The sequence below is a fragment of the Carettochelys insculpta genome, chromosome 2 (assembly GCF_033958435.1).
Source record: "Carettochelys insculpta isolate YL-2023 chromosome 2, ASM3395843v1, whole genome shotgun sequence".
Taxonomy (NCBI): Eukaryota; Metazoa; Chordata; order Testudines; family Carettochelyidae; genus Carettochelys; species Carettochelys insculpta.
This window is the reverse complement of record NC_134138.1, coordinates 226,501,470-226,573,558: the sequence shown is the minus strand read 5'-3', so window position 1 is coordinate 226,573,558 and position 72,089 is coordinate 226,501,470. Positions and strand designations below refer to the sequence as shown.

The 72,089-nt window shown below is 43.6% G+C and overlaps 1 protein-coding gene and 1 long non-coding RNA gene across 2 annotated transcripts; one reads left to right on the top strand and one right to left on the bottom strand.

The window, feature by feature from the left end:
• Positions 1-14,724: 14,724 nt before the first annotated feature.
• LOC142008875 (uncharacterized) lies at positions 14,725-28,371 on the top strand. Its single transcript, XR_012644255.1, has 3 exons — positions 14,725-14,994; positions 17,808-17,914; positions 28,239-28,371. It is a non-coding gene; the product is annotated as an uncharacterized LOC142008875 (long non-coding RNA).
• Positions 28,372-30,855: 2,484 nt separating this feature from the next.
• On the bottom strand, positions 30,856-59,290 carry VWDE (von Willebrand factor D and EGF domains). Its single transcript, XM_074985496.1, is given in 24 exon segments — positions 30,856-30,999; positions 31,658-31,749; positions 33,016-33,111; positions 33,785-33,880; positions 35,210-35,410; positions 36,121-36,258; positions 37,491-37,710; positions 37,828-37,976; positions 37,979-38,056; positions 40,700-40,762; positions 42,317-42,469; positions 45,363-45,694; positions 48,426-48,498; positions 48,889-48,962; positions 48,964-49,070; positions 49,072-49,100; positions 49,835-49,956; positions 49,958-49,974; positions 50,910-50,999; positions 51,267-51,274; positions 52,549-52,595; positions 52,597-52,707; positions 52,709-52,795; positions 59,244-59,290. Coding segments are annotated over 24 exon segments (2,574 nt in total).
• Positions 59,291-72,089: the final 12,799 nt, after the last annotated feature.

Here is a 72,089-nt window from a genome sequence, read left to right as displayed (position 1 = left end):
AAGTAGAGGAGGGGTGATAGGAGACAAGAGCTGAAGAAACATTGTTCTAAGTCAGCCATAAAAACATTAGCATACTGTGGGGATGTGCGTGTGCCCATAGCAATGCCACTAATCTGGAGGTATAGGTTGTCCCCAAATTGGAAATAATTGTGAGTGAGAACAAAGTTACATCTGTCAGCTATCAGGTTTGCCATGCCACATCAGGGGTGGTGCTCCTAATTGCTTGTAGTCCATCTTCATGTGGAATATTGGTGTAGAGAGCCTCTCTGTCCATGGTGGCCAGGGTGGAATTATGAGGAAGGTTTCCAATGGTTTGTAATTTCCTCAAAAAGTCAGTGGTATCTTGCAGATAGCTAGGAGTGCTGGTGGCATAGGGTTTGAGAAGGAGAATGTAATCTATGCTAGCCATATACTTAACATAGATTAATGCTTTCAGCATGTCAGCACCTGTGATGCTGACCAGGGTGTTGGGAGGGGATGGAGCTTTAGCTCTGTCCACCCTCCTTCCTGACTATCCACATTACGCCTACAATAGACCCCCCGATTTATGCAGAGTTTGCATTCTTGCATAACCTGCTTAAGTCAAATTTTGCATGACTCAGGGGAGTCAGGAAACTAACCAGCACAGCAATGCTGGTCGGTTTTCTGTCTTTTGTGAATGGTGGGCAGCCAAAAGCCAGGCACTCAGCTGCCTGCCATTCACAGGAGAGGGGAAACTAACCAGCGTGGCAGCTCTGGTCAGTTTCCCACCTTCCCTGAGTGGTGGACAGCCCAGATCCAGGCTTCAGTTCCCCACCACCCTGAGACTTGTTAAACTGAGATACACACAACTTGAGTGCATGTATCTCAGGGTTCTACTGTACTCTTACAGAAGGCGGAATAGCAGTCTTGTATAGGCTAGTTAATGCTGCTACCCATGGTGCTAGTGATCAACTCAATGGAGTAGTAGCATTGCCTTACTCCATGGGAGCATTAGGTGAGCCAAACTCAGGTTCTGATTAATCCTTGTCACAAAAAACTGGTGGTGAAAATATAAGGAACCACATTACTGTACGCTTTGCAGCATTATTTTTATTTTACATTTCCCAAATAAGGACCAAATGTAATTCCTGAATGTGCGTCTATTTGCCAACCTGCTCACACATCCCAATTAAGCAGCCCCCATTAGACATCCTTTTGTGTTTGCTTTTCATTTTCAAGACCAAAAGATTTTCTGGTCCCTGGAAACATGTCTGTTTAAGTGAGACTTCTCTGGAGTCTGACACAAGCCCTTCAACATGCAGAAATGCACATTGCAAACTTTTGATGAGCCCGTAGATGAATTTAAATGCACAAAGATAGTGACTCTCAGTCTAATCCTTAATACTACAGATAATGGCAGAACAAATTTATTTAGTTCATGAGACACCTGGGCAAGTATATTTAACACACTCTGTGCATCTACTTAACTCCATCGACAGGACAGTTGTCATATTTCATGCTCAGGGTATTTTTTCCATAGTAATTCTTTTAAAGCCCATCAAAGAAAGCTCAGAGGGAACTGGGAAAGGCCTCTTAATAATCCAGGCCATCAGCAATCCTATTTGGAGGAGAGGTAGAAATGGGACAGATGATAGCAAGCTGGCAACAATTTAGAAACCAAGCTCTTCACCTGAATAGTAAATAATGTAGAACTGGCCATTAAAACTGAAAAAGAATCACATATGCCTGAACTGCTGCATACCTGAACTGTCACATACCAGAACAGTATGACAGTGACATAAAGATTGATGATGACATCGTCTTAAAAACATAACAGTATAAGTTCTGGTGAGAGCATGAAAGAGAAGAAAGAAAACTTAATGTTATGGTGAAATATAATTATTATAACTAAATTAACTAACTAAGATTTTGGCAAGAACTTTATTAAGGGCTAGATTATACAATAATCTGTTCTGAGGAAGAGACAGGAGAAGACGAGGGGAAAAAATGTGACTCAGGCAGTCAACAAAGAAACGTTATTTCAGAATAAGCTATTCTGGAAGGCTATGGCTATACCGTAGATGCTATTTTGGGATACAAATATATCCCACCCAAAATAGCAGTGGTATCTTGAGCACGGGATTCTGGTTCCAATACAGCAGAAACTTCAAAATAGCTGCTTATTTCGAACTTCAGTGCCATGTGGATGGTACCACATTTGAAATAATTTAACTCAAAATAAATTATGCAATTTGTGTTGCAAATATTATGTAAATTATTTTGAATTAAGGCTACAGTGTTGCCAGAGCAGAAGAGATTTTCCAGTATAGCTTATTCCAAAATAATGCATCTACACACAAAATGTGTTTTGAAATTGTTATTGTGAAATAGAGCATCCAGACACATTAAGCATATTTTGAAATAGAGCCCTTGCACACACTATCGCTTATTTCAAAATAACCTCTATTCCCTGTTTACACAGTCCCTATTTTGAAATATCTGTTTCAGAATAGGCACTATTGCTCATATAATGAGGTTTACCAGCTTCAAAATAAACCACCATCTATTTCGAAATTATTTCAAAATAGCTGTTGTGTTGTGTTGTGTAGATGCTCGCAAAGTTATTTCAGAGTAGCAGCCATTATACTGAAATAACTTTGCTGTGTAGACACACCTGCAGAAAGCCCCATTTTTAACTCTGCTCTGGGGAGAGGAATAAGTTACTTCAGACCATTACATGAAGTAAAGTTCTGCCCACCCCTCCCAGCCCCACAACATGTGATCCAAACGGCCTAGTCAGCATCTGTGACTAGTGAACAGGATAAGGAGCCAGGCAGCCTCTCATGTCTCAGCCTTGTTGTCCACATACTCACTGGAGAGTATATTATATGCATAGCCTCTACTCTACCCACCACAGCTGGAATCACATAGTGAGCAGCCAAGTAAAGGGTGTCTAACTGTGTGACGAAATCAAGGCTGTGACCATCAAGCCCCAAGGAATTTATCATCCCCTTCTGTGGCATTGATACTACAAAGAGGCAGAGGTCTGTACAGTTGCCAATTCACATAGCTACAAACCCCACAGAATCCCATTACAAGCTATACTGAAGTGGGAGTGTCTGCAATTAGAAGTGAGGGGAGAATTTTGCACAGGGCATTCAAAGATATTAATGTTGCATCTGTAGATTCATCTTGCACATTCATATAATACCGGGATAAAATATTACTTTCTCTAATGACAGTTTAAATCCATTTTTGTTAAGATCATCTTAAATGTACATGCATATTATATTCCAGCCCCCCAAAACCCCAAGCCCATTTGTTCAGAATTTAGTTCATTGACATCAGTTTTTCCACAGGAAATTGGTTCTTTCATTGCTGCAATCAACAGCTTAGTTACCTGGTTAATGTCTCTAAGGAGAAGTAAAAGACTCAATGGCCAGCTTTTAAAGGGTTTAGGCACCTAACACTGCAGATAGGCAGCTAGAGGGATTTTTAAGAGTTTCCAGTTCCCATAAGAATCCCAAATGTTCCAGACTTCCCAGCTATGTCTATAATATATATCCCCTTTAGAAGGAAGCATGCAAATAAGGAAAATTGAAAATGCAGATAAAGTGATGATTTACAAACACTGCAGCTCATTTGCATATTCTCTGGCACTCGTGTTTCTGGAAGAGACATTTCCTAAAGTAAAAACAGCCATGTAGATGTGGTTCCTTCAGAAAAAAAAACGAACAAAAAAAAAAAAAACAACCTTTTTTGAAAAAACCCTTCTTCCTCAAACAAAATAGGAAGAAGAGTTCTTTCAAAAACTTTTTTTCCCTAAAGAACCCTGTCTGCACTGCTTTTTTTTTAAAAAAAAAAAAAAAACACTTCCAAAAATGCAATCAGAAGAGATTATGCAAATAAGGCATGAGATTTGTAAATCAGCAGGAAGAATGCTACAATAAGAGTTCTAGTTAATTTGAATGAACATTAAACTACAGCCATGTATAAATCATGCTGTCTAAAAGAGTACTGTACAGTGCAATGATGAGCTTTTTTTCACTCCTCTCTAAGCAGTTCGTATCGGTGCTTGTACAAGCATCTGTCCTTTTAGGTATTTAAAATGCAACTTAAAATTTCTTCTGGGAGTGAATCTAGACAAAAAAAGTGTGAATTTGTTCTGGGGAATATTTGATTGTTTAGGTCAAGATATAGAGATTAAAAAACAAGAAATTAGAAAAACGTATGTGATGGCTTCACTGATCACTTCTTGTTCTTATCAAAATTAAAAAGCAGTAAAGTAGCACTTTACAGACTAACAAAATAATTTATTAGGTGAGCTTTCGTGGGACAGACCCACTTCTTTGGACCATAGCCATACCAGAACATACTCAATATTTAAGGCATAGAGAACCAAAAATAGTAATCGAGGTTGACAAATCAGAAAAAAAAATTATCAAGGTGAGCTAATCAGAGAGCAGAGGGGCAGGGGAGGGGGAAGTAAAAAATTAGACTAAGCCAAGTATGCAAAAGAGCTCCTATAGTGTCCCAGAAAATTTGCATCCCAGTTCAAACCATGTGTTAGTGTGTCGAATTTGAATATGAAAGAGAGTTCAGCAGTCTCTCTTTCCAAAGCAGTGTGAAAATTCTTCTTCAATAAGACTCAAACTCTTAAGTCATTAACAGAATGGCCCACTCCATTAAAATGTAGACTAACTGCTTTGTGGATCAGGAGTGTTTTGATGTCTGTTTTGTGCCCACTAACTCTTTGTCTGAGAGAGTTTGAAGTCTGTCCAATATACAAAGCATCTGGGCATTGTTGGCACATGATGGCATATATGATGTTAGTTGAGGAACATGAGAATGTGCCTGTGATTCTGTGACTAACCTGGTTAGGTCCAGTAATGGTATCTCCACAATAGATATGTGGACAAACCTGGCAGCGGGCTTTGTTGCAAGGAAAAGTCCCAGGACTGGTGTTCCTGTGGCATAGACTGTGGCTGTTGGTGAGAATCCTCATAAGGTTGGGAGGTTGTCTGAAGGAGAGAACAGGCCTTAATAATGCATTGCAGTGGTTTGAGTTGGGGGCTGTAGGTGATGACCAGTGGTGTTCTGTTCTTGGCTTTTTTGGGCCTATCTTGGAGTAGCTGGTGTCTGGGTATTCGTCTGGCCCTGTTGATTTGTTTTTTTATTTCTCCTGGTGGGTAATTCAGGTTTATGAATATTTGGTAAAGATCTTGTAGTTTTTGATCTCTGTCAGTAAAATCAGAGCAAATGCGATTGTACCTAAGGGCTTGATTGTAAACAATGGATCTCGTTATGTGTGCAGGATGGAAGCTAGAAGCATGTATGTAAGTATAGCGATCAGTGGGTTTCCGGTAGAGTGTGGTACCAATTAGGCCATCCTTGATAAGTACTGTAGTGTCCAGGAAATGTGTCTCTCGCGTGGAGTAATCAAGGCATAAGTTGGTGGTGGGGTGCAGATTGTTAAAGTCTCTTTTAATATCACAATCAACTTTTTAAATACAGGGAGCCCTGCATCCCTGTCCCATCATTGAATTGCACTATTTTCTCATCTCTAGGCATCTCTTTCGCAGGCTCTCTAGAAAGGTAAATGAGCATTTCCCCACTAGTCCTTAGCCCACCTCAATTTTCTTCCCAGATGGCCTTGCTAAAATGAAAAGTGTTTTCTGAGATTTCATCTGAGATAAATATAGTTCATGATGAAAATCTGATGCAGGTGATGAGGAGAGAGAACCTATATTCTTCATACATTCTTCAATCCCTTTCACTGCTGATAGCTCACAGCTATGTGGTATAAACCACAAATAAGAGGCCCCATCTTGCATGTTTTGTACCATAGTAGTATGATTATTCTTTGCAGATAAATTCTGAGACATTTAGTCCTTCTCTCTATTCTAAAATCATTCATACATCCATCTGGATTTTGGAGAATGAATTTGATATTCACAAACAAATCTCAGATTGTGGAGTTTTTGCAAATTGTTCATTTTGGCACTTGGCTATCCATGACTGATTGTTTGCTTGATTAACTAAATCACTTGGTGTCATTTCTTCTCTTTGGATGACTGAAAATTTTAAATTGGAAAAATAACACAGGAAAAAAAGGCTGAACAGTAAATAACAGGAAGCGAATAGCAAAGCCTTTTTTATGCACTCAAATATAATTAATTGCATGTGAATGCAGGTATTCAAATAAAGAACCACATTCCCTACAAATTACTGTGAACTAAGCCTCACTTGCATGATTATTAATATTTAGCAAATAAAGGACTGGAAGGTGATTGAACCAAGGAGCCATGCAAAAATTCAACCTTGCAAGCACTGTTTTGCAGCACTTGACCAGTCCCTCTCATTCACTGGGAGTCCCTTGCAGAATGAGATTAATATTAAAAATGCAAATACTTAATTTTTTAAAAAAGTTATATTAGCATAATTTCACATGTTCTTATGTCTCCTTTGTGCAGGAAAATGTTATTTCTATTTTAATGGCACTCTAACGGGAGTGAATTGTGCTAGATGCTATACACACAGATCGTAAAAGAGAATCTTTACCCTGAAGACCTTTAATCTGACAGAAGATTCGGCAAGGAGTGTATCAAACAACAGGAGAGAGCAGGGTAGAAGGGAATGGAAAATGAGGGAACCATACAGAGGTACTAAAGGTTGGTTGTCTGTGTAATTTGGTTGTTGAATCCTAAATATTGAATATACTTCATTTTTCAATAAATAAGTAATGTCAGTTATGCTCTACTGCCAAAGGTAGTTATCACACATATAATTTCCTATATGCCTCTTGGCTGAAGAAGGTCTTGAGGACTTGAAAGAGAAGGGGATGGCCTTATGATATTTTGACAATGCTGGAATTACAGAACAAAGAGAGGGAAGCCAGAGGAAAGAGTGTAAAACATTCTGTGTAGTTTTTACAGAAGATCATTGGCCTCAGAGTGTGCAGGCAACTCTTGCTCCTATCATTCTCTTCCTTCCCAAAGTATTTGTGATCATCACTTTTTAGTGAGAGATTCAGTAGTTCCAAACAGCTGGAAGACATCTGTCTGCAGCTTAGTTGCAGAACAGAGTATTATTTATCTGACTAGATAAAGGAGAACTGAGCTCACTACGTATGATTAATCCAGCAGGTGTTCCCAAAAACTACCTCCATTATTCACTCCAGTTTTGAGGGATTCAAAGATAACCACTTGTCTGTCTTGTCAATTTACGGTGGGGAGTGGCTTAGTTTCTGTGGACTAGCTCCGCACTAATCTACTATATCATCTACTCATTCTCTGTGGGGTCTTCCTCTCCTGTTTGAACTGTCCATTACGCCAGATACCAGGGTCTTGACTTTTTGGTCTTGGTTCATTCTGCAGATATGCCCAAATAGCTGTAACTTCCGTGTATAACCCTCTGCTATACGTTCTCTTTCAGCTGTATCTTCCTATATCATTCCTTATTGGTGACCTTCTGCATCCATCCTAGTCTCAGGATCTTTCTATAACAACTCCTCTTGAATGCCAATAGTCTTTTCTTTGAATCTTTCATTATCACCCAGATCTAACATCCATACAGCATGTTGCTGAATACACATTTTCAAGACACTCAGCTTTGTTCCTAAGCTAATCACTTTGCTTTTGCAGATCTTATCCATCACCTCCAAACGTGCTCTTGCTTTTGCTATTCTAGTCACTGTGTCCTTCTTACAGTCTAGATCATATGTCATTTTGCTCCCCAGATACATGAACTTCTCTACTTTCTCTAGTTTGATCCCATCTACACTGATTTTCCGTCCTATTTCCTTATCTCCAAATATCATTGTCTTCGTTTTATCGATATTCATAATTAGTCCATCAGGCTTCCCTTCCTCATTTGGCACCTGCACCATTCTTGCTAGCTCCTCTTTAACTTCCTCAGTGATAACTACATCTTTCACGAACCTTAAATTGTTAATTCTGATCCCATGCAGTGATATCCATTCTACCTCTTCCTTGATCTTGTCCATCACTCTCTCTAGGTGTGTGATGACGATATTCAGCGATATCATATCTCCTTGTCTCAGAGCTCTACTCTTTGTAAACCAACTTCCCAGCTCTCCACACATTCTCACTGCTGCCTCCACGTTGTCGCTGACATCCTTCAACAACTGAATCAGCTTTCTATCCACTCCATATGATTCCAATGCAGCCCAAGTAACTTCCTGATCTATACTGTCAACTGCCTTCTGTAAATCAACAAAACAATTGTACATGTTCTTGTCCTTTTGTTGAGCTTCCTCTGCTATCAATCTAAGTGCCAATAGGTGCTGTATGGTACTTCTGTCTTTCCTGATCCCGCTTGCTCATCCACTAGGTGTTCTTATATCTGCAATCTCAGTCTCTCCATCAGTATCATCATCAGCACCTTGCCTAGATGACTTGTTAGGGCAATTGTTCTGTAGTTCTTGCACTCCAATGCACTTCCTCTCTTGTGTATTATCACTAGCACGGATCTTGTCCATTCCTTAGCTGTCTTCCCTTCTTTCCATGCTATATTACATGGTCAGTGTATTTTCTGAATCATACTTTCTCCATCATATTTCACCATCGTTCTCATGATCTTATCTTTTCCAGGGCTCTTGTTGTTCTTTAGTTGTTTCACTGCTCTTTCTACTCCTCCTTCAAAATATAAGTCTCACTGTCAGTTTTCAGTGGTGAGATCTCTTTCAGTTCTTCAATCAGTCTCTCTGAGACACTTGAGCCCAAATGTGCTTTGTACAGATTGGTGCAATATGTCATCCATCATTACACAAGACCAGAACAAAAGATAGCTCCTAAGAAGGATGGGCTTCACACCCACACATGCAGAGTACAATGAATCCGTAGTGGTAATTAACCACTTGGCCACCTCTGCCATTTGGTTGCATGTTAACAGACAGATGAAGTGTGCCTCATTCTGTAGGCACTTCACTATGGCTATGTCTACACTACGGATATCTTTTGAAAGAAGCCCTTCCGGGGCTTCTTCTGAAAGAACTTCTTTCAAAAGAGTGCATCCATACACAAAACAGCGGTTCAAAAGAGTGATCTGCTCTTTTGAAAAAGAGCATCCTCCCCCCACCCCCCATTGTTTTGAAAGAACAGGCCAGGGATTGAAAAATCAGATGCCATGTGGACTGCTCGTTCAAAAGAAGGGCCCTGCAGAGCATCTACACACATTTTCTTTTGAAAGAAGCTTTCAAAAGAAGACATTCTTCCTGAAACGAGAAAGGAAGAGCAATTTTGAAAGGAGCACCGCATTCTTTTGATGTGCTTTGAAAAGAACATCTTTTATGTGTAGACGTTCCATGGGATCTTTCAAAAGAGCCCCCTTCTTTCAAAAAATCTTTTGAAAGAACTTGCTCGTGTAGATGCAGCCAAAGGGAAACCATATATTAATGTCTTCCTGGAACGAGGAAGTTTACTTTAGCTACTGTTTGGAACCCAGCTCTTAAGCTGTGTCTACAGATGCCCCTCCCTTTTGGAAGAGGCATTTAAATGACATAGATTGGAACTGGTTAAAGAGCTGCTGATATGAATATTCACTGCCTAATTAGCATAATCGTGGTCAGTTGTGCTTCAAAAGTGCTGCTTTCAAAATGCAAACCGGTCATGTAGACGTGGGAGCTTCAAAATAAACCCCAGACTTCGAAATTCCCTTATTCCCAATTCATTTTGGGATCCCTCCTGAGAGTTTGATGACTGCTTGAGATCCCTTCCAGTGCTAGTGTTCTGTGATTCCACCTATCCCCTTTCCTGCAGATTCTTAAGTACTTTGCTGAATTGGAACATATGTACTTAGTGATATTCTCAGAGATTAAAAAAGTTAGAAATATTCTGACTAGGGTTACTTGAGTGTAATGCAGGTGAGGAGATCAACATTGCAAAGTAAAATACAGTTATTCCGTAGTCCTAAATTTACATCATACTTGCAGAAATAATGGAATTTACTCTAATAATATGACCTATCTGATTTTAAAGTATGTCCAATGTTTCTGAAAGTAATAATAATAATTACTAAATTACCAGTTATAGAGACTTCTAGCTCCCATCAGTTTTCAATGGGAGTGTCTAACTGCCATTTGTGCATTTTGAAAATGCACACTCACACACACCAGAAAAAAAAAAACTAAATTACACTATTTTACTTGGCATGCAAAATGTCTTGGTCATTGCTCAACGGGTTTGGAATGTAGTTGTTTATAATCAGTATTTGTTAAAAGCAACTCCAATATATGCCAAGAAGGATTATGTGAATTTAAGTCTTGTTCTCTGTGAAGGGATAATGATATTTATACAGTATTTGGTTCAGTCTCCAATCCATTTTGTTGCACACAAGGGTTAGATTTTAACTTTGAAATTGGATAGTGAAGGCTCACAGGGATGTGTTTTAGGACAGGCTACACTGCACTACTGCGCAGACTCCAAAATTGTCAATTGCATTTTCCTTGAAAGATCTGTGCTCCAAGGCTATGTCTACACTACGTAGCTATTTTGAGATAACAGCTGTTATTCTGAAATAACTTTGCTAGCGTCTATACTGTGCATGCGCTATTTCAAAAGAATTTCAAAATAGTGGGTGCATTATTTCAAGACCAGAGGAGGAATAATGCCTATTTTGAAATAGATGTTTCAAAATAGGTGCTGTTAAGACATGGAATAGCGCTATTTCAAAATAAGCCAAAATGGTGCCCAAAGTCACTATTTCGAAATAGCACTATGTGTCCAGAAATGCTAATTCGAAATAGCTGGAATAATAACACTGGAAGGGATCTCAAGAGGACCAAGCCCCATCTATATCATCCCATTTAGATATTTATCCAACCTCTTCTTAAATATCCCTAGTGATGGAGATTCCAGTACTTAACCACCCTGTCAGTTAGGAAGTTTTTCCTAATGTCCAACCTAAACCTTCCTTCCTGGAATTTAAGTCATTGGTTCTTGTCAGAGGCTAAGGAGAATAATTTTTCTCCCTTGTGTTTGTGACATTCTATTAGGTACTTGGAAGCTGTGATCACATCCCCTCCGAGCCTTCTCTTTTCCAAATGAAACAAACCCAGTTCTTTTCATCTTCTCCCATAGATCATATTTTCTAGACCTTTAATCATTTTGGTAGCTTTTCTCTGGACACTTCCCAGTTTCTCCTTATCCTTCCTAAAATGTGGTGCCCAGAACTGGACACAGGACTCCAGTTGAGGCCTAATCAGAACAGAGTAGAGCAGAAGAATTACTTCTTGTGTGTTGCACACAACACTCATGTTCATACATCCCAGAATCATATTTGCTTCTTTTTAGTAAGAATGTCGCACTGTATATTCATATTCAGTTTGTGGTCCACTATGACCCCTAGATCCCTTTCTGCAACACTGCTTCCTATGTGGTCACACCATCTTTTGTAAATGTGAAACTGATTGTTCCTCCCTAAGTGGATTACTTTGCATTTGTCCTTATTGATCTTCATTTTATCTTCCTCAAACCATTTCTCCAGTTTTCTCATTATGAATTCTGACCCTACCCGCCAAAGCACTTGCAGCCCCTCACGGCTTGGGATCATCTGCAAACTTGATAAGTGTACACTCTATGCCGTTATCTAAATCATTAATAAATGTAGTGAACAGAGCTGGCCCCAAAACTGACCCCTATGGAATCCCACTTATTATTCCCTTCTGGCCTGTAAGTCGTGAAATGATAGCAAAGCTGCTGCAAAAAAATCATTCAGAAGACAGACAGTAATACCTAGATACACTGACTTCCCTTTCCCAGGGGTTGCTCAGCTCCTGCTCAGTCTGTCCCCACTTCACCCCTTCACCGATATCCACACCCCACCTCTTCTTTTCCCCCACTCCAGTCAACAACAGATTCTGGTTGTTGTTGTTTTAATAATGTGTATACTGTAAATGTTAGATAGAGGTTCACTCTAACTATTCCATGTGGACTTTTTACTCTGGTACAGAGGCTGACACCCAAAATAGCAAGAAGAGCCATTTTTTTTATTTGGGTAAAAAACACTAATTCAAGAGCCACAATGCATGTCAATGCAGGATGGTCCTTAGTAAATAACGTCAAGCCACATTTTTTGTAACCCCTATATTAAGAGCAGTGCACGCACAATGATTTTTAATATGGTACATGTTTATTGCAGGGCATTCGCAAACTTTTTACGTATTCTATTTCCTCACACTTTACATGTGTGTTTGTACCACTGCCTTCCTGACTTTCACTCCTGAGCCATCTCTCTCTCTGGAGGATGTTAGATTCTGAACAATGTTGTTTTTGAAATCACTGTACATATACTGTACTCTGATACTTTGATAATGTGCTTGTTTATACAGTCACTATCCATGAATGGCTTTCCTCTTTTCACCTTCTTTCGAGTTGCCGCAAAACTAGCCACAAGCTTCTCTTTCCTTTTCCTTTTCAAAATCAAGACTTTATTAGCAACATGATCAAAACACAGATACACTATCATATCCTACAATGCACTGCACATATTAAAGGGGGAGTTATCCAATGTTTTGTCTTGTTCATTGTTGGGCTTTTAGACATTCATTGTTTATGAAAAATAATGAGGAGTTTTGTTTTTTTGTTTAGTTTTTTTGTTTAGTTTTGTTTTGTTTTTTACTTTGCAGTAATAGCTTTGGGAGCCACAAAGAAGTTCAAAGAGTCACAAGTGGCTCCAGAGCTGCTGGTGGAAGACGCCTGATCTAGTGCAAAGAACATCTGTGAAGATGAAGGTGGCATAGTCCAGGAGGGCGGGAAGGCTCTGATCCAAGACATATTTTGACCACTTATAGGTTGCCAAGAAAGAATACTTACCCCGAATTCAATAAGACCTGATTCTCCCATTGAATTCAATGAGATTTGAGATCATTCTTAAAATGAACCAATGAATTATTAATTGTACTTCAGTGCTTCACTGAATTGGGGCCTAACAATGCTGCCTGGATGGGGGTGGAGGGTAAAGGGTGAAATGGGGCTGTTGCCATGGGGCCTGGCATTACAGAAAGGCCTGGAGCTCCCAGCTGCCGTTGCTACTGCAGCTGCAGCTGGAGCCCCAGTCCCTTTAAATCACTGCCAAAGTGCCAAGGGCCGAGGGGCGGGGGGGCGGGGCAGGGAAGCATACTGTGGTTCAGGCAGCGCTAAGTGCCAGCTGCCCCCAGCCCACCTATCCCTCCTGAGTCTCCGTGCCTTCCAGGGGTGAGCATAAGGGCCCCCTCTCCACCTTGCCCAGAGGCCCACTGAGGCTGTTGGCCCCACTGTTGGGGCCTAAGGACGCAATTCTAGAGTTCTGCAAAAGCTGATTTTTTATTTCATTGGCTGAGCTACAAAAATCACAGAAAAAATGTTTGGTGGTCAAACAAAAGATTTAGGGGGGGTGCGTGTGGAGGGGTTATATTTCAATTGAGGTACATTTCAAAACTTGTGATCTGGAATAAAAAATCTCAAAACTTGAATTTTTGACTATGTCAACATGTTCAGGGTTTTTTTCAGTGTCTGTTGTGGACAGAAATGAACTGACAAATTCCATATCCATTTGCAAAATATTTCAGTCAACTCATCTGCATTTGTTTAGTGAAAAAAGCTCTGTAGGTCAAAAAAATTGACCCATCTCTATTGTATCCTGTCATCTTTTCTTGCATTAAGTAGTTCCTTACTTCACTCTCGTAAATTGAAGGGCATGAAAATCAGACACTGTGCTAACACACATATAACTATGACAGAAATTCTGTTAATATTTAAGCAATTTATTTTATTTCAGTTTTAATAATATCTTGGAGCTAAAGAGCACATTGCAAAGCTTAAGAATATCACACAGGAATAAATGCTTCTAATTAATTACTGATGAGACTACCCTTTCAGGCTGCTAGCTTCTTCAGATTTGTGCTACAATCAGAAAGCGGACTATTTAATGCTAATTATCTGCTGGATGTGTTCAGTGTGGTGGCACTTTGCAGCGAGTTGTAAGGGAAGGTGTCAGAATGGTGGGGAATGCATCTTTACCAATGGGGAAGTGCAGTATATTTGTGCTTCTGGTTGGACAGGCTCAAGAGGCCAGGTGGGTAAGTGCCAAGATTTATGTTTCATTTTCACCTGAGGTAACTCAAAAAGCTAACAGCTCCTGAGGACTGTAAACATGCCCAGATGGCAGCCTAATGAGAGATCTGTGGGAATGAAATGTTTTGCCAGACGTGTCATTGCAGTCTGCTCAGACAAATTAAGATTGGCTGAATGTGTAAGAAGTAGTGGGGAGCAGACTTGTATGCTGTAAAAGCCATTTAATTTGAAAAACCAGACTTTTTTCCTGATTAAAATGGCAACATTGCTTTTCTATTAGGATGATAAAATGGAATTATAAAATGGATGATAAAATTGGGTTATAGATGCAGTATGCAGAGCAAGAATAATGAAAATGTTCTCAATGAGCTTGAGGTGTAACTGCAAAGCCAATAAAAACATTTTAAAAAATAGTAAAGAGCTGATAATTATGCAAATGATAGTACTCCAGTAAAAGTGGTGACATTAATTCAAAGAGAAGTGCTATCACATTACTTTGAGCTACAGTGTTGTAGGTCCATTAAGGATTGTATGACTCTACACAGGATGGGTCGCTCATTGAATTTTTAAGTGAACCACAGCTACATGAATACATTTATAGGCCTGAACCTCAATGAAGGCCAGAGCCTCAATGACATAGTTTTCCTGTGGACCTACACTGATTTATACCACTGGAACATCTAACCTTCGATCCTCAATATTTTGTATCTTGAATCAGGTTGCCAGTACCCTACTTCTACTGATGTTACCACTTATGATGTCTGAGGGAGCATAGCATTTATTTCCTTCTTCATTTCCCTCATGCTGTTAATTAAACTAACATATTTAAAATGAAAAGAACTCCTTTTTAAAATCCATTCTTCTTTTCCAGAGATTTTCTTCAGGGGTGTTGGCATGATGGGGCTTATGTGTCTCCTGGAATCTGGAGCTGTCTTGGGGATGTGTTGGTGGAGCATGACATGTAAGTATTTTGTATATTTGTTTGAATTACCATTTTTGTCCTCAGAGCATTGATGCTTGACAAAACCACAAATGAATGAACCTGTCCTCATCTGTGTTGGGGCTATCTTTGTGTAGTGGTGCCCTCAGATAGCTAACCAAAGTGGCTTGTGAGCTTGGTAAAGGGATAGAGAGCTTTTCATCTCAAAGTCACTGTTCAAATCCAAGTTTTGGTTGGTAGCCACCAAAAATCGTTATCTAATGACTTCTGTGGGCCTTGGTGAAAAATATTTTGTGATCTCAGATCAATTGCTAGTCAACAAGTTCCCACATCACAAATAAACCCAACACTGGCACCGGTTGGCAGTGTCATTTGAGAGACAAGGATTTGAATGAAATGAAATGAAACATCCTCTTATACGAGAGGGCTACGGTTACACTACAGCACTCTGTCAACAGAAGTCACTGTTGGAAGAGATTTGCTAATGAAACTTCTGTCGACAGAGTGTGACCACACACACAAGCCTATCAGGAAAGTGCTCCGCTCTGTCGACAGAGCGGCCAGGCTGCCTGGCTGCTCTCTTGACAAAACAGCACCCAGAAGCACAGCGGACAGGGCTTCCTTTTGTTGTGGATGCCCTGTCTGTCGAGAAAGGCCCCTTGGGGGCTGTGTCTACACTAGGCCCCTCCGGTCAGAAGGGGCCTGGTAATGAGGGATTTCGGCAGATGCTAATGAGGCACTGCCATGAATATGTGGTGTCTTATTAGCATAATGGAAGCCATGCGGGTTTTGAAAGTGGTCTTTCTAAACATGTGCCACCCATGTGGATGGGGGCCTTTGAAAAAGACCCCCCCGACTTCAAAAGTCCCTTCTTCCCAAAACCAAATGAGAAGAAGGGGCTATTGAAATCGGGGGTCCTTTTGAAAGGCCCCTGGCTAGACGAGTGGCATGTGTTTAGAAAAAGGCACTTTCAAAACATGCACAGCCACCATTATGCTAATGAGGCGCTGCATATTCATGGTAGCACCTCATTAGCATCTGCCGAAATCCCTCATTGTCATGCCCCTCCTGAAAGGAGAGGGCTAATGTAGACTCGGCTGGGGTGTTTACACAGCTCTTTTGTTGATAGAAATCTGTCAACAGCAGCGTTGTGCCTCAAAGTTTTGCGGCAGAGCACTGCTGGCAAAAGTGCCGTGTTTTGTCAACATGTTGTTGACAAAACCCATTTTGTGTGTAAATGCTCCATAGGATTTGCTGACAAAACCCCTGTTTTGTCAACAAAACTCTCGAGTGTAACCATAGACGAGGAGGGTTTTTTCTACAGTTTGACAGCTTATTGTTGGGGATGGGGGCTTCCTGTGTTCCTCTTCATCCAAGGGTTAATAAAGAATGGTATTGAGTAGGGCTGTTAGCCCAAAACCATTCCCAAGCACTTATGCCCAGAACCTCAAAGGTATCTAAACAGCTAGTTCCTAAAGATATCGAGATCTCTGAGGATTAGGGCCTGACCTTTGTGGATCCACAGTATGAGCATTCACATTTTCAAAGAGACCGTTTCTACACAGGCTATAATACACGGAGTGAAAGATGCTAAAGAGGCATGGATGCAAATTCCCTGCACCTCATTAGCATAATGTCACATGATTTGAAGTCCAGAAGACTGATCTTCCGGACTCCAAAACACTGTGTAGATGCAGGAAGAAGCGGCCTCCGGAAGAAGCACGTCCTTCTGGAAGCTCCCCCGGGGGGGCCATGCTTCTACACAGCATTTTGGAGTCCAGAAGAACAGTCTTCTGGACTCCAAATCACGTGACATTATGCTAATGAGGCACGGGGAATTTGCATCTGCTGCTCATTAGCATCTTTTGCTCCATGTATTAGCATGCCACTTCCGAAGGAAGTGGCTTGTGTAGAAACGGCCAGAGTGATTAATACAATGAAGGAAGGCTCAAAAGGTTTTCATTCACTTCAAGCTTCCCCATATGTTCTGTAATAACACTGCTTTGAAAGACAGCCCCGACAGGTAGTGTATTTGGAGAATAAGTGGTGCAGATGTACTCCAACCGGTCTCAGAGACAGAAAGAATTGTTTTCTAGCGCTTGTCCTTGAACTCAGTCTCTTTTGCAGTAGCTTTTAGTGTCTCTGGATTAATTCTCTGGGTTAATCCTTTTGAAATGGATGACTGGGTGAAAAAAAAATTGGTTCTGATTTTCCAGAGTCAGATGGGCCCTGGATTCTACACACTGCAGAAACACTACTGAAGCTTGTATTTATTAGGAAACCTTACAAATAAATACTATAATAGATTTGCTTATTGGAGGGACACCACAAATCAGATCCCTGATGAAAGAGCCTATCCCTTGTCCTATCTAATGCAAGCAGACAGATGTACAGAGCTTGCCCTGAGGATCAAGGACAGATGTGGGGCATGCTGTGGAGATACTACGAAGTGCCTGGTGCCAAAGGTTGCTGTTAATTACAGTCTTGTGGAATAAACAGTGATAAAAAATATCAAACTCTCCATATTCTGTTGGGATTTTTTCAGTTATGGGGCCAGTGATCATTTCAGAGACAGCAGCCACCAAACCTTTGCCACTTTGAACTTCACTTTTTGGGCCTGTGCCAATAGCAAATTACAGCATCCTTTCCCTGCCCCAGGCCAATTTAGTTGGCACATTATGAGGAGAGGGGAACTACTGTCTATTCACTACCCCTCCCCACCTTACTGTTCTGGAAGGTAAGCAGGAAGTAGCACCTGCTTTCCCCTCTATGCTCAGAGTCCAGGAAGTCCTTTAGATCTTCTTATGGTATTCTTTTTTTTCTTATGTCCCCAGGCAGGCTTATAGCTCAAATCGCAAGCCAGCCTTCCAGAGAGAACTGGATTTAAGATTTATATTTTCTCTGCTCATAAGGCGGAGAAGACGGAACAAGGGAATAAAATGTGAGTAAAATTTGATGCAACACTGGTTCCCAGTGAGGCTCATGAGGCTATAAGTCAAAGACAGTCATTGCTTACAGTACTTCCATTATGCTTTTATTGATATTGTCCCAGTATTGTCGCTAGGGAACACTTCTGCTTTACAATGAGACATGCAAGAAAAATTAAACTGTGTTGTATGGCAGACATATCATGTATCTGGTTTGCAAACTGCCTTGTCAACATAGTGGGAAGTGTGTAGTTCCAAATATGTGCTGATTTCATTTGCTGTACTATCCTCTGGAGATGAGCTGTGTTGCTTTGATGAGTATGAAAGAGAGGAAGGAGGTTTTTTAGTTCTCTATAAGTAGTTTTTGTCCCAAGTATTTTTCAAAAAAACTCTTCTGTATGAAAGGGAAAGTGTTTATTTCAGACAAAGCAAATGAATATGAATCAAAGTTCTTTTGTGTGCTTTACAAGTAGAATAATTTTGTAGGTGCGTGCCATTGATGTTGAAGTAAGTATCTCCTTTTAAATAAAACATACATTTGTCTTTTTCCTTATTTATTTCTCTTTGATTACCATAAATAGAAACAATGTCCTCATGAATATGCCTCCTGCTTTAATAGCAGATCACAGTAAACATCTGTGTGTTAAAAACTTTTGTTCATCTATACGTTCAAAAGTCCATTGTGCCTCGAGTGATAACTTACCTCTAATAAGGTCATCCAGCCACTAAGGGAACTCTTCTCTCTGGTAGGAATAATTTATAGGTGATGGAGTGCTCTATTATAGCTGTGGTAGCCAGTGAACAGACTGGATCACGGTAGGAAACAGTGGAAGAAGGTTGCCCTTATCTAACAAGAGCAGCAAGCTGCAAAGCATCAAGTTGTTGTATTACTCAATCACTGGGCATTGCTCTGTGGTGAGTCACAATAAAAATAGAATAATTAGGATCATGAGCACTCATTGTCTAACATCTATTTTTATTGGGTCAGGATCCTCCAATGACCTTCCTAAATTTAGTTCCATACTGACAGAAGCCTGTAGCCATTTTAAGTATTTCTACAGCGTCCATTACCATAACACCCAAACATGCTATATTTATTCTCCCAGAACCCCTGTTAGGTAGGAAAGTGCTGTTATCCCCGGTCTGGTACGCAGGAAGTCAGTGACAGAGTAGGACACCTGAATCCAAGTCTCCCAAATCCCAGGCAGATTCCCTATCCTTCGGAAAACCCTTCTTCTCTGAAGAATGCCCTTTGGTGACAGCAGTGTGGGTGGAGGTGGCTGCACAGCCATTGAAGAGAGATGTTACAAAGACTACACCATGAGGACGGGAGCAGCATCAGCATTCCACTAAAACAGGGGTCTCAAACTCATGGCTCAGGGTTTGTCTGAAGCCTGAGCAGTTCTTCAGTCAGGCCCGCTCCACCCTCTCTTCCATGTTACATACCTTCCCTCCAGCCCCCTCCCACAAGGTTGGGAGATGGCTGTGGACTGAAGCAGGTTGCTGCACAGCTCTGCTTTCCCATGGCTCATACTGCCATGGTGAGTGCAGGGGGTCTGACCCTGGCTGCTGGCCCAGTCCACTCAGGGCCCTGCAGGCTAACCACCGCATGAAGGACCATTCCATTCTTAAAATGGCTGGGGCAATGGCTGTGGGATACCCTTAAAGCCCAGGGCCCAGGGCAGGTCAGGAAGGCTCTGAACACACCACTGCTGGGCCACAGGGATGTGCTAGTAGTGGCACAGATCTAGCAGCCAGAAGCTGCTCTAACCCAACTGTGCAATGGTTATTGGTACCAGGGCCCCAGGGGCGATGTTAAATTGCCATGGGGCAGCAGGAATACATGGTGGGGGAGTGTGTGGGCCAGCAAGTGCAGACTGGCAACACAGGGAAAGGGGATACATGAAGGACCTTCTCCCCTCCTCTTCAGGAGCCCTGCCAGAGAGGAGGAGTTGAGGACTAGCACTGGCCCTAAGGTAGATGGAATTGAAGACATCATTGTAGGGTGAAAATACAATCTTCACCATCAACAACCGTGGGCTCAGCACCCTTTGGTGTCTGATGCCTCTCTCACTATTTCCTTCCATCTTTCCCTGTCCAGTGCAGAGTGGCTGAGTTTCTGCAGACTAGCTCCACACCAATCTACTATATCATCTATCCATTCTCTATGGGGTCTGCCTCTCCTATTCGAACCGTCCATTATGCTGAATACCAGGGTCTTGATTTTTCATTCATCATTCATTCTGCAAATATGCTCAAATAGTTGTAGCTTTCATTTTATTATCTTCTGCAGCAGGTTGTCTTTCGGCTGTATCTATATAATTCCTCATTGGTGACCTTCTGCATCCATCCTATTCTCAGAATCTTTATATTGTAGAAAAATCCTCTTCTGAGGTGATTTATATGTCCCTGTCCATGAGCCGTGGTGTCTGTGTGGTTGCCCTGCATCCTGACCAAACAGCCTTTAAGCTGAGCATTTAAAATTTATAATCTGCTTTACCAGCAGTGGTGACATATTTCCCTCACAAACCACATCAAAATTAGATAAATTGTAAAGTATATTTACTGTCAAAATGGTGTTTAGATACACAAAATGGCCGCTGGAAAATGACCGTTGCAATTAATATTTGGTGGGCTATGAATATGTATGAAGTTATCGTTTGAAAGGTTTCAAACTGATTGGTTAATTTAGAATCCTTATACATATGTAGTAGTCAAATGCCCCTTTGATACATTGTGGCACTAAGGAGGACCTAGCAGGCAGAGGTTGTCAAACAGGTCCACCCAGGCTGCATATATTCAGGAGAGCAGCCGTGCTTGGGGCGTTCCGGACCAGACCTCGGAGGAGAACAGACAAAGAAGAAAGAAGACTACAGAAAAGGACTGAGCTAAGAGCTGGACTGAGCCTGTAGCTGAACATCGCTGGCGGAAGAGCCGAAGCTGACCTGCGTGTCAGTCATCGCTCGCTAGCTGCCGTGGGCCGACGAAGAACAGAAGCGCTCCAGTCAGAAGACCAGAAGAGCTCCAGTCTACAAAGAGCAAAAAATCACTAGTAAGGCTCCGGTTCTTTTATCCGGAGGGTTTGCCCGGCAGACCGCACCGCCTAAACAACGGTGCCCTGCACGGGGAAACCGCAGCAGCGACCCTGCCCTTCCAGTCACCGACCTTAGCTCGGGCCGGTGTCTGAAATATTACGGTCGTTCCTGAAAAGACAGGAGGTTTTGTTAACCAAGCCGGTTTTCCTCCTGGCTCTCTTTTTCTTCCTTCCTCCTTTACTATCTGACCTGACGCGGCTGCCGTACAAGCGCGCCGTGAGGGTCATAACTTCCTAGCTCGAAGAGAACTACAGGCCCAGCGCCTGGATTACAGAGCAGGAATAGGGAGGTATTTGTGGTCTGGGTTTAAGGCTAATATAAGTAATTAGGTGAGCAGTTAATGTTTTTATATAGTTTTGTAACAGAAAGTGGATTGGGACTTCCCCAAGTCCATGATCTGCGTCTTAAATTTTGTATCCCTTGTCTCTTTGTAAAGGCACAGGAGGCCAATGCTATTGGTCTAGCCTAAAACTATTACATGCACACAGAAGAATAGTTAGGCAAACTGCTTTATAATTATAATCCAGAGCTATAAGCCCCGCCCCATTTAGGAGGGTAGAGCGGTCAGGGATAACCCTATAAAGGGAAAACCCTGGTGTTCTTAGTAACCTTTTAAGGGTAATGAAGGTCTGCAATAAAGGGCTATCGTAACAAGGTGGTCGAAATAGGCAGTACCTTTCTGAGGGGATAACCTTTAACTAGGAAAACCCCACCATTTAACTAAGGGGATAACCTCTCAGAAGGAAACCCCGCATATACTGGGCTCTCCCCTGCTTGGCCAGCAGGGCAACCCACTTAACTAGAGAATTGACCTAGCTTAGCGCAGGCAAATTCTTATTCTAAGTAAGATCTGCTCCCCGTGGTAGTCGGCCAAGGGTCGAGCGACCTGGTGAACCTCAGGAAGATCCAGGAACAAATAAATACAATATTCAGCTCTGAAGTTATCCTTTCCATTTTACAGCATGCATCGAAGGCTGCACGGCCCGTCCCGGAAGCGCAGTAAGTAGCTAAGGGGTTAGATAGCAGTGCTGTTATAGCAGTTACCTATTGTTTAAGGCTATAAGCCAATTAGTATTCAAATCCTGTGCTTATTTCAGAAAAACAAGGGTCCACATATTTTGTGTCACCTAGCTTATCATAATCCACACTTCTACTTTGTTAAATAAACCCTTTCTCCCTGTTTAAACCTAACACCTTGTCCGTATTTCTTCCTTGGGTAAACACACCGCAGCAGCGCAGTTCACACACCCTGAAAACCCGTTGTGACTAGACCCACTGTAGACGGCGAGCAGGGTCACGGGGTAAAATCCTGGGAGCATTGGAAAGGACTTAGTTTTAGTCCAGTCCATTGCTCTGGTGTGACTGACTTAGCCTAATCAATATTCAAATTTATTCTTACGTCACTCACATCCTCGATATATATAACAATTTTCAAATGCCAATATTCTTCTCTTTGAATCTTTTGTTATTACCCATGTCTCACATCTGTACAACATACTGCTGAATACACATTTTCAAAATGCTCAGCTTCATTCTTACGCTAATCGCTTTGCTTTTCCAGATCTTATCCATCACCTTCAAATTTGCTCTTGCTTTCTCTGTTCTAGTCACTATTTCCTTCTCACAGTCTAGATGATATGTTATGTTGGTCCCCAGATATGTGAACTTCTCTACATTTTCTAGTTCAATAACATCAACACTGATCTTCCTTCCTATTTCCTTATCTCCAAATACCATTGTTTTTGTTTTATCAATGTTCATAATCAGTCCGTACTGCTTCTCTTCATTTAACACCTGCACCGTTTTTGCTGGCTTCTCCTCATCTTTCTCAATGATAACTATATCATCTGCAAACCTCAAGTTGTTAATTCTCTTCCTGTGCACAGATATCCCTTCTTCCTCCTCCTTGATCTTGTCCATTGTTCTCTCCAGATGGGCGATGAAGATACTTGGTGATATTGGATCTCTTTGTCTCGTACCTCTACTTGTTTTCAACCAACTTACCAACTCCCCGCATGTTCTCACTGCTGCCTCCGCATTGTCATTGATATCCTTTAACAACTGTGTCAGTCTGCTATCCACTCCGTATGACTCCAACACCACCCAAGTCACTTTCTGATCTATACTGTCAAATGCCTTTGAAAATCAACGAAGAAAATGTATACGTTCTTGTTCTTTCGTCGAGCTTTTTCTGCTATCAGTCTTAGTGCCAATATTTGCTTTATGGTACCTCCATCTTTTCTGAACTCCGCTTGCTCATTTGCTATATGTTCCTCTATCTGCAGTCCTTGTCTCTCAGTCAGTATCATCCTTGGCACCTTGCCTAGATGACTTGTTAGGGCAATCGTTCTGTAGTTCTTGCACTCCAATGTACTTCCTTTCTTGGGTATTGTCACTAGCACAGATCTTGTCCATTCCTTAGGTGCCTTCCCTTCTTTCCATGCTATATCACAGAGTCAGTGTATTTCTTGAATCATGCTTTCTCCACCGTATTTGATCATCTCTCCCGTGATCTTATCATTTCCAGGGCTCTTGTTGCTCTTTAGTCATTTCACTGCTTTTTCTACTTCCTCCTTCGAAATATCAGTCTCACTCTTGATGCTCAGGGGAGATATCTCTTTCAGTTCTTCAATCACTCCCTCTGAGACACTCGGGTACAACTGTGTTTTGTATAGATCGGTGCAATATCTCATCCGTTGCTGCATGATCTTCTCCCTGTTCACGAGCACTTCTTCGTTCTCATCTTTGATTGTCGTCTGCTTCCGTTGCCATTTCCTATTAATATTCCTAATTGTTTTATACACCTCCCTGGTTTTACATTCACTGTAATACCTCTCTATACGTTCACATGGCTACTCTAACCCTTTCTCCTTTTCCTTTCTGGCTGCTTTCCTTACCTCATTGCATTTCACCCTACATTGCTGTTTTGCCATCTCAGAAACATCTCTTCTGATTTTCAGTGCTCTCTTCTCTTGAACCAACTTCAGTGTCTCCTGGGTAATCCACTTCTTATTGATCTTTTCTTCTTCTGGAACAGTCTGCTCAATTGCCTCTTCTACAGCGATGGCTATCCCTGCGACTCTCTTATCTAGGTCTTTCTCTGTGGCGATATTCTTAATCTTCTCTTCGAGCGTTGCTCTGTATGTATTCCCTGTTTCTTCCTCACATCGCCTAGCCACATCTCTTCTTTTCTTAAACTGTGTCTTACATTTTATTTTGAGTTTTATCTTGATGTTTGCGATCACTAGACTGTGGTCTGAGTCTACATGTGCTCCTTGGAAAGTATGGCACTGCTGTACTGATGTTATCCATCTTCTTCTTATCAAAATCATATCTATCATGTTCTTGGACTTCCTGTCATTTGATTGCCACATCCTCTTCTTACAGTCCTCTTTTTGGAATCTTGTGTTGCAGATCACCATCTCATGCTCTGTAGCATGTAGTAGTTTCTCACCTAGTTCGTTTCTTTCTCCATATCCAAACCTTCCCATGACTCTCTCCCAACCTTCATTCCCTGTTCCAACCTTCTCATTCCAATCTCCTCTGATGATCAACACATCTTTCTTCGGTATCTCCTCCGCTGTCTTTGGCAAGTCTTTATAGAATAGTTCAATCTGTTCCTCCGTACTGTCCGACATGGGTGCATACACCTGAATTACTGAGATGTTGAGTGGTTTTGCTTTGAATCTCACTACCATCATTCTTGCACTCACTGGTTTGTATCCTAATAATGCTCTTCTAGCTGTTTTGCTAAGAAGGAATCCAACTTCTGCTTCATGCTTCATTTCGTTTCCTGACCAAATGACTTTGCAACTGCATATCTCTCCTGATGCCGTCCATTGCATCTCTCCCAGTCTAAGCATATTACATTGGTATCTCTCCATCTCCTTCCAAAGCAGCTCTAATTTTCCAGTTGTCCACAGAGTTCAGACATTCCATGGTCTAATGGATAGCATGTGTGTTAGTTGTAATTTTCTTTTGGTAGCCAACTTATTGACCCAACCCCGATTGCTTGATTGGTATCGCGGACCTTGTTTATCCGGGTGACATCTGAGCTGGCATCTTTTATCATTTAGTTGTACTGGCATCAGATTTCATTCCTATTGTTGTTTGACAGTCAGCACATCAACACACATCTGACCAACCCTCCTTCATCCAGGCTTGGGACTGTCATGGAGCTTACAGAAGTTTCATGGCGGAGCTGGAATTGGAGACCCCTGCATTAAAATCAGTCAAGACTCATCAAAATTTTGGCCCAGTTGTTTCACAACTTAAAGAACTATTTTCACCATTTTCCAAGCAGCTCTTCCAGTGAGCAGGGGTAGGGAAACGTCAAACCAGGGACACCAATTCTTTGTGGGGTGCCTTCAAATGAGATTTTGTATTTCCTCTGGTCACCCTATGGAAGTGCCTATATGTAAGCCCCATCCTCCTAGACAGAGCTGTCCCTGGGTGGGGCACATGACCCAGGGCACTCCTTCCCCCCGGCACAGTGTCCTAGTCATTGGGCCTGGGTCACCCTCTCACCACAGGCTTGACAGTGCTCTGCTTCTGCCCCGCACCTGGCCTGCCCCCACTCCAGCCCTTCCTCCAAGCCCCACCCCACTGTGCCTCTTTCCCAGCCCTATTCTGCCCCAGCCCACCTCCAGTGCACCTCTTACCCAAAGCCCCCTCATCCCAAGCGATGTGAGGTGGTGGCAGGAGCTAGAGCAACTCAGTAGCAATCTGGCAGCATGTTCTGCTCTGCCACCCATCTCCTAGACTGCTGTGCTCCTCTTCACAATGGCAGAGGGAAGTGGAGCACCCTGAGGACAGGTGGTGAGCCCTCCAATTCCTGCTGCCGTGGTGAGTGCTGCTGCTCCCACACCAGATCCCCCCAAGTAATATTCTGAGATGCCCTGGGCTCCATGTGTCCTATCCAGAGGACAGTTGAGGCAGCTGATGCAGGGTCCCCTAAAGTATGGGGCCTGAGGGTGGGCACCCAAACCATCCTATGGACCAGGCTTCAACTTTAACAGCTGCAGAGTGGCTGAAGGGGAGGGAGCTTTTCTCATGCTTACAGTTGCCACCAAGCTTTATCGAGAAGCAGACAAAAAACAGAGGAGAGTGCTTATCTGTGGTTTGCACCCCCAGGGCTGGGCTGAGCACACTTCCAGAGCTCGCTCCTTCTGAGGAAAAGGGCAAATAAAGAACATGGGTATAATATATGTGGGACATTCCGCATGCCTATTACAATTTGCCATCTGTAGACTGCACCTTGGAGAGGAGAAAGCTCTCCTGCCCAGCCACCCAGGCCTCTTGTTTGTACCCAAGATGAATGCACATCTTTTCGAATCTCTTGGAGATGTTACCCATGGTGTTTCTTGGGACAGTGAGGAAGAGAGGAAAAGGGACAGAGTGTGACCACAAGGAGTGTTGTCCTTGCAGAACCAATGCCCCGAACAACTAGGAGATGGCCCTAGCACTGAGTAGATGGCCCCATATATGATTCACTATTTACTAATGAATAAAAATCAGGCAAGCAGTAATGCAACTGCAAAAGGACTTCACTTCTACTATCGTCAGGTTCCCCAAAAGTAAACAGGCAGAGAGTAGATAGGATAGCCCAATCCACAAAGAGCTTAGAAAAGCAGCAGGTAATAAATGCACAAGGCACAACTGTGACAACTAAGTTTTCAAGGAAAAAAATCTAAGAAATCTAGCCACATTTTAAAGCCATCTGGATGGAGATGGAAGGAATTTAATGGTAAGTGTTTGCCACTGGAATAAGCTTTATTTTAAATAAAACTTAAAATACACTGAACAGTAAAACAAAATATTCTTGAAATTTTTCTTCAAACTGATGGAAGCCTTCCAGACCTACAGTACTGAAGATGAAACACACTTAAAATATCCTTTAGCTGTGTCTGAGCCATGTCTAAAAGACCTATGACTTTGGCCCTTTAACATTGTGGACCATTTTAGCAAATGAAGTGTGGTGGGTTTGTGTTTAGAATGAGAGCAAAGAATTTTAACATGCTGCAAACATGATTATTTTTGACAAATAGAGCTGGAATATAGCACCATCTGCTGGCTAAAGTGACTTTTATGCTGTTTGGGATTTTGAATGAAACCTTAAACAAATTCTCACCAGCAACTATAGACCACAACACAGTAACTCTAAACCTGGAACCAATCCCTGCAACAAACCTCTCAGCCACCTCTGCTCGCCTATCTACACCAGTGATATTGTCACAGGACCTAACATCAACCACACCATCAGGGTCTCCTTTACCTGCACATCCACTAATATAATATATGCCATCATGTGCCAGCAATGCCCCACTGCAATATACATTGGCCAAACCGGTCAGTCTCTCCATAAAAGAATAAATGGACATAAATCAGACGTCAGGAATGGTAACATACAAAAACCTGTAGGAGAATACTTCAGTCTTCTTGGACACTTAGTAACAGATTTAAAAGTAGCAGTCCTACAACAACAAAAAAATTCAAAAATAAAATGGAGAGAGAAATCTCTGAGCTGCAATTCATTGGCAAGTTTGACTCCATCAACCAAGGATTAAACAGAGACTGGGAGTGGCTGGCCCTTTACAAAAGCAGCTTCTCTGCTCTGGATGTTCACACCTCCACATTAGAATCTGACAATGGGCAATATCCCTCCTGACATATCTGAATTATTTTCTCGTCTCTTGATGTATACTACTGTTAACGGGCCATTTCCACCCTGACCGAATAGACCTTGTCAGCTCTGGCCCTTCCTTTTACTGAGACCCACCTCTTTAAATACCCCTCTGAAACCCCTCCCCCTCCACTCATGCATCTGACAAAGCAGGTCTTTGCACATGAAAGCTTATGCTTCAAAATATCTGTTAGTCTATAAGGTGCCACAGGACTTGTTGTAAATAAATTATTGTTATTATTGTTAAATTAAGGCTTGTCTACCCTACCAGCTTAGGTTGATATAATGAGCATCAGGCTGAATTTGTAATGAGTGTGTCTACTCTGCCCAATCCCTCTAGCTGAACTCAAGGGCTTTTAAAATCAACCCCTGTGCTCCACCTGAATGATAGGAGCAAACTTGAGGCAACATTCATGCCTTGAGTTGAGGGTCTAACTGTGCAGTAGCTCAGCATAAAGTTGAAATCCTCCAGGTTTGTTGTTCTTGGAGACCTCAATTCCTATGTAGTTAATGCCAAAGACATTCTAGAATCCAATTTCTTTTCCATTATCAACACTGCAGGTTTTCTGTGGAGCATCTCCAGGCTCTCTTTGCTAGCAGCATATCGGGCAGAGTCTTCAGCCAATGAGTGTGCTGATATCAAAACCACCTCATGCCCCATTGTCCTAGGCCGGCCACCACTTCACATAGACCAGGGATGGGCAACAATTTTTGATGGAGGGGCCGTGCCAAGAATTTGGTAAGTGGTCAAGGCCACACTCGTCCATGATATGGATGGAGGAATTATGGGGTGTGGGATGGAGGCTGGGTGCAGAAGGGAGCTCAAGATATGAGATTGGGGTGGAGTGGGGGTCTGGGAGGAGGGAGTTTGGGTGAAGAAGGAGGTTGTGCTCTGGGGCAGTTCATTGGGGTGTTGCTGAGGGGGGTGCAGGAGAGGATTCTGATCTGGAGAATGGATGAAGGAGGAGCTTGTGACTGGTGGTTCAGATAGGGTGCAGAGGGTTTGGTTTGTGACCTGGGGCAGGGAATTTGGGTTCAGGAAAGGGTGGGCTGACCAGCAGCACACTCATTCAGGCTCCCTGCCTCCAGAGCCCCTGCATGCCACTCAAAGTGGCTGGCTGTGGAGGCCACGTGCTCTGCGTGTTGTGTGTCCTTTAATCAATAGGCGCTGTGAGATTGTGTGCACCACCCCCAGCACATGGCCCCTGCAGCCAGCTACTTTGGCATGGGGAGAGCAGCAGGCAAGGCCCTGGGGCCATATTTTGCCTGCTCTGATAGAGGCAAAGATCACAGTCTTCTCAGGGAAAATGACTAGAAACTTTTCTCTTTTAACAAAAGTTGAAAGTTAGTTTTAGATCCCCCAGTTAGCAGAGGAGAGCCTGCAGTTGCAGAGGATGCAGAGGCCGGTACCAGGGCTGGGCAGTGTGTGTTGAACCAGCGAATAGCCAGAAATAAGATGGTGTGGACTTTCACCATGTACGTGAGATAGGTACATAAATGTTTCCACAGGGAGGAGTCATCAATTCTTCAACTTTGTAAAAACGTTTATTTGTAACCATCTTTAGAAGGTCGTATATATTTTAGAGAACGTCTGTCTGTGCTGCGATTGGTCAAGAACTCCTCTTAAATCGTAAGAGTTCCCACCATGAAATTTGGTACGCAGCTTCCTCTGGCTCTAACGTAAACCAAGGTCTGGGTTTGGCTGTGGCTGGAAATTGGGATGTGGCTGAAATGTCAGTTCTTAGGATTTCCCAGTTCATGGAAAGGGAGGGGCATCGACAGGAGGGGTGACATACTTCAGACTCACCACTAGGGGCAGTGAGTGCAGGGAACAACCATACTGCAGAGTGACCCCCGGGGCAGCCACAGCAAGAAAACAGTGGCCAGGTAGAGACAGGGCACTCCGCTGTGCCTGAAGAGGTAAGTGCCCCTGTACCACACTGTCCCCCCCCACAGTGCTTGGCAACAGTGCCACACATGGGGACCCCCACTGCTTTTCCCCTGTACCTCTCCCATACAATTAGCATCCCCCCAAGAGGTGACAGCCATAAGCCCCAGCTCTGCCCCCTCCTTAAGCTCACGCTGGAGCTGCGAAAACCACCCCAGCCCCAGCCGTGCCCTGCCCCCCGCAGCTGCCACTGTGCTGGGGCACAATATTGGATAACCAGGGGTTGGAGAATCACTCCTGAAGCCCTGCAGCAACCATGAGCTGGCTCGTGGTAGCCAGCAGCCTGCCCCGCAGAAGGGACCTGGGCAGCTGGCAGCTCCCCCCGCCTTCATGGCTGTCTCCCTGGTTTACCCAACATTTTCCGTTATCTGACCATGGATTGGTCCCAATTATATCAGCTAATTGGAGTTTTACTGTATTTAGATTAAGTTCCAAGAAAGGATATTCACTACAGATCACTGCTCCAACGATGGCTTCACAAAGGATTAGGTGTTTGTATTATCTATGATACCCAAAGTCCAGTAGAGTAAATCCTCCATATATACGGAGGTTGTGTCCTGGGTAACCTCTGTGTAAATCAAATTTTGCATAAATTGGGGAAGGGAGTTGGGGAGATCCCCAGAATTCCCCTGGTTCGGGGAACCGAGCGGCTGGAGCCTCTGCAGGTGGGGACCACATTAGGGGTGGGGCAGGCTGCAGAGCAGCCATGGAGCCCCTGCCACCCCTGGGTTGCACAGGCGGCAGCAGCTCCAGTCACAGCACTGGAGCCCTGTGCTCCAGGGGCTGCTCGGGTGGTGGCAGCTCCACCCACAGTGCAGGAGCCCTGGGCTGCTCGAGCTGCAGTGTGTCTTGGCTCTGGGCAGCTACAGCCATGCCTGCCCCTCTGTGCCTCTGGAATTGCAGGGCTAGGCAGCCGCAAGGCAGAAGATGCCTCCTAAGGAGCCCCTGAGCTGGCCAGCAGCATGGAGGTAAGTGGTGAGGCAGGATACTGGAAAGTAGGGTTGCCCTGGACTCAATTCGCGTTTTTGTGAAAACTCATAAGTCAAGTCTGTGCAAAGTGAGGGTCTACTGTAGAGATTCAGAGGCTGTGGTTTCTGAGTGAGAGGCAGCAATAAAAGGAGGATTTACAACATATTACTACATCTCTGCTCTTAGTATGTTATTCTTCTAAAGCTCTTAAAAAATTAGTGCTCTTGGCTTTAAAATCATAATGAATCTATTAGACATGCTTCAAGACAGCACTCTTTGTTTAAAGAAATTGAATTCATCACTGCCTTCAAAGCCTCTTTTTAGTTTCATGTGCCTCTTAGTTGATACAGCATAGTTTTGTAATCCATGCATTTGATTTTCTTCAACCATGATGTCTCTGTACTTTGGGAAAAATAAAATATTTTAGTGTTCTCAGAACATGTTGTAACTTCCATCATAAAATTTAACAGCTTCCAATGAATATTTGCTTTTCTGTCACACTCAGAAACAGAATATTGAATACTGATCCATAAAGCATTAATTCATTTAAAAATATGAATTAGGGAGACACAAATAGCAAATATTCTCTGTAATGGTATACATTGTAATGTTTGTATTGAATAGAAAATGTTTATAACTCAAATCAAATCCTCAGTTTAATAAAAAGATTAAACCTTTCAAGATGTCAGTAAAGGATATCTTTGCAACAAAGTTTTTCATGAACACTGAATCCTTTTAAAATCAGTTACTTAAATATAAATTAAGCTCCTTCAAAACTTAAATCCAACAAAATAATACTTTGCACAAACTGAGGTTCACATTTTCAAAGAATTCTATGAATTTTCGTACTCACTAAACAAATACTTTGCCCCATTCCTAGTACTTAGCTAACAATGCCTACCTGAAATTAGAATCTGTGCTGAAACTGGAACTTGTATTTGAATTACCAATACCTTTAGTTTTGAAAAACAAAATCTGGCTTTCAAACAAGTTTCAAAACATGCTTCCGTAAAACCAGAGCCACTGCTGTTTTCCTGTTCCTTTATTACGTTGTGTCCATATAGTAGTTTCTTTGCACAGATGACTCCAGTATAACCAAGCCAAGAAGAGCACAGGTTAGGCAGTGCACACCGATCCCCAAACAGACAGTGCTGACTGCGCACAGGTGAAATACACAAAGGCAGACAGGGCTTTAATCTAAAAGCACAGTCAACTTATTTGTAAAGAAAATGGCCCCAAGACGGGATTGTGCCATGGCCTCTGGCTACTTGCTATGTCACACACAGGGACCATAAGCCCAACAGCTCTCTTGACTGAGGAGGACTCTGTAACTGGGGAGGGGATTCCATGATGCTGTAGGCGCAGCAAAACGGCCCTGTGCCGCCTCCCTTCACAGCCCCCATTGTAGTTACACACTTGCATATTATTAAGATGCACATCTATAGGGCATCTTTCTAGGGTATTTAGCAAACCCCTGGCTGCCTGCAGGAGCCATAATGACATGGTGCGGTGCCTATGTTGTAGCAGATGCAGGGCCCAGTCTGCAGGATGCTATGCACACTAGTATCCCCGCTAAGGCTACCTTTTTGTCATGAAGGCTGGGGAAGTTGTAGAGTCTGTGAGTTCTAAAGACTTCCAGGACTTTAGCCAGTGATGGTGGGCTGCTGGGGCGGAGGGGAAACTCTGGGGCTCTGAGTCACCACAGGCTGGGGACACCGTGTAGCTCCCCACCACTGTGGGCAGCAGGGAAACCCCTGCATCTCCCACCTTCTGTGGCAGCCAGGATGACCCATAGCTCCAGGCTACCACAGGCAATGGGGACTCCAAGACACCGTGGGGGGCAGGGTAGGGGAATCCCACAGTCCTGGCTGGCTTCCTTTGCAGATCCCAGCCATCTTGGGTGGTGGCAGCTCTGCAGCTCTGAGCTGTGAGTGGATGGGGACCCTGGACTTCTGAGCATCTACAGGTGGTGGGGGCTCCTGGAGCTCCCAGTTGGCCCCTAAAGCTGCTTAGTCCTCCCCATTTTGTCATGCATATTTTTAGTAAAATTCAAGTCATAAGCTTCCGTGATTTTTTTCTTTATTGCCCATCCCCTCGTGGACTTGCACTAAAGATATCCATGACAAAATCATAGCTGTACTGAGAGTAGTGTGCATGTTAATCAGCTAAGTGCCTAGTCACACCCCAGCGCCAACAGACCTTGTACATCTATGACTGGCATCTGTGTGGGTGCTAAGGCACAAGGTGAGCAAAGGTCCATTCATCCTCCCAGCAAGTATAAAGAATGAAATCTTAAGGAGATCTCTACATTTCACTTATGTTACTTTACTGGGCTCTTTTGAAATCCTGAGAGTTCCCTTTTATAGGGAGACATTTCCTGAGGGTTTTCTAATAAACCAGAAGTAAGAGAAAACCGATGACCATTCTGACACCAGGCACCAAAGAATCCTTTTGGACAGAGACCGACATTTGGCTCTGTGCAGGAGCCACCACTGAGGTATATGGGATCACACATGGCTACAGCCCCACAGAAGGGAAAACAATTAACAAAACAATGAAAGCCACAAAGAAATGCCTAGCTGGGCCCGCCGATAGGGCGGCAAAGGGAGCAGCTGCCCCCAGGCCTGACATTTCAAAGGGGCCTGGATCTCCAGCCACTGTTGCTGCCAAAGCAGCAGTGGTGGTGGCTGAAGCTCCAGGCCCCTTTGAAATGCCGCACAGCGCCGTGCTGCTGCTCCACACAGGGCTAAGAGAGAATGTTAGGTGGGCCAGGGCCAGGACTGACTGCCCTCAGCCCAGCCCCTCCCGCCTTAGCCGGGCCCCCCAACTCTGCCCTGGACCGGTGGCGTCTGTCATAACCACTGTGCCCAGCCATGATTGGGTGACAAAACAGGGTCCCTTTGTTGCCAGTACAGGGCTTTAAGGAGTAATGTGACTATGATGAATCTAAAGGACGGCAGGTGAGAGAACAGAAATTACATTCCCTTCAAAGTTCCAGCCAGCACTAAGAAATGAACTAACCCTGGGTGCACAATGGGTCGCTAGGGTTCCAGAGCAGCAGCAGCAGCATACCACTGCTTGAAACAAGTTGTTCAGAAGGTTGAACAGTGGGAGTCCCTCCTGCTTCTGGTAGGTCCCTGAGTGGAGAACTCTCGCAAAGCAGCTCCCTTTGGAGAACAACCGATTTTACCCGTGTTACATGTAGGCCCATACCATCCTGCTTTACGCTGGCAGACATCTGGAGTAAGACATTCACCACCAGTTTCACAGTGTCTGTTCCAAACCACTATAATCCAAAACACCAGAAAAAAACACAACCCCTAATATGGTGTGAAAACAATTCTTGTAATTTTAGCTCTGTGAAAAACGTCATTAATTTTGCAAATTCTTCCCCAGAGATGAACATCTCTATTGTATTGGTACTAATGGGAGTTAGACACCAATGCATCATTTGGAACTTCATTTAATATTAATTCTGTCTCAACATCACCAGACCAGATTGGGATATATTAATAGAAGTCCCACTCTGACCAGATGCTCCTGGCCTGGATTTGTCTACTATAAACTTTTTCAGGTACAATTTTAGAAAACAAAAGGTTCAAGACTGAGCAACAAATGGTACATTAACATCTAGTGATAGTTTCCTGAATAAATGATAAGTTCAAGATACTTCACTATAGTCTCCTGCCTTGATATTTTTTCATTTCTCAGAGTTCACATGTAAACTCAACTCACTCCTTTCTTCAGGGTCTGACAATCTCAAAAAAGCAGTATTTGTTGACATGGCAATTGAAAACTAAAAGGGTCAACTGACTTGAGGATTCAAAGAGCAATGGAAAGAGGAATTTACTTAGTTCACAGTCAAATTGATTGGGATTCTGATGTGGACAGCATCCCAGTAGAATTTCTGATCTCTAAACATGAACCTTCTTTGAGTAAGAGGTAAGACTTGTGTGCAAATTAACCAAAATTCTGGTTTGAACACTTGGAGCATCTAAGGCCAAATATAGTAAATATAAAATACAGTATCTCATTTGGGACTGACCTTTTCAAACTACCCAGCTGTAATACCCAGCAAAGGTTTTTCATTTGCATGCCAGGTCAGAAGGAAAGTCCATTAATATATGCTATGATGTTCTGTGGCCTTACATAACTCTGACCTAGCATTTCCTAATATCAGCGTCAGGCTGTGTGTACACTAAAGCATAATGTTGATTTTAAGGCACTTCACTCAATTTTACAACTGTATTAGACAATGAGTTTTCGTGGATAAGATTCACTTAGATTTTCTGAGAAAACTCATTAACTAATATTGTTATTAGTCCTTAATGTGCTACAGGACTGTTTGTTATTTGTGAAGCTACAGACTAACATAGCTACCCCTCTGGGATCATCTGGTTTTGGTTACCACAGTAAAAGGCCATGTTTTATATAAATTTAGGCAGGCAAAATACAACATGTCCACTACCTCTCATCACATGATCAAGTGACTTTGCTATCCTAAGTGATGCTTTGATATTCACATTTTTGTTTCATTTTGAGCTCAGGAAGGAGAATGCAGCCCAAGTAATGACTATATTCTGTTTTTCTTAAGCTTAAAACTCATGTGAACAACATAAAGTTGACTGATAGCTTAACTTCCCAGATACATGCTCATCAGCATGTGCATCAGCAATTCCATCTTCTTCATGAAAAATGTAGGCACCCTCTTTCCCCCCCATTTCTTCAGTGTCCTCCTTGCTTTCATCATAAACCTCTTGAAAGCTTTCTGCAAGCTAAAGATGTGAGAGAACATCAATTGTCAATTTTGTTTCGGCTGCCTAGAAAACATTAGCAAAATTAAAATGCTAATAAAATAAAATATCACAAAATTCTGAGAGGTTAGATGAAGCAGGGAGGTTTCTCAACAGGTTTTGGAAAAGTGCATGACAATAACCACATGTAACTTATTGAACAGCTGCAATATTACATAATCTTGCAGGCACCTTGGGAAGTTGTTTGTTTTGAATAAATGTAATCGGATTCCTTGAACTATATTTAGAATATTTGGTCACTAAATGCACATGGGAAAAGACATGTGGCCAAAACTTCAAAATGGCCATGCTAATGGCCAAATTGAAGAATACTAATGAAGTGCTGAAATGAACATTCAGCACGCCATTAGCATGCTGCTGGCTGAGGAGCTTCGAACGTGCCACTTTTGAACGTGCGTAGCTCGGCTACACGAGGGTCCTTTTTGAAAGGACCCCACACATTTTGAAATCCCCTTATTCCTCTCAGCTGAGAAATTAGTGTGGCTAATTAACATGGCCATTTCAAAGTTTTGGCCAAGTGTAGTCACAGCCAGTATGTCAACGGGAAGGATCTTAGATCAAATAATATTATGTATCTGAAAAATATTTACAATTCCTTTTTCTAAACAGATGAAGCATTTTATAGATAAATGAGCTGGGCAAAACAGACCCAAGATTCCTAGTCTGAATTAATATATAATGATTACAGTATCATGGAAAAAGATTATGTTACCATGGCATATCTTCCCATCTCCATGTAAGTCATTTGGGCATAAACTGTAATAGTAGGAACCAAAAATATTGATGCAAAACACTCCAGGAAAGCAAGGATTGGATACACATTCATCAATATCTTCTTGGCAATCACTGCCTCAATAGAAATAAAGACTTTTAGAGTATTGCTTTACTTAATTTTGGCTCTATGTTTTTAAAAAAGTGGAATTTACGTGGGCAATGCAATAGAAAACAAAGTCCACATACATAAGTACAAACTTCATGAATTCTCCAGGTCTGTCAATAAACCGTATTTCCAGTACACAAAGAATATTTTCCTTATTGCAGAATATGTATAAAGAGGCAATTTTGTAGAGTGCAACTCAGCAAAGAAGTTAAGCATGTGCTTAACTTTAAGCATGTCAGTGGTCCCAGTGAAGTTAAACCTACCATTGATGTGCTCAGCAAGAATGCTGAACTGGGGAAGAGTGTGTCAACATTCTTTACTTATCCTTAAAAAGCATAAAGAATGATTACCTGCATTGTGTTTGAAATGAATAAAAAGTACAAGCACAAATAAACAAGTAGGTGTTCTGGCATGTTCTGCACATACTTTTTAAAAGTAAATATGATCAGATGGTCATTTCTGGGTGGACCCACAGGTCTTATTTGCCATTGCCATACTTATAAACTATTCCTGAATGCTGAAACACAGGGATTCCATATTGTGCCCCACAATCTATAGCATAGACAGACTTCCTGCATCCTGCTGTTTCACACAGTGGAAATGCAAGTGTTCCACTAACTCAGGGACTTTGAGTTAAGTTGCAAGACCATCCCCTAAAGCCTTTGCTTTCCTGTCCCTGCTTCTGGTCAGCAATTAACAGTACTTGTTTGGGGTCAGATTGTGCCCTCAGTTATACCCATACTGACATATTGACATCAGTAGAGCTGGTGTAATAGAGAGAAGAAATTGGCAAAATGCTTTGTTTTCTTTCAAAGATCACAGCAACTGATTCACAGAAGAAAACTGTAATTGTAACCCACTATATAAGTTAGTTTTATTAGGTCAGCCTCTTCACTCTGTAGTGGCCAGTGAACAAGTTGTTACAGTCAGCAACATCATGAGTTGGGCTCCCAGACTGAGCCAGTTGGGGCAGGGCTCACGGCTTAATAGTTTTTCTGATGGAATTGTGTCACATGGCCAAGACTGTGCACACGGATGCAAGCAAATATTAAAGGTGCTGCATCTAATATAGTACTTGGTATTATATCACAAGAGTATAAACATATGAAGTAGCACAGTAAATTAATTTCAAGCTACACAAGTAAAATAAAAGTAATTAGAAAATGCCATTTGTCTACTAAAAGAGAAAAATAACAATTTACCCCACAGCCCAGGTGCGCATGCACAGCAGTAGCTGTTTATCCCATCCACACAACTACCAATACCACAGGGATTAGATTTACAATCATCAATATTGACTTGACAGAGGTCACCTTCAAAGCCAGGCAGACAGACACACAGGTATTTCCCACTTCTGGACAGGAGATGCATATTTGTCACACATGAGCCACCATTTAAACAATCACACGATCTCACATTGACCTACAAGACAAGCCCAATGAAAAGAGATTACTTCTTATGAACTAGCAATTAGTTTTGCCATTAGGTATCTTATCGGTTAAGAATTAGCGTAAGCTGTTTGATTGTGATATTTGTTACTTCTGCTATTACTTTAGTCTTCGCATTGCAATCATCTGTCAAAGAAAATATCAATTTCTGTGAACTCTTTGCCACAGCTTTCCATATAATGAGTCCAGAAGGGACAAGTCTGGCTTATTCAGGACCAGAGTCCAATGTAAAAAGTATGCCATAAATTGGTGCATAAAAATTTCCCCAGAAAATATCTGTAGAGTGTCTGGCAACGTTTGAAGCACAGGAGGCTCATTGTCTGCAACCATGTAGACATTTTATCCTTTAAACAACAGTTAAAAGGTATTCATACATATGAAAAGATCATTTTTTTTTCTAAAAAGCCTATTCTGACTGACAAATGCAATTAATTCATCTTAACTTTAGTAGTATTTAAATAGCAGAGAAAGGCCCGTTTACCATAACTTTAACAAAGCTTATAAACAAGTTCTTATATAGAAAAATATTGCAGAAAGCTTATTTTAGTTGTATGTGCAAAGAACCTCAAAGCCCTTGAACAATCTGGACGTATGCTTTTATTTTCTATAAATATGAGCAAAAATCTGCACTTGAATTACATTTTGTAGGTGAAAGCATCAGACCCCTGTAAAGCCCACAAATGGTTTACATTTTCCTTTAGGAATTATATTATATAAATATGTATAATATGCAATACACACAGAGAGCAGAGGGAGTTCTGCCTGTAGACTGCTTGCTGACTCTGGCTTAACTTGAAGTGATGCTGTTTAACTTTGAGAGTCTATTAAAGAACATACACATTTAGAAGTATATTTTCAGTATTTTTAATTACAATCTACATACAACTATATTATCAAAGTTATTAGAATTGCAATTGCATTGTAATTCTGAAGCTGCAGATAGCTATGTCCACAATGGATTTTGTGCCCCAGTGAATTTCATGTGTCAATAGTCAGTGATCAAATACCATAAGGATAAGACCCTGCATGTAAAAGATAGCTAACCATTCAGCAATTGGTCTGAACGAATATAACAGATAGTTAGAATTCCATTTGCAATCATTTATGCTTACAAAATTGAAGGCACAAATGTTTGTGAAAACAACTGTATCCATAAAACCTAAGGTTCAGCAATATTTGACTGAGGCCCAGCAGAAAATCAGGGCCTTATCTCAGGTATTCTTTCCACAATTGCGTTGGATCAATTACATAGACCTGCTCAGAATATTTTGTTATATTTGAAAGACAAAAATATTTAGAAATTCTGCACTGCACATGCCTGTTCTGCAAAACAATACCTAGTTCTTATATAGTGCTGTTCCTCAGGAGATCTCAAAACAGAATGTTCTATTTTCAGAATGCAAAATTAGAGTATATGATAAGTCCAGCAGGCAAGCAGTCTTGTCTGAGATCTAGAGCACAGTCACAGCCCACAAAGAACTCAGTGAATCCCATAGGACAAAGCCACATATCACTGCAGCTGTAGAGCTACCATACTACTACCAAATCCCACCCCATGAATCACTGACTTTACCTCTTACTCAAATAATGGAGTGGAGAGTCAGAAGGCATTGATCAGTGTTCACATCGCACTCCCTGTTGGTATGTGGCACAGATCTGGGAAGCTAATCATCCAACCAGTGGACCAAATTTGATCCTGAATCCTATTCACATGTCACCTGAGGCAAGTTGCACATCTGCTAAGAAGTGGGACACAGCGGAGAGTGACATCACGTATCTAATAGACATGTCAGACATCAGGAGTGAGTCTGGTGGTACCAAGGAATTCCTCAATAGGACTGTAGATGACAGAAATGGCTTATCTCCAACTCCCCATCTATTCACCAGCTAATTTGGGGTGTAGTGTCAGGGAGCTCCTCATTTCATGATTCCTTTTTATCCCCTTCCCACAAGACGCTCTAAGGGGATTACCACTCCATGCACAAGGTTGTGGGGCGGGGGGTGGGGGTGGGGAGGAGAATGGCCGTGAGTGGACAGGGACACCTCATCTTCATGGGCTGTCAGCCCTCTTCAGCAGCACTATGAGAATCAGTTTGTCCCAGTATAACTGTACATTGTGTCACTGGCTACATCTATGCTAGAGGGTTTTGTCGAAAAAAAAAAAAACATGGAGCAGCCACACTGACCAAATGTACCTATCATAATTTAATAAAAAGTTGTTAAGACACTGAAAGAGATGGTTCATAGTGTATCCAAATTTGTTTGCGTTTACAAAAATATTAAATATTTGTAGGTCAAACATACAACAAATAACCTCACACACCATTTCTTTTGATTTAAAGATGGAAATTTCATCATGGGTCAAACTTAAATTGACTATTTAAACAACATTTTTCCAATATAATTGGACTGTTATTTTGCTGTTTTTCCCCCACATAAGAACTGTTTCAGTTCTGACATAATGATAGTCTCTCTGTTTTTCTTATCTTTCTTTTTTAAAAGGAAAGTGGCAAGAAATGAATTAATCTACAATGACACTGGCTAATAGAACTATTCATAAAAGTGCAACTTTGAAGACATTTAGCTTCATAACCTTTGATTTGTGAAGCACATATTGTGCACAGTAGTCTTTTTGTAATCAGTCTTGGGAGGTCTGAGGTATGAATTTGCCACAGAAACATACTGAAGGGTTTTTTTCTTTTTTCATTATAAAGCTAGGTTTCAGAGATATTGAGACAAATTATGTTCCCAGGTCTATGTGCATGTACAATGTCATGCAAACCAGATTGAATCTTACTCTGCATTTTGTGTCTGTGGGCTCAACTTTCTCCCTCCCTACCAACCCTGAGTAGATTTCCCCAGTTTACCTGTATAATCATAGACTCAGTGGCCATGGGCCCCAAAAATCTCCTGCTCCACTGCAGACTGCTGCCCTAGTTGCTCCTGTGCAGGTTTCTCCGTACCATCTTCATTTCCACCATGCACCAGATACACTTTCTTCGTGCTCTCTGTCAGGGTTGATGCTTCTGGGGAATAAGGACAGATTTGACATTGCTGGGGAATAAGGACAGATTTGGCCTTTAACCAGAAGTGAGAAAGTGAAGAAAAAGAATTTGCATGGATTTAGCTAATCCTTCATTAATGTGGTGCCTGCTAAGATGATTCCCCTATGAGATGTGGGAGCAAGTAGGTCTGTCCCAAACCACAAAGTGGCTGGTTCTAATGGACCAATTTTATACTGTTGTAACTCTACTGCTATCAATGGGTAACTCCTGATTTACACTATGGTAATTGACAGGGCAGAAATCCCTGAGACTAAGAAAAAATAGTCCCAATAGTTGGTGTTCTGAAGACAACACCTCAGATTCCCCATCAAGTCTGATTCTGTACAAATAGTGGCAATGAGGAGCAATTTCCAACTAAGCTCAAGTCAGTAAAAGGAGTGCCAATAAAAATGATTAACGATAAAGGTTTTGTAGCTTGGAACGAAATGTACTACCATGGAGAGTGTTATAACAGAAAACCTTGTCATGAGGTGAGAGGGAGACTTTTCACACTGTGATAAACGAACTCTCAATAACTGCCTCACCAGGAGTTGAGCTGAAGGGCTTTTAACCTAATGGAGTGTAACTTCGCTGTTGACTTTCTCATTTGAACCAACATGCAGATAAGTGGATCCATGTTGTGTCAAGAAATAGCTATTGCCTGCATTCTGTGGTCTGTCAAAATAATCATAGCATCTGCAGGACCTAGCTGAGTATCAGTTTCTTGTATCAATAAGGAATGTTTCCCAGTGAATATGCTCCAAACAAAAACCCACATAAGCAAAGAGCGATTTTACTTTGGAGCTTTCTGAATCTCTTGTCCAAAGTCAAGAGACCAACTCTGCACTCCGGCATGGCTACTTCAGACTTTCCAATACTTATGAATTAATCAGGTGTCCTGGGAAACTCCAGGATTCTAGCTACCTAAATTCCTCCTGTAACTTCATTAGAATGTGCCACAATATCCTTAAGTTCCTGTCCTAAAAATAATGTATTCTGCTGCTTTGTACTCTTCAATAACTAATGTATTTTACTCAACGGTGTCAAAAATGGCACCTTTGTTTTTTATAGTAGAAACAATAATATTTCAAAATGCCATTCCAAGCATCAATTTCTAGCCTGGAAAAATTAGGGCTGTGAGCCAGCCAGGTGCTTTGACCTCCAGATAACAGGACTCCATCCTTCTCTGTAAGGATTCTTCTTTACAACCACCTGGTCACTACTGAAATTCCCCAGCATAGGGCTGCTCCTGTATAGGTGTATATCTCAGCACGCTTTTCTGATAAAGAGCTGCTGTTTTCTGTCATCTCCCTATCAGCTGTTACAAATGCCCCTTACGTTTTCTATTTCACCTATCATTGAGGAGATGGCAGTCTTGCAAGGAGTTGAGTGTCTACAGTAAAGTGGTGAATATATTTACTCTCAGCTTCCATTGCATGATTGGGCCTTGTTTTCATTCATCTAACTGCTGTCTATTCTGCCCAGCTAATTTGAAATTAATCCCAGTGCTCTGAAAAGTTAAAATGTAAGCATTACTGCACAAATAATAAATCTGCAGTTTGATAATTTCACATTTTAGACTTGGTGACGCCTTGAATCCTTGGCCAGAAGCTCTCACAGATGTACAGTCATACTGTCAGATCTCACATAATCCATCATTTTCCAGCTCTATAATATCTGGAATCTGATCTTTGAAGTAAAGATCATTATGTGAAAGTAAAAAATTAACTGATTAACACACATTTAAAGTATGTAAAGCATAATGCATCCATCTGTCTATAGCTATGCACATCTTGGAAGAAAGAGTAAACAATATTGTCCTGCCTGGTCTGTCCTCAGCATTTCATTTTGACTGGTTAAAATGTTTAAACGAGAATTCAGATACAATTTCAGAATGACAAGCACCTGTCATACAGCAGATATGGGAAAGAGATATACAATCCAACATATAAGTTGGAGATCCAACCAAAGTTAAAAATTAACTGGAATATTTTACAAACTTAAAGTCTCAAACTTCCTAAATTAACTGAACTTTTGAAAATGTGATATTGACTTGGCAAGGAAAATGTCATGCTGCTAGGAAGTGGCTGAGTATGTGTTGGGTCTGCTTTCCATTTAGAGCAACACACACTTTGCACTACCAGGGGAATTAAATCAGGCCCTAACATCACAAGATGCAATGGACTGCCGCAAGGGAGGTTTACATTAGATGTCAGGAAAAACTTCCCAACTGGCAGGGTGGTTAAATACTGGAATTAATTGCCTCCAGAGGTTGTGGAGTCTCCATCGCCGGAAATATTTAAGAGCAGGTTAGATAAATACCTACCAGAGATGGTCTAGAGACTCTGGATGGTGCTTGGGTCCTGCCATGAGGGCAGGGGACTGGACTTGGTGGCCTCTCAAGGTGCCTTCTGGTTCTGGTGTTCTATGATTCTATCACAAATAATAGACAAGGATGGGTGAAAAAAGACTGTACAGTCCAAACCTGAAACATACGCAAATGTTTCTCCGAAAGTGGCATGCTAATAAAAGGCCTGAAAAATGCTAATGAGGTGTGGATGTAACTCCCTGGTGCCTCATTAGCATACGCTCACATGATTTGGAGTCTGGAGGAAGCTCTTCCAGACTCCAAAACAGCATATAGAGGTGCAGCTCCTGGGGGATCTCCCAGAAGGAAATCCTGCTTCCGGAAGCCCCTTCTTCCTGAAAATCACCTAGCACTGATCTGGTCACCCTTAACCACCTTCTGGTCTGTCAGACTGGCTTTAAGGTCAGAATCCATTGATATATGGCACAAAATCACCTTCTACAAATGAGAAGCCGGACTTGAATGTTTCAGAATACACCACAAAAGTCTCAAAGATTTATTAATTTGTTCAAGCATCTCTGTAAATCTATTTAGAAAGGTGTTTTAAGACTTTTTATTGAATATAGACAGACGGGACCACTGTGATCATGTAGTCTGATCTCCTGCATGCCACAAGCCATAGGACTTCCTTGAATTAATTCCTGTTTGAACTAGAGCATAACTGTTCATCCAATGCTGATTTAAAAATTATCAGTGACGGAGATGCCACCATAAACCCTGGTAAATTGCTCCAATGGCTAATTACCCACGTTGGTAAAAAGTTTCATCTCATTTTCCAGTCTGAACTGATCTAGCTTCAATTCCCAGCCACTGGATTTGAACAGGGATGGTCTTTCAGTGGGTAAAGCAAAAACAGCTTTGACCATAATGCTTTTTCTTCAGTGCTAACCAGTATTTTTGCTAGTTTAATGTGGAAAAAGCTTCATTAGAAAAAAGTTGATAGTTAAATTGCAGCAAGAAGGTAAAGAAAATAATCATGTTTCATTAAATAGGTTTCTTTCTTCTGTAGTCAGACCAGTGAGCTCGAGACCAGTGTTTCTCAAACTTTTTTTACAAAGTACCCCTCTTTTAAAAAAAACTGTAAGTACCTCCAGACTTCTCTCACTTACCTGTAAGAGTACGTATACCACCAGCTGAGATACAGGGTCCTAAGGTAAGCTGAAATAAGTGCAATTCAAATCTTTCCATATTACTGTACCATTTTCAGGCAACAGATTTGTTTTGAGAACCAACAAGTTACAGCTCACTTAAAAACTACTTACAAAAACATGCAAAAATAGCACACAAGACTACTACTGAAAATTGTTGACTTTCTCCCATCTTATTAGCAAATAAATTCATTGGAATACAAATATTGTATCTACATTTTAGCATAAGGCATATAAATCAGTAGAAACAAGTAATTGTATGACTGAACTTTTAGAGTGTACTGACTTTACTAGTGTTTTTTATGTAGCCTGTTGTAAAATGAGGCAAATATCTAGAAGAATTGATGCAGCCCCAGAAGACTTCAGTTTACCCCCCAAGATTATATGTATGCTGTGTTGAGAAACACTGCTCTAGACAAAAGGAAAAAAGAAGGAAGCTTGTGCATACACAGAAAAGCAAGAAATGTTACTTTTGCATGGGGGGGAGGGGCAGTAGTAGAGGAGGTGCCTGGCAAGAGATTAGTAGCTGAAACAAAGACATGGAACTTTACAGCTCCTGGTTTTTCACTCCCAATTCTGCCACTGACTCACTGAGTAAATTTGGACAAGTCAGTTAACCTCTCTGTGCCTCGGTTTCCCTATCTGTAGAATGGGAATAATGATACTTTTCTAACTCAGATTGTCTTGATTAATATTTGGGCTCCCCAAATGGTATATGCTATATACATGCAACTATGATCACCTTCATTTCAGTGCCTACATATAGACTTTGCGACCCACATTTGAAAATGTTTCTTCTTGGTTCTTAAATTATTAACATATTTGTGCAGTTGGCATATCTAAAATTATGCAATACTGAGGTCTAAACATTTTCTTTATAATTCAGGCTTCAAGGAATCATCTCCTCTCAACATGTGGTTGTCATTTCCAAGAGCTGAGGTGGAACTCATGCATATGTTCTGGCAGGATATTTTATCACTTTGAGTCAATGGCACTGAAGTTGTAAAAAAAGCTTTAAGTGTTTTGCTTCACTGCAGAATATAACACAGGCTTTGGTGCTATGAACTGGCAGAAGTGAACAACCAAAATGAATAACACCACGGCAAATAATATTTACTGCATACTGTGACTTTTCTTCCTAGATGTGATTCAGTGATCTTGACATTGTTTCCCATTATGTATTTACTCTTGACAGATAAATGTGGTTGTGACTCATGTAACTGACCGCTGCACATGTCAAAAGCAATTATATCACTTCCTTCTCTGGCAACAAAGCCACAGTTACATGCTGCTGGGAAGTGAAGGTTGCCACAGTCCCACTGGCACACATTGACTTCAAAATTTCAAGATGTACTCTTATAAAGCACAAATGTTCCTGTTTTAAAATGATCATACATCCTGGGCGCAAAAGAAAACCATGTGTCTTCATCTTAAAGCATAATATAAAGCTGTAACATTTGTTGTCAAAATCTTTGCCTGTGTAAGATATAAATTTCTAATATTTTATTTGCCTTTGTCTACTGGTACCCTCACAAAGTTACCTCTTTACCCTAAGTAACCCCAACATGGACATTAGGAATAAATAAACAAAACCACTTTTTGTTTGAGAAATCAGCATAATGACTTGCTCCATGGAGACATTTGTAAATCAAAAAAATTAAGAGACATCAGAGTCTACTAAGAACTAGACTTACCTGGAGCTGCAGTGAGAGGTGCAGAACAACATCTTGGAGGTGCAGGGATGGGTAGGTGGCAGAGAAGTGGAGAGCGTATGTATGTATCAAAATACAGCCAGAAGGACAAGATGGGATTACATGGCAATATCAGCTGAGACACTTTCAACCCTTTAATAGAAGGAGCAGCCATTGTGTGCCTCTAAAGGGTTTAACATTTGAACAGAAGGAGGCAAAAGTTTCAGATGGGGGCTGTTACTGGAGTGTGTAAATATCACTTACAAAAATTGGTTTTAGGGGATCCCAGACATGGGTAAAGGTCACTTTGAACTCAGCAGCAACAGAACATCAACGTGCATATTATGTGAGATTCAAAAAATGGTTTAGCTTAAACACAAGTCAGGGCTTTTTTCTCAGAAGGGAATTTTCTGTTTCTAGAAGGATAAGCGTTCACTACACTGAGATCCAATTAAACAAATTAAAGATTCATAGGTAACTAACAGCATGTCAAGACCTATATAGTGTCTAATATTTAACTATAGCGTACATTCTGCTTGATTTTTGTTACATTCACAGTGAGATAGTACATGTGTGGTCAGGATGGCCACCCTACCGGGATTCCAAGGCATTAACTATTGATTCACCAAGAACAACCACACTGCACTTCTTATTTCCAGCTTATACATAAAAGAGGTTGTATTGTTTATTCCAAACCACCAGGCTCTCTCTTGTTGGCAGCATGCTTTTAGTAAGAAAATCACAAACAGGCCCAATGAAAAGACGGGGTCTGTGAATGTAACTCCCACTCAAGAAGAAATGACAGAATCAAGCTCATGGGATTTTTTTTTCCAATTGCTAGTAATTACAAGGCCTCTTTGATGAACATGCTAATAGAATCTTTGCTCATGTGAGACTGTCATGGCAACACAGTTGGACTAATGGAAGAAATCTCTAGCCATCCTTTAACTGAGCCAGATGCATTTCTCCCGTATTATCTGGGCTTCGCTCCATAGCTCCATAATATGAGTGGACAAACACCCTCACATGGGGGGCCACATATTCCCTTCTGCTCAGCCCTGTTATCCTGAAGAGAACCAGCAGGGAAGCTTTTTTCCTCTGGTGCTCAGGTGGTGCATAATTTCTGCTGCATGGATTTTCTGCTGCTTTGACCCTCCCCATGCAGTGGAAATGTTTTAGAAGAGGGAGAAATACAATGAAACTTGTGCCAGTTGAAAGCACAGAAACTGATCTGTCCCTGTAGGGGAAAGCTTTATGGTGATGTGTGAGAGGCAGCTGAGCATATGACCAGCTCAGACAGCATTAAGCCATATAGCACTTTGCTATGTAAACTGTTGGGAGCTGCTTGATAGACTGTGCTGATGGAGTGTCTGCTGACTGTCTCAGCCCCTCCTGTTCAAACAAGTCCCTTGAAATGTTTGTGGCTTATTGTATACATATAGGCTTGGTCTATCCGAGGCAGATAAGCTGATTGTAGATATGGAATTCTAGCTACGGCAATTGCATAGCTAGAATCAACTTATCTGCAATTGACTTACCTGGCTGTCCTCACTGAGGAAGGTTGACAGGAGAGTTTCTCCAGTAGACCTGCCTTACTCCTTGTGATAGTGAGGAGTACAGGGGTCAGCTGCTGGCCCCCTGGTAGGTTAATTTGTGCATTCCTACCAGGTGCATGACACTGAACCCTGGAAGATCGACCCTCAGTAGGTCAATCTTCCAGGTAATGTAGACATGGCCTTGAAGACAGTGGCTGTGTCTACACGTGCCCCAAACTTCAAAATGGCCATGCAAATGGCCATTTCGAAGTTTACTAATGAAGCGCTGAAATGCATATTCAGCGCTTCATCAGCATGCGGGCGGCAGCAGTGCTTCGAAATTGACGCGCCTTGCCGCCGCGTGGCACGTCCAGACGGGGCTCCTTTTCGAAAGCACGCCACCTACTTCGAAGTCCCCTTATTCCCGTGAGCTCATGGGAATAAGGGGACTTCGAAGAAGGTGGCGTCCTTTCGAAAAGGAGCCCCGTCTGGACGCGCGGCGCGGCGGCAAGGCTCATCAATTTCGAAGCGCCGCTGCCGCCCGCATGCTAATGAAGCGCTGAATATGCATTTCAGTGCTTCATTAGTAAACTTTGAAATGGCCATTTGCATGGCCATTTCGAAGTTTGGGGCACGTGTAGACGTAGCCAGTGAGTGAGAGTGCCCACAGGTCACCACCATTCCCCTACTGGCATATTCTACAGCCACACTTCACAGGCAAAGAAGAGCATCTTGCCTTTAGAAATACAAACAATAGCAGCATTTCTGTGAATCCTGTACAGGCTGAAATTATATTTATCGCTATTGTTTTGGGAATTAATGTGTTGAGGAGAGAACTTAACTGTATTGCTAGCATCAGTTCATTAAATTAATTATAATTAAAAGTAGTAATCCAATGATTACCTGCCATTAAATTTAATTATGTGTGGGTTGGTGAATGAGTTATGTTAGGCAGAGGGAAGATCCTTTACTGTAAACTTGAAAGCAAAGAGATCCACACTGAGTAATGTTCATCAAGTCAGGCAACAAATTACGCAGTCTATGTGCTAATATTAATCTAACACATTAGCTACTGATCTTTAAACATTAGTTTGCTTTATAAACAATCAATTCATCAAATCTCTTTCCAAATTTCATTTTTTTTACTATTCTCTGTACTCATGTTAACTTCAAAATATCAATATATTTGAATTCAAAAGTCAAATAGTGGCATTCAAATGAAAATGTTAAGATGCAAAACTACTTCATTATAAATGACAGTGTGACTCAACACAGCTCCATTGAAATCAATGGAGGGTCAACATTTTATATGAGCTGGGGTACTAGCCATATGTGTTTTAAAAGGTCTAAATGTGATGGTTTTCAATCTGTAGGCCCTCAGGGATGTCATGGTTCCACAGGAAATTATCACTTATAGGTTCCACCATAATATTGGTAACTGTCTCTGTCATGAGCAAAATCTATCACAGCAGTGAAACAGAGAATAAAATAATTACAAGTTCCGTTAATTCAGGGGTTCTGAAGAAGATCCACATGACAAGAAAAAAGGAGTCAAATTTAAGCCCAGCTGATCTTTACCTGTTCTAATGAAAACCAATCATTAGTGAGTCATTTAGAGGAAAAAATCAAATCAGACAGGTGTTTTGTTTTTAAGCCTTCACTGTTCGCCTGAGTAACCAATAAAGACTGCTGGCACTGTGTAAATAAATGATGAAAGAGTAAGGCCTTCTACTTTCCTAATATTCTGGGAATACAAATGCTACCTGGATCTCCATGCACAGATAAACTATTGGTCTTGATTTCTATATCTATCGTCATACACGCAAGCCCACAGGTGCAGTTCTAGTTTTCTCCAAGGAAAACATTTGATGGAAGCCAACAGGAGCTCTGCTTGACTGCAGGACAAGTGTAATAATGGCTAAGAGTAAACACTGCATAACTAAGCACCATAATAAATAAACAACAAAATGAGTCATGAAGAGAATCCTTCATTCTGAATTTTTTTGGCACTGGCCAATGTGACAAAATTAACAGTGTGCAAGCATGGCCCACTCCTGTTCCCATTGAAGACAATGCTATGGAGGTAGGGGGAGGCTGTTGGCTGGCCCATATGAGTCAATTGGAAGCCACTATTAATTGCAGTGGGGAGCCAAAGCCTTGAATGGCAAAATATTTGACTGATGACTTTTTTGTGCTAATATATAGTATACCAAATAATTTACCACCACATCAAAACCACCTGAAATCTAGAGGGAAGGGTTAGAAGTACACATTCAAAGTGGGAAATCACAAAAAATTAAGACAATACTTACCTTGATCAATAGTATTTAATGTTAATGAGATTTTGCAGTCATTTTTAAGTTGGCTAAATTTGGGACAATGAATAGGAATTCTACTTTCTATTGTCAGTCTGTATTCTTTCACATCTTCTGATGAAAGACTCAGGATGCAGCTGGCATACAAAAATGTGCTAAGAATGCAAATATTTATTTTGATTCTCTTCCTGTGTGAAGTACAGTAATAAAACAAAATTACATATTCCATATTCCTTCTGAAAAGTTAAAATACAGTTTTTACCGCTGTATGAACCACGTAGGCCGTCTATAAAGATGTCTCCTAATGAAGGGAAAATCTTGAAAGAAGACAAAATATAATATTTTCCCTAAACCTCTGTCTGTAAACAAGCAATATAGATCCTTGAAAACAAAAGAGAATATTCTTAGGACTCATTTGTAAAGATAGTTTAAAATGGACTATAAATATAGGGTCCAATTCTTCATGTAAAACTGCGTGGAAAGGAAAATACGTTCACATTTTACAAAACAAACTATGGAATTTAGTAGAACATGGCACTTACCTGGGGTCCTGATCTTGCCGAGATCAGGCATGTGCTTAACTCTATACACTGTGAATAGTTGCACTCTCAGGTCAAAAAGTGTGCAGAAGTCTTTGCAGACTCAATAAAGCCTTGATCCTAGCCCTAGGGACCAGTCTGGCAGGTTCCAGTGACTGCAGAGGCATTAAAATAGTTTAGGAGCACCTTTGCCGCCCCCCACTAACTGTGGAAATTGTGTGCAACTGAGTTGAGATTTGCGCCTTATTACTTCACTACCAGTACACCTGGAATGTCCACTAGTCATGTTTTCTCATTGCTTACTTGGTTCCCACCTTCTCTTCATTTAAGCATCTTTGGCAAGTGGGATTGGAATGAAAAAGCACAAAAGAAATGCCATAGAAATTGAATTCTTTCATCATCAAATGATAACAGTGTTTTTAATGTGCAAATATTTTAGAATGCTTGCCCTATTGCTAAAACTGTAATTGTTGTCGTTAATTAGAAAAGTTTCTGCTGAAGTAGAATAAAATATTGTTTCCTTTTCAAAGCACCTTCATGCCAACAAAAATTTCACTGCTGTCAACAGGTGGGCTTTGTATATGTTTTTTTCCAAGGAAAAAAGTAGAACTGCTATAGAAAATCTGTGAACAAAGATAAAACAGTAGTGACAGAACAACTGTTTTGGATGGCCATGACACCTATGAAGGATTAGTAATTTACCATGGCTACCTAAGCAACTGGCCTTCTGGCTGACTGCCACAGGTTGATGCTGCTGAACCAGAAACTGCCTGTATCAGAGACCCCCAGTTGCCCAGAGCTGGTCTGGCTGGTGGGGCAGAGCAGCGCCCCATTGGTGGCAGGGAGCCCCGTCCCACGTCAGGGAGACCATCTGGGGTGGGGTGCCCCACTTGCAGCCCTGTGGCAGTGGGGAGATAGGCAGGAGTCAGGCAGTCCCACTGGCTGCCCATCTGTGGGAAGCTGGGCTGGGGTCAAGGAGCTCCACCAGCAGCCCAGCTCCGGAGAGCCAGGCCAGGCTCAGGGAGCCTGGGGACCCCCATGGGGAGCCTTGTGGCCGTGGGAGCAGTTGAGGTCAGAGAGCCTTGCAGTGGAGACCCTGGCCAGGGTTGGGAAGCTTTGCTGACAGAAGCAAAGAGCTCCATGAGGAATTCCCTCTAGCAGCCCCTAAGTGGCAGGGAGACAGGCTGGGGAAAGTTGCTGGACCAGAGAGAGTCCTGCTGGCAGGGAACCCACCAGGAGAAGAGCTCCCTAGGCAGTGATCAGCAGCTGAGGGGGATGGCGTCCCCGCAGTGAGCCCAGAGGCCTGACCTCCCCTTGCCCAGCTAATTTCCTCGTTTGGGACCACTCAGGTCCTGAGGGTGCTGGACCAGGTAGGTTCAACCTGTAGTGCAATGTCACTAGGAAGCAGCCAAGGTACAATGGGAGGTGAAGGGATGAGGGGTGAAAAGAGAGCATTTTCTCTCATTTAAGATTTTGTTTTTCAGGGACTAACACCTCTGTTCTTAGCAAAAGTAGTAGGGGATCAGAGGCATTTATCCTGCTCCTGCTGAGGTAACAGCATAATGTCAATTGGTTTTAACAGTCCCGGACCAAGCCCACGACTGGTCAGGTGTTTCACTTTACAGCCAGTCAAAAAGACATACCCTCCATCAACACTCTGCTCTGAACATTGCATTGGAGTTGTGCTTTGTTACTAATTCTGGAAGAAAAGTGCATCTTGCTGAATCACCAGTACCACTTCCTGAAGCTGCTAGGTTTTATCTTACCTACATACTAATCCATCCAAAACTCACTTCATTTACAAGATTTTAAAAACTCACAGTAGAAGGCAGAAGAGTTGCAAGTCCAAGCTTGAATAAATAATACAATTAGCTAACAGGGGCACAGTGCACACTGTTCATAGACTGGTAGCCCCAAGACCACGATGGCAATAATTACTACTGATGCACCCAGGAGGTTTCTGCATGCCTATTGACTTTGCAGATATAAACAACTAGAGGCACAGTGTTGCTGCCAAGAAAATTTAAACAGAGAGATGTTGGTAGTACCCTGCCTTTAACATTTACTGTTGCTAGCTGCAGAGCATATACGAAATGATGGGTTGGTAGATAAAGTAGCTAGTGGGGGGAAAAATACATTTCCAACCATACAAAAACATTCTATTAAACATACCGTCTCCACGCCTGAGGTTTATACTATCTAGCTCTAACAGCGAGAACAGCTATTGTCTCTCATCTCAGGTCTTCCTGGATGTCTTCGGAAGCAAGCCTGGACCAATTAATAATAAATCCCACTGAACAATTTGTGAGAGGAACATCAAAAGTACACCTTGTAAACACTGGCATCAACCAACTCTGCCACAACTGCAAGCGTATGAGGACCTGGCAGTAATGGAGGTGAAGATGATGATGTAGACAGTCTACCCATCATAAAACACACATTGTACAAATAAACAAAAACAAAACAAATGCCTAATTTGTGAATTTCATTCTTAGGTGACTCAATTGACCAAACTCACCTTGAGGACCTTTAAATAACAGTTATAGATGTGAGACTATTTCTCTATATCGGCCTTTTTTCCAATTACATTTTACAAAATTAGTGAAAGAAAAGAAAACTTTTGAGAATCATTACTGTAAAAATATATCCCTTCTTTTTTCTAATGACTAAAATATGACAATTCCTTTTTCACATATTGATGCTTCAATCTGGAGGGACAGGTGACAGAATTAAAGAAGAGTTGCTGTTTTCTTTATGGCTATGGTTACACTGCAGCACTCTGTTGACGGAAGTCACTCTTGGAAGAGATGCCTGAAAAAACTTCTGTTGACAGAGTGCGGCCACACACAAAAGGAAATCTGGAGAGTGCTCTGCTCTGTTGACAGAGCAGCCGGACTGCCCGGCTGTTCTCTCAGCAAAACAGGCACTTGGAAGCACAGCAGACAGGGCTGCCCATTGTTCTGGATGCCCTGTTTGTCGAGAGAAGGCCCCTCCCGCCCCCCCGCAAGAGTGTCCACACAGCTATTTTGTCGGCAGAATCTGTTGACAGCAGTGTTATGCCTGAGGCATAGCTTTGAGGGAGAACACTGCCCACAGAAGTACTGTGTTTTGTTGACATACTGTCAACAAATCCCATTTTAAGTTTGCAAGCTCCATGAGTTTTATTGACAAAACTTGGGTTTTGCCAGCAAAACTTGCTAGTGTAATCGTAGCCAGTAAGAACATTTGGATAGCAAAATCGCCACTGCTTCTTCAAAAGATAGGAGGGGAAGGAGGTAAAACTGAGTGAAATAAAAGGGCAACAACAAAATCTTGCCAGAGAGCCAAAAATAAAAGGCAAAGTAATTTGACTGGTTGAGCGGAACAATTATGGAGGCTGCAAACAAAATTAGGAATGGTGTAAGTGTAGTGGGACGGTATGCAGGCTTGCAGAGTTTTTCAGCATTTAGGTATCAAAGGAATCTTGTCAACCATTATTATTACTTATTGGCTGTGTCTACATTTGCATTCCTCTTTTGAAAGAGCTATGCAAATGAGGGGAAGTGAAAATGCAAATGAGGCACAGATTTGCATACCTGGCACCTCATTTGCGTATTCTTATTTCAAAATAGCTGCTTTTGAAAGAAGAAAACCAGCGTGGACATTGCTATTTCGAAAGTAAACCCCATCTTAGAAAGAATCCTTCTTCCCATAAAGAAAGAAAAGAAGGATTCTTTCCAAGATGGGGTTTACTTTCGAAAGAGCAGTGTCTACACTGGTTTTCTTCTTTCGAAAGAAACTATTTTGAAATAAGAATATGCAAATGAGGTGTCAGATATGCAAATCTGCTCCTCATTTGCATTTTCAGTTTCTTTCATTTGCATACCGCTTTCGAAAGAGGAATGCAAGTGTAGACACAGGGTACTTGTGTCTGGAGTCATAATGTGAGGCATGTTTTACAAAGTAATTACAAACAACCTAAGGCCCTGCAACTGATTACATGGACAGACCACAGTTGTGTAAATGAACACATCTAGATGCAATAGAGCTGTGTCTGCATGTGAGCGCCCTTTTGAAAGGGCGAAAATCGAAGTTCGGCAGTTGAAATAGCGGCCGTTGACAGGGCGCACCCGCTGCCATTATTGGATCGGCATTTCGATCTGTTCTTTCGAAGTGCCGTCGAGGTCTTTTGAAAAAGAGCATCCACATGGCTCCAAGCCCTCTTTCGAAAGAAAGGAGGAAGGAAACACCATGGACGGGGTCCCATGGCCGACTATCCCTTCCGGGGCGGCAGCCAGCTGCGTCCTTTAAAGGGCCCCTCCCTCCGCCTTCCCCTCCACATGAGCTGAGTGCTGCCCAGGCTTTCCCAGCCTGGCAGAGCCCACTTGTGCCCACCATGGAGGCCCAACGACAGCTTCTGCAGGAGGACGCCCTCATCATGGATGCCCTGCTCGTAGTGCTGTGCACTATCGCTGCAGCTGTACCCAGTCTCACAGGGTGACTGGGCAGCCCAGCCCCCAGGCACCACCTGGAGCCCCAAAGCCTCTGGACCCACCCCAGCAGCACCGACTGGTGGGAATGAGTGGTGCTACGGGAGTGGGGCGAGGAAAGTTGGCTGCAGAACTTCCGCATGTCGAGGCAGACCTTTGATGAGATCTGCCACTGGCTTGCCCCCGCACTCTGGCACCAGGATACCTGCATGTGGCCAGCTCTTACCCTGGAGAAATGGGTCACGATTGCCATATGGAAGCTGGCCACTCTGGACTCCTACTGCTCCGTGGGACAGCAGTTCAGGGTGGGCAAGGCCACCATCAGGACTGTGCTTATGGAGGTAAGGTGGGGGCTGGGTGGTCGCGGTGGCTGGGGCAAGAGGAACCCTCCGCTGCAAGGGGCCAGATGGGGCAGGAGCTGGAAGGATGGGGGGGCAGGGTGCTGGATGGGGCGGGGGCCAGAAGGCGGGGGGCAGAATGGGCCCGAGGCGAGGGGAGATGGCCACCACACCTGCACTAAAGCATGTGCCCCTCTTCCTCCTCTGCAGGTCGTCAGGGCCATCAACGCAATGCAGCTCCATAGGGTTGTCTGCCTGGGGGATGTGGACAACACCATTGCCGGCTTCCAGGTCCTGGGCTTTCTGAACTGCATCGGCACTTTGGATGGCATGCACATCCCCATCCACGCCCCGCCACACAGCGCTGGCCAGTACATCAACCAGAAGGGCTATTATTTGGTGGTGCTCCAGGCCCTGGTGGACGCGAGGGGCCGGTTCACCGACCTCTATGTGGACTGGGCCGGCCTCACCCATGATTCCCAGGTCTTCCAGAACTCTGGCCTCTGCTGCCGCATGGGGGCCGGCATCTTCATCCCCCAGTGGGAGATCCCGGTGGTGGAGGACGTCACCATGCCGCTCTGCATGGTGGCAGATGCGGCATACCCCCCTATAGCTGTGACTCATGAGGCCATACATGGGACACCTTGACCCCACCTGGGAGGCATTCAGTGAGCACCTCAACCACTCCCGCAACATGGTGGAGTGAGCCTTCGGGTGCCTAAAGGGGTGGTGAAGGTGTCACCTCACACAGCTGGAGGTTGGGGTCCTCAACATGCCCCAGGTGGTGGGCGCCTGTTGCATCCTCCACAACGTTGTGGAGGGAAAGGGGGATGCATATGTCCCCAGGGTGGGGGGGGGCCTTCCGGCTGGTGCTGTCTATGAGCAGCCGTGCACCGACCCCAACCGCCAGGCCCACTGGGACACCCACCACATCCAGGAGGCCCTCAGGCAGGCCTTTGCCAATGGCCATCTCTGACCCACATGCACACCCGCATCCCACACACATCTGCCACCCACCATCCCCACCACCCCTACCCCCACCAGCACCTCACCTGCACATCCAACACCCACCATCCCCCTGAGGAGCACTGCAGAGTGGTGAACAATAAAGAAATGTTTATATAACTATTTTTGTTGGTTACTATGTACGGGGGGAACCTAACTCAGAGGAGGGCAGGGGAACCTAACTCGGAGGGGGGCAAGGCACTTATTCCGGGACAGGGGCAGTGGGCCGCGAGCCCTGTTGGCCCCTGGAGCCCCTGCCTCCTCGAGTGCGGGGTCCCCGGCAGGGAGGGGAAGGTGCGGATAGCACTGGCAGGTATTGCTGGTGAGTGGGCCTTGTGGGGGTGGAGGGGGCAGGCTCGGGGGAGTGGGGGGGCGGGCTCATTGGGGGCAGAAGGGGCAGGCTCAGTGGGCGGGGACAGCGGCGGTGGGAGTGGAGGGGGCAGACTCAGTGGGGGCGGGGAAGCAGGACCAGCAAGGGGAGCCACCGAGGGGGCCAGGAGGTGGGCAACAGTGGGTGTATGGTCCTGGACGGCGTGGCCAATGCCCTCCAGAGTGGACAGCAGCCTATCCTAGGCTGTTCTCCTCCACTCCATGTCAGCCTGGGTGAGCTGCAGGTGTTGCTTGGCCACCTCAGTCTGGAGCTGGCTGGCTGGGTCCTCCTCAGCCCGGCGAGGGGCCCTCTGGCCAAAGGCACGACGGCGTGCTGCCTGGGGTGGCGTCCGGATACCTCCGATGGCTGCGGGGGGACTCTCAGGGAGAAGGGACAGTGTGGGGCTCTCCCGGCCCATGGATGGTGCGGCTGTGTGGGGAGGAGGACAGCATGTCAGTAATGTGCCCCGGATGGAGGGGACCAGGCTGTGGCCCACCTGCCCAAGCCCAACCCATGGGGCCCCTGCCCCCCCAAGGACTCTGACCCCCCAGGGGCCACCAACCCACCCCCCCCCCAACAGGCTGGGCCTCCCAGTGCATCCAAGGGTCTCTCCTGCAGGTGGCCCTTCCCAGCCTGTCGTGTGCAGGCCCCAGGTGCTGTCCAGCATTGACCGGCCGCTGCCCCGTGTGGCTTGCCGCACTGTGCACTGAGGGCAGGTGCTGGGTGACGCTGGTGGGCCACTGCGGGGTACTGCGTCCCATGTGGGGGGGGGGTGGCCTGTGTGTGGCCCGGGACCACCAGTCCTGTGTGTAGGCAACTAGCCCTTGCGTCACCCCACCCTGTGCCCCTCCCTGAATGCACTGGAGGGTCCCTTGATGACATCCGGGGATGTCCAGCTCCCAGTTGCCCAGCTGCAGGAGTGGGAGGGGAGGATGATGGTGAGGTCCCCCTCCTCTTTCGACCACTCCGTGGTCCTATTGCCCTCCGGGATCCCCGATCCGGGCTGCTCCTCCTCCTCCTCTGGCTGCAGCTCCTCGCCCAAGGTGTCAAGGAAAGCTGGGGGGTGGGGAGGTCTTCTGGGGCCCCAGAATGCCCTGGAGCTCCCTGTAGAAGGGGCACATCGCTTGAGCTGCTCCAGATCATCTGGCCTGGTCTCTGCCCTGGGCATAGCCCTCGCACAGCTCTTTTACCTTGGAGCTCTTTTACCTTGGCCCCCGGTGTGGAGGCTCTGCACCAGGCGGCTGAAGGCAGTGGCATTGTACCGCTTGACCCCCATGTGGTGCAGGACCTCCTCCTCCTTCCACAGGCCGAGGAGGTCCCGCACATTCTGCTCCATCCAGGAGGGGGCCTTTTTTTTTCTCCCCCTGGGAGCCCTGTGGGGGCTCGGAGGGGGGGCCTTGGGGCTCTTGGGGGGCTGGCTGCTAGTCTTGCTGGTGCTGGAGCATGCGGCTGGAGCACGTGCACAGGCTGCTTCTAGCATGTTCTCAGTTTCCTGCCATGGGTTTCCTGCATGCGTGCAGCTTTAAGGCAGCCAAACACAGGGACCATAGAGCTCCGCTGCTGCCGGCTGGAGTGGCTCTGCGATCCAGCTGATCGATGCCATGGCAGACCCGTATTTCAAAAGAGCGGACTATGGAGCTTCTACACATGTACACTTTCGATTTAGTATTTCGAAAGGGAGTGATCTTCCTGATCTGGGATCAGGGTTCGGATTTTGAAGTCTGTGCCCCGTTCTTTCGATTTCTTTCGAAAGACGGGTTTACACATGTGGATGCTCCTCCTGCTCTTTCATAAAAGTTCAAGCCAGTTGACCTGGACTCTGAGACTTCCTGACTCAGGAGCTGGTTTGTCTGGTTATATTGCAGTGTAGATGTACTACAAACTTCATAGTTTCTCACTGAAGTCTGTTGGACATTCCTCAGCTGTTTCGTTGGTTGGTGCATAACACTGAATCTTAGAATCTGTCTGTGATGATGCATGCGATGATACTGCTGTCCGCGTCTTTAAAGCATGCAATACCTCTCTGGAGAGCATCAAGCCCATGCCTTCTGTGTGTGGTGCACCCTCCACTTCATGTCCTGAGTAGATGAAGTTTTCACTTGTTGCCAGGTGTAACTGCCCAGATTGTGTCCATCTTGTCTCACACAAACCCAAAACTGCAAGATGGTACTGTTCTGTTTCTGCTGCAATCTGTGTTGTCTTCCCCTCTTGATACATGGCCTGAACATTTCATGTAGCAAACTGGGTGGTTGTCCTGTGTGAGAGAAGAGTCATCTGTAGGACAGCTTCCTTTTGGTTTTCCCTGCCATGCTTCCTACAGAATCTGAGCAGATTGCCAACTCCTCCCAAGACTTGTGTAGTTGTAGGTTTCTTTGTAGATGTTTCTGTAAGTTTTTGTTTTATGGATAGGGTAGTTAACCCTAAGGCAACTCCTTTTACCTCAGGGGAGGTGATCTAAATTTGTCTGGTCTCTACCCTTTGATATGTCAAGTAAGTCAAGATGTACTGTGAGACACAAGCTGTTTCTTATTGGATCATTAAAGGTTCTGGTTTAAGTTATGCCAGACAGAAGGACAGGACACTTCATTTCAAGTAGAACACAAATAAAACAATATTACAAAATCTCAAAATTATGAGATGCTGGCTGCAAAAAAAAAAAAAATGTTGACAATCAAGACAAAATACTTACTATTACCAATACCATGAATTTCCATATCCCCAGAATCACACATTTGTGATTTTGCTTCTGAAATGACAATAAAGAAGTTTCTTAAGTTTGTATGGCTATATATAGATTAATTATACGCTTGCTCTCTCAAAATGTTACTCCCTGTTAAGTAATGATGAATACAGTTAAAATGCTAATCAAAGGCTAACCCCTGTATTTCCAAACAGCTCAATCCTTGCAATCACGCAAGGCTAATACATAGTACAGTGATAGTGATAAGATAGTTGGATCAAGTAAATATGTTGTTTCAAGGACCATGGGCATGAAGCACCCATACTGCCCGCCACTCAGGCTACTACTGAGACTGCCATTCAGTGTTTACCCTTGAGTTCTGGCTAGTGACGAAACAGAAGCCAAAGCACTCATGCATGGGGTGGCTTTTCAGAATAAAAGCCTGAATCCCTTATGGCTCAATTCAGACCTGTGATTTGGCTGAATTCCATGTAGATTAATTTTGAAAAATGATCTCTCCAACAGTGGCCTAACAGATACAGCTTTTGTGCAATCGCCATTGTACACAGCGAAGAAATCTCTCCTGACTTTAAAGAGGTGCAACGGTAATGGTGCCTGGATTAAACACGAAAATATTTGTCCACCTGGAAACATTTAAAAAAAAGAAACCACAGATAGTCAATCAGAAGGTAAAGGGAAAACCTGAGACCCACCCACACTGAAACACTCATGAGTTCACAAGGGTGAGAAGCAGACTATGCTACTCCATAATCCAGAGGTCAGCAACCTTTCTGAGGTGGGGTGCCAAAATTTAACCTTTTGACCTTAATGTATGGACCACGTGCCAGTGATAATTTTTAAAGTCACTAAAGCCACGTCTACACTAGCCAGCTATTTTGAAGTTGAAATCGACGCAAGACGTCAAGATGTCGAAATTGCTATCCCCATCAGAAGGTAGGAATAGCGCCTTACTTCGACGTCCAATGTCAAAGTAGGGCATGTGTAGACTATCCGCTTCCCGCTACATCAAAATAGCGGGGTCCTCCATGGTGGCCATCAGCTGAGGGGTTGAGAGACACTCTGTCCAGCACTTGGGCTCTATGGTCGCCATGTGCAGCAGCCCCTTAAAGTTCCACACCCTCTGATTTCCTGTGGCAGGAAGCTGAGAGCGTGCAGGCAGCAGCACAGACACATGCACACCCTGCATGCCCTCCAGATGCCCGAATCCCCCACCCAGCACCCATGGCAGCCAGCCAGCCCCCTGAGCACCACCAGGGCACACCCCCCCAAGGGGGACCCAGGGCCCCCGGCCATCCAGCCAGGGGGAGAGGCAGCGGGGCCCCACCCGGTTGGACACTGAGATCCAGGACCTGCTGGGGCTCTGGGGCAAGGAGGAGGTGCTCCAGGTAATGGGGAGCAAGCAGCAGAATGCAGACGTTTGCCCAGATGGCTGAGGGCCTGGCTGCCTGGGGTCACCCTGTCCGCACTCCTAACCATGTCAGGAGTAAGGTAAAGGAGCTGCAGCAGGGTTACGCCTGGGCCTGGGACACAGCCAGCCAGTCTGGGGCCGCCCCCACCACTTGCCCCTTTTACAGAGACCTCAGAGATAATCCTGGGTCCCCGGTATACCTCCTCCCCACCCCCAGCCACCCTTGACACCTCGGCCAATGAGCCCCAGCAGGGCCCAGAGCTGGCGGCCAGCCCGGAGGCCAGGCCTGCACCTCAGGAGCCCCCAGAGGAGCCCACCCTTGGGACAGCAGAGGAGGAGGAGGAGGGCTCCAGTGATGGGGAGGGGCGTGCTCCTGATTGACCTCCCGTCCCACAGCTCCAGCAGGGCGTCCGCCTGCCGGGTGTCCCCTGACCATGGCAGCAGACCGTAAGGTATGTACCCCAGGTGCACACCCTGAGGTTAAGGGGCGGGAGCAACGGATATGACCAGGGCCCTCCACACACCCAGCTGACCCCGGCCCACCATGGCCCAGCCACACCATGGCCCCGGGACAGCAGTGGCACATCCCTCAGAGCCCTTCAGCACCTGCCCCCCAGGATGGTGCCACACCCCATCCCAGGGGGTAAGGGGAGCAGAACCCCCAAAGGGGGTCACCCCCCCGGGTGGAGGGGACACCACACCCATCATCATCCTGGGGGATAGGGGATGGGACCCAGCAGTGGGGGGGTGTGGGCCACAGGTTAGGGCCCAGACTAATGGCTGTCTTCGCTCTTTCCTGCTCTGTTCCACAGCTGCACCATCAGAGGGCCATGACAGCAGGGGTGCTGCGTCCTTTGTGCTGGACAGCCCAGTGGGGACGTCGCACCATGGCAGCCAGGTGGTGGAGCAGGGACTGGCCCCAGGAAGAGCCCACTGCCGCCGAAACCAGCTACGGGCAGCTGCTGACTTCCATCTCCTTGCCACCCTCCGGTGTCAGGTGGAGGTGTCAGAGGGCCACCTGCAAGTGGAGGAGCGCTGGCTCCACTTGCAGGAGAAAGTGCTGGCTTGGTACCAGGAGGCTTGGGTGGGGTCCTTCATGAGGTTGTTCGAGCGCATCGCCAAGCAGATGGCAACCCCCACCGCTCCAGCCTCTCAGCCACCCTCCACCCGCCCTGGAGCCTGCAGAGTAAGAGGACCGTGGGGCTCAGGGGCCAGCCCAGCCATACCTTCCAGTCTTCCCACCCAGCCTCAACGGTGCCTCTGGGCCCAGATGTGGGTCTTGCCTTCCCACGCCAGGCGCTGGACAGTAGGGGAGGAATGGGGCCAAGAACTGGGCCACCCAGCCCCCCCCCTTTGTACATAGTCCCCCCATTATTGTAAATAGTTGCCTTGTCACACACACCCCTTTTGCAGCTGTCCCCCCAGAGTACATAGTTCCCCATTCATATTTAGAAAGTTCATTGTTTTTGTTGTTTCAAGAATGTTCGGTTTATTTAAAACAAAACAAGCGTGTGTCGTGCACTCTCAGGGCGCATAGTGTGGGTGTGGGGGCAGTGTAGTGTGTTGTGGATGGTGGGGGGGGCAGTGGATGGCCTACCAGGCTGGCCCTGCCGACGCTCACCCTGCAACCTGGTCAACATGGACCTCTACGGCCTCCCGGACTTGGATCCCCTTGTGGTCAGCTTGGCGGTTCAGGGTGGGGGCTAGCTAGGTGTAGGCCGTACCAGCTTCCACAGCCCAGCCCTGCACGAATGTCTTCTCCTTGCTCTCCACCAGCTTGTGGAGTGTGCAGCAGGTGCCCACAACCTGGGGGCTGTTGGGGAGCCCCACGTCCAGGTAGGTGAGGCGGCACCTCTAGCGGCCTTTGAGGCAGCCAAAAGTCTGCTCGACCACCTGGCGTGCATGGTTCAGGTGGGTGTTGAAACGCTCCTGGCTGGCGCTGAGGTGGCTCATGCAGGGGCACATGAGCCAGGGCTGGAGGGGGTAGGCTGCATCCGCCATGAGGCAGAGGGGCACAGTGGTGTCCCCCAGAGGGAGATCCCTCTGGGGAATGTAGGTCCCCACCTCCAGCCAGTGGCACAGGCCCGAGTTCCTAAAAATGCAGGTGTCATGGGTGCTGCCAGGCCAGCCAACATATATGTCCTGGAAGCAGCCCCAGCTGCACACCATGGCCTGCAGGACCGCTGAGTGGTAGCCCTTCCTTTTCATGAAATGTCCTCCACTGTGCTCCGGGGCGTGGCTGGGGATGTGGATCCCATCCAGTGCCCCGAAGCAGTTGGGGAACCCCATGCCAGCAAACCCCACGATGGCCGCATCCAGGTCACCGAGCCGCATGAGCCTGTGGAACAGCAGAGCGTTCAGCGCACAGACAACCTGCGGGGGGAGGACATGAGCACCCGTGAGGGGTGTGCAGGCTGTGCCTGGCCCTCGCCAGGGGTCTCTCCCTCCCCCTGGGCTCTTCCCCTCCCACCCGGTCCCCTTACTTCCATGACAACAGCTCCAATGGTGGCCTTGCCCACACCGACCTGCTGTCCTATGGATCGGTAGCTGTCTGGAGCGGCCAACTTCCAGACAGCCATGCCGACCTGTTTCTCGACGGTGGGGGCACACTGCATGGGGGTGTCCTGGTGCTGCAGGGCAGGGGTGAGCCACTGGCAGAGCTCGAGGAAAGTCTGCCAGCTCATCTGGAAATTCTGCAGCCAGCGGTTGTCATCCTGCTTCTCAAGCACCAGCTGCTCCCACCACTCTGTGCTGGTGGGGTACCTCCATAGCTGGCAGCGCGCCCGGTTGGGGGGGGGCAGGAGGGCTGCATGGCAGTCTGGGGGGGCTATTTCATCCCCCGAGGAGAACAGCTCATCTTCCAGGAGATGCTAGGCAGCCTTCTCCATGGCACCGAGCAGGACGGCCACTGCCTTGGAGGCAGCCATGTGGGCTTCTGGCTGCTGCTGCTGCTGCTGCCGGGGGTCCATGCTGCGTGCGTGGGGTCTGCAAGTGGTTGTCGGCTCTGCGGACCTGTGCTGTGCAGGCCGAGTGTGCCTGGGAGGGGTCCTTTAAGGGGTGGCTTGCTGTTGTCTCAGAAGAGCTAGTCCACCCTGTGACCCTGTCCACAGGCTTTCCTAGCCCCCTTATTCCAATTGGGGCTGCTTTTGTGTGTAGACACTCCCCTGCGGGCCCCATTTCTATTTAGGGCTTTCCAATGTCGATGCTGAACGTTGGCGGCACCAGCCCTGGAGGACGTGTGGACGCTACACATAGAAACAGGTTATTTCGATTTCGTTATGTCGAAATAAGCTATTTTGATGTAGCGTCCCAGTGTAGCCGTAGCCTAAGAGTCCTACTTACAACAGCTTCATTAATAAATATATCAAGATGCAGAGCTTTGCTGGTTAGGTGGTGGCTGGTAGCAGTAGCTGGTCTTTTGTTAATCCACAGGCGGCCTGGCTTTAAGCAAGCTCCCAGCTGCATGAGTGAGGAGGGACGGGACTGAGCTCCCACCTCGCGTGCTAATGAAAATCAGGTCGCATGCCACTCTTGGCACCCGTGCTGGGGTTACTGACTCTTGCCATAATCCAATGTTACAGAGTTTGTGTTTTTTTCTTATCTCGTACCGGTTTCCACTTCTTGAAAACTGGCATTTTGCAGCTGGTGGTTGTTAATGAGTAAACAAACAGCAGACAAGACAGCAGGAAAAGCACAAAAATAAACAGGATATTGCATGAAAATAAAACAAAACTCAAGTCCTTGTGTGTACTAGAGAGTTTACAGTCGCACAACTGTACCAGTATGTCTCTCCCATCAAATTAATTAAACCACTCCAACAAGCAGCAGCAGTTGTATGGCAGGAGACACCCTCCTGCTGACATAGCGCTGTCCGTAAAGCAACATGGCTTCTGCTAGGCTACGATTACACTGTGCTGTCTATTTCGGGGTATATTTGTACCCCGAAATGGAAAGCCCACAGGGCTCGTTCAGGCGTGATGCTTTGTTTCTGCTACCTCTCGGTGTGAGAGGAGTAGCGGGAAGTTTGGACAGAACTGAATTCAAAATAAGTTACCTCGAAATAACTTCCGCAATTTGCATTCTGGGTCACCTGCAAGCACCCGGTGCTGCACTGCTATCTGCCCTGTGTCTCCAGCATCAGTACACCACAGACTGGCTGCACGTGGCATATCAAAGTCCTGAGACACTAAATTACTCAAACGACCTTCTCTTGCTCGGTCCACACTGGAGATGCAGCCACGCAAATGAAACAACATGTCTTTTTTCTGAGACAGACTGAGCTCATGCACTGTTTCACACTGGAAGTTCCTCTGTAAATAAAGTACATAAAGCCATCGATATAATAGGTGGAGGAGATGGCCTCTTACTGATCATGATGGTGGATGAGCATGATACCTTCAGGAAGCTTTCTTGGCTCCTAAGGCAGAGATAGTGGACTTTGGGAAATCCAAGCAGAAATACTATGCTATTTTGGCTTCCAGCATTGGAGAGACCAAGGAATCCAGAATTCTTGCCATATGTGGAAAGTGGATCCCTCAGCCCAGGAGGCTGGAGTCTCCAGGAACTGAGTATAGATAAGAAACTTGATTAAGCAAATATTGTAGCTTGAAGGATTAATTGCTAAGATAAAAAGGGCTCTGATTATGAGGCAGGTGTGCATTTATGAGAAAGGAAAGGCCACTGCTTCATAGATTTTCTGCTTTTCTTTGGTCTTGGGACATACACTTTCCCTCACTCTGTATCTGAATCTCAGACATAATCACAGAGGTTGTTTATCAGCCATAGAATGCTGTGTTTCACATGTTGGTTGGTTCCACATTACAGGGATCATCTAAATGCTCCTTTGTGCTGTGCTACACTTTGATTTCTAGGAGCCCTATGAAACCAGTTTTTGCAGGGACAGCTACTCAGGGATTGAAAAGAACCAAATCCACTCTCCAATCCATAGCAGCTGCCCAGCTCTGCTGAGCCCACTGTTCCAGACCCTCTAAAATTAAAGCTGGAGGAAGCAAGCAACTTTTTAAAGGGAAAAACAAATTTAAAAAAATTACCGGTTTCTTTTAAAGGATGTGATTTTTCTCCTAAGAAATTCAACATGTTGATTACAAAGACTACACATCAGTTAATCACATTAATCATTGATGACAAAAATCTCAGCTTCTAAAAGGTATAATAATCCTAATAGCAGGTTCCAGGACAGTTGGTTCATGCAAAGTTAGTCTCTTGGATGACAAGATAATTTGTCTGTCAATCAGTGCTGCTCTTTGGCTAGCACTAAATTCACTGTAGTAGACTGATAATTCCATGCTTTGTTTGAAAATCTTGGCAAGCAGTCTATTTCCTATCTATCTCATGAGTTAGCACTGTTGACGGGTGACATATTCAAGTTACAAACACACAAAGGCAGCATTTCCCAAATTTAAAACATTTGCTTACCTCTTTCAGGACTTCGGTCTTATTGGGCATACGTCCTCTCCCAGTGCTGTCTCAGTGCTCACCCCTGATTTTTAGTAATTTATTTTCTGCCCTGTATCCTTTGAGATCGTTTTACATACCACCAGTGGTATATGTTCCACACTTTGGAAACACTGCACAAAAGTAATGAGACTCTAGATTTAGATTCTTCACAGATTATAAATAAAATCAATATGTTTTTGTAACCATCTATGCCCTACGCAGCAATACTCCTCTTCTTTTGTTTAAGTTGACATTTGTAGTACAATAGTTAATGAAGGTATGTGCATGCTACAGATGAAACTAGAATGTTCAACATGTTTAAACACTCATGTTGTAGTTTACACAACTGTAAATTGGTTACTTTCACAGAGTTTTCCTCAAAGTCCTTAGAGAACCACAGATTGAGTGTCCTCAGTACTTAGATCTTGGGGTATTACATCAAACCCTAAAGTCCTCAGTTAGACAAACCTACCATTGGTTTTGGTGGGAGTTTTATCTAAGTAAAGTGAGAGCCAAATGAACATGCCCTGAGTATGCAAGATGCAGTATATGCTTCTGACACAAACTATTATTTCCCCTCTCCAATAGCTGAGGTACACGACTTTACATACATACTTTGGGTTTAGCAGGCTAATGTGCAATCTACCCTCCATCCTAAACTACTTACTTTTTACATCAAAATGGCCTAATCCTGTATCAATACACAGGCCTTATAATTTCCATAAGCATGAAGAACTCACCATTTCATTTTCTCATGAAGCTTTTGTGACCACTTGTAACCATTTTGTACTATAACCACTTGGTGCTACAAATGCAATGAAGGCATTGAATACTATTGGTATAACTCTGCCGGACTGCTATGGCTATGGGTTGTACGTGTGTTTATTTCAGAGTAATTCTGTGATGGTTCAGAGTAACATGACTTTCACAAAAGTCTGACATTTGTTTAAAGCCCATAAAGTCTAGATGAGCTAGCCAAAAGATGTTGAGGCTCATTTATTCTAGAACATATACAAACATCTATTTTTGTTTTTTTTAAAAAGCTTTTACCATTAAGGGTTTTTTCACGGATGATTTAAAAACAAAAACAAAAAAAATCTGGACATTTTATTACTCACAACAGTATGATAAAGGAGTACAGGCAGTGTTTCATTGTTAATATTGAGTAGAGCAGGTTTCCTTTCAGTAACCTCTTAGTTTCTGTGTTTTCCCTCCTTAAGTGGCATGGATAAGGGAACTAACCATTGTTCTATCCCATGGCTAAAAAAGGTAGTTGCCTATACAACTATTTGTAACCTAACAACATGCATAGGGTCAGATTCTGCCACTTGTTTGAGATGAATAGTACGATTATACTCAGCTTCTGCAAAAATTCAGCACATACTTAATCACATACTTAATTTTATGTACTATAAACGCGCCTACATGCTTAAAATTAAGCATGTGCCTAACTCTTCCCAAGATCTGTACCATATTTTGCAGGCAGTCCAATTTATTTCAATGGAACCACTCAAGGAGTAAAGGACCTCTGTGGCTATGGTTACACGACAGTGATCTGTTGACAGAGATTACCCGAAAAAACGTTTATCAACAGAGTGTGGCCACACACAAAAAACAATTGTGAGAGCACTCTGATCTGTTGACAGAGCAGCCAGACTGCCTGGCTGCTCTCTCAACAGACACCCAGAAGCACAGCAGACAGGGCTGCCCGTTGTTCTGGATTTCCTGTCGGTTGAGAGAAGGCCCCGCAGAGCATCCACACTGCTTTTTTGTCGATAGATTAACTGTCGACAGCAGTGTTATGCCTCATGGCTGAGAGGCAGAAAGCTGTCAGCGAAACTGCTGAGTTTTGTCAACAAACTGTCAACAAAACACATTTTGTGTCTGAATGTTTTTGCGTAGCCCACAAGCATGGAGTGTTCAAAAGAGCCTAAGTGATTTAGAAGCACAAGTGCCACTTACTTTTTGCAAATTGCATCCCAAATAAATAAACGTGTGTCAGGTCTGATTCCTACTCTGACACTCCTGAGTGTAGAAATGGGAGCCTGCAAAAACCTTAAAAATACCTGTCTATATAGGCTCTGCTTTAAAAAGCTCCCCCAGATCATGAATTTCCTGACCCTTGGGGATAATCACTGCCACTGCCATGTAAAATCCCCTCTTAAAACCCAGGAAGACTCACTTGGATAGCTCCCTGTGAGGTAACCCCAAGCTTCACCCTTTCCTTAGAGATAAATTGGAAACAAAGAGCTGTAATCTGGTATCTGACCCTTTTGGCTGAGGCAGGCATTTACACAGACACTCCTCTAGGGCACAGCAATCAAATTATTGCCTTAAAAAGTAATTTATTCACAAAACAAAAGATGAAAAAATATCAAGTAAATAAGCATACTTGGTTGCTGGGTATAATAAAGCAACTCAAACATCAAGGTTAGAGCACAGAGAATTACTTCCCTGGGACTCAGCTTAGAAGTTACTGAGTACAGGGGAAAAATAATCAACCAGCCTGAGAAATTTCACACAGAATTCAAAATAAAAATAACCTGATTGTATCTAACAAAACATTTTCTTTCTACTTACGTATCTATAAACTGATTATGATGTGGCCAGGATACTTACGTGATTAAACCTGTTTAAGATCTATTATCTTGGTCTGTGTCTTTCTGCTTCAGCCCACAACAAAGACTTTCTCTCTCTCTCAGCAGGCAATTGTTTTAATTCAAAAGAATTTATCTCTTTCCCCATTGTCTCACCTGGCTGCCTCCCACAGAGAACCCCAGTTCTGGATTTAACCCTTTGCAGGCCTTCATTTATCACAAGGTGTCACTATATGGCTCTTATATACAAATATTTTAAAAAGAAAGACAGGAGCCAAAAATAAAATCTTTAGTTTTTTTTTAAATGCCAAACATAATTTCAGACTACTTGAAGTGAGAAAGGATACATTTTAGATGGTTCAGAGAAGGGCCACAAGAATGACCAAAGGATTAGAAAACCTGTTTTACAGTGATAGGCTCTGGCAAGTCAATCTATTTTGCTTAACAAAGAGAAGGTTAACAGGTGACTTGCAATCTGTAAGTACCTACATGGGGAACAAATATTTAACAATGGGATCTCCAATTTGCAAAGAAAGATATAAAATGAAAGCTGATGCTAAATAAATTCAGAATTTGAAATAAGGCATAAATTTTTGCTTGTCATAGTAATCAAATCATTGCAACAATTTACCATGGATTTTAGTGCATTCTCTCTCACTGACCATTCTTAAATCAAGAATGGATTTTTTCCCTAAAATATGCTCTAGAAATTATTTTGGGGATTTTCCAAAATCTGTTTTATGTGAGAGGTAAAATTAAATGATCACGGGGGTTCCTTCTGGCCTTGAAATCTATGAACTGTGTTAACAAAAGAGGAATCTCAGTTTAAATCTGTATTTTCTGGTGTAAGTTACTAGGTATTTAATTCTTTCCTTTTTAGAAAAAGCTTTGATTTTGTGAGGTTCTGCTAAATAAAGATCTGGACAATGAAAAAGATTGGGCCACCAGATTTCTTCTCTTTTACATGGTTATATTTTATGCAAATGACTCTAAAACCCTGAGTGGAGCCTCTACAATTCTAATTGATGCTCAATGTCTGTGAAAAGTGAACTCAAGAAAATTAAACTATTTTTGCTTACCTTACATAATCATTTCACCACTTTAGGCCATGACATTTTAAAATTTTGCAATAACTTTTCACACACTTTCTAAGGTTCTTCCTAAATAGAAGCAGGTAGTAATACAGAAGTTGCATAGAATGCTGCCTTTGTTTAAAGGGGCATGGGGCTTTTTGTAAAGGATGCCATTTAAAATAGCAGCAGGAATGATAGTCTTCAGGCAGTAACAAAGGCTTTAAAATTATTGTTTTCCCTACTAAGGAAAATGCAGCATTTTGCTTCGGGACATCAGCTTTCTTAACTATCCTCCCTTTCTGCAGTGGAGACCTTACTGGTTTACTGGCAGTTTCTCTGCCAGCAGTAATGAAAATAATATGTTGACAAAGGACTGCAATAAAGGATTTCCCAGATGGGTGATCCTATCATTTGAATTAAACAATGAATGGCTTTGTGGCTTTTTATCTTGTCTGTTCAACTCTTGTTTCTCAAAATGAACTATTCAAAATGAAGTATTCTAATTTCAGCTCTGATTGATGATGTTTTTTTGGGTGGGGGGTGACAGAACTGTCTGTGATAACCGTACTAGTTGTAGAATATTGTGTTCAGCTTTCAATAGCAAAAAATAAAATGTAGTGGATAAGAAATACTACCAACGCAAAAGAAGGGTCTGCCTTGTACTGATCTTTGATTGTTGCTTTTTCTGGTTTCATTATGCATCTGTAAAATACAGCTGTAATGCTGATGTGTCAGATTTTGATTTATAGTCATGATGCTCTTGATTTGAATATTTCAACAAATATAAATACCAGAGGATAAATACTCAGTTATTGGTCTGGTATAATATATTAATGTAAAACAAGACAGGGAAAGGCCAGCATTCAGTCCTTTCCAACTCTGTTTCTTTGGTAAGGGAGAAGAGACATAGTGAATTACAGGTAAAGAACACAATTCTCCGTTTAGTTCTGTATACACAATTACCTAACCTTAATGGGAGTTACATTGACGTGTCTGTGGGCAGCTCATGATACTGAGCATTCACCTTAACCCATAATATTTGGCTTGTTTATGCTGCTTTAAAAACTGGCTTCTTTTTAAAAACCATCTGATGCCCAAGAACGTATTTTTGAGGCCTAAGTGTAATCTTTTTACGTGTGTGTGAACAGAATAAGGTTTACAAATCGTCAACAAAAGTCACAGAGAGGTAGCCGTGTTAGTCCGTATCTTCACAAAACACAAAAGCAGTCCTGTAGCACTTTAAAGAATAACAAAATGATTTGTTAGGTGATGACCTTTTGTGGGACAGACTGTTAGAAGAATTTCCAGATATCTTAAAAGATCTGCTCAAAGAATTTCCAGATCTGAAGAAGGGGCTCTGTCCCACAAAAGCTCATCACTTTATATGTCATTTTGTTAGCCTTCAACAAAATGTAAAGGAAACTCCCTTAACCTCTTGATATACCTATGAATATGGCCTCCTATAAGTCTTTTAAAAATATTAGTGCTGGTGAGGATTTTTATAAAACACTTTTTTCTACTGCAAAATGATTGTTTTGGGGAAAAAATTCTAGGTTTCCTCCAATATTTACTCTTATAAAAAGAGATATCTTGGTAGCCAGAAAAAGAAAACGTTCACTTTTCAGCCAAACTTTTATTTTTTAACAGAATCTAGATTCCCACCGAATTTCAGTTTGTTTTGTCTTTTTTTTTTTTCCATTTCTGTGTAAATCTCCTACTCAGGGAAGGGAAAGATTACCATTTTCTCACCAGCTCTAAATGTTATGTATTATTTAAAAGCAACAGAAGATTAAATTGACCCAATTCTGCTCTAACTGCAATCAATGCCTAATCTCCAGCTGGCTTCAGTGGGAGCAGTCTTGGACACAGTAGGTGTAATTCTGCTTGCTTTATTCTTGTATTGAGTGCCTGTGGTACCAGTTGGATTACTCATATGTCACAGGTGAACAGGGTCCATTATTTGTTTAAGAAAATATCTACTTAGTATCCAATCTAATACTTTTATGTTCTATAAACTCCCATTGATTTGGATGGAGACACAAAAGTTTCGGTCCTAAATGTCCTGTAAATTAATTGATTTATGACACAAATTGGTCTACAATGTTGACACAACATTATTCCAGTAAGGCCAATCTTGTTACCATTGATTTCAGTGCTGGCAGGATCATTCCAATAATGACAAACGTGGGAAACAGAAATTATGAAATAACAACTGGGGGACTGTGGTGTATGATCAGCTGAATATGAGCTCCTAGTGCCAAGCTGTGGCAAAAAGGCTAATGCAATTCTGGCATG